Raw genomic sequence first — 60,948 nt, 5'->3', positions numbered from 1 at the left:
TGCAAGCCCAATAACATTCCTGAAAACTGGGAGGCCTAATCCGCCCTCTGAGGTGGGTTTCTGTAACTGTGCCTTTACAATTCTACGTGGTTTATGTGCCCAGGTGAAAGGCATCTCAACTGAACAGTCTGCATGCATTAGCTAAATGTTAGTGTTTTATGTTCTATGATTATTTGTAAAAACATAAACAAACAAAAACACATTACAGGCATTGTAGGACAAAAGTATTGTTTTCAGTCCTCGTGTATTTTTGATAGTGTATTTGTGAAAAACTAATATCAAATGTCAACTCTTAGCCTATATACAAGGGCAAATTATTGTTTTAGCTGTTTGCATTGCAGCCAATTGTACAACTGGGAATTTTGTACAATGGGATTCACAGGAAGTGGAACTGTGCTGGTAAATTGGCTTTGATATGATGCCGATGACAAAACAGTTCTGCTCACAGTCACCAGCACCATCACCAAAAATGATTTAAACCATCAAAATGAACAAAGATACAGTTTGCAGTGTCAACCCTTTTTATTCAAACAGACCAAACAGGGGCTACACCTTCACTCAGCTTCAAAAGGAAACATCGCACTCACAAAGCTTTTAGTGCTGGCAAGCATTTCCAACAAATCACATGTTGTTTAAATTATACACCGAATATCGAAGACAAAACCTTCAGAGAGTTTCAGTCAAAGATATCATTAGATCAGAATCAGAGAGACTTTATTGATCCCAGAGGGATATCATACAGAGCTCAACACATTTATTAGACCTGTCATAAATTTGAGCCAGCGCAGGAACGTACAAATGTATTAAGCATCAATTCAAACAATAAAACATTTTTGTCTGTTAAGGAACAAAAGTGAATAACTGCAATTTTGCATTGTCAAAAAATTTGTTGACAATTTTAGTATTTAACATTTTTTGGTTGTTTTTTTGAAAAAAAATATTAGTTTAAAAATTCATGGAAAAAACAAAAATGATACATCAGCATTAAAAACGATTGTTTCAGTTAAAGAGCTTGTGCATACGTGTGCGTTAACCATAGCAGAAATCTAAAAAGGATTTCGGTAATTAGTCGTTAATCTACCCGTTAGCTGTGGCACACACCTCACATTGGGTGGTGGTCTAATAAATTGTTAAGCACGTATGTGTTGTCGCTACTTCAACATCCTGTAGCCTCTTCCTTTTACAGACAGAGCAAGAGAAAACGTAATGTGACTTTGGTTGTTTTAAAATTAACATTTTGTATTTGTACAGTACAACATGGACTCTGGCTTCATTAGTCCAATACATGTGCTTTATATAACCTCAATATTCTGACCAGTCAGCTCCCTTCACACGTGTAGTTCAGTTGGTTCAGACCAAGAAAAAACATGACACACTGTTGCCTGGTAGCACTGGTCCCCACTGAGATATAATGAGAGATATACGACAGAAATGTCTGACACCATGATGGAAAGGCAACTTTAGCAGTGTGAGCAGTAGTTTTATTATTCCACATGGCAAAATACACATCCCTGTAAACATTTATTCATGTTGTAACCAAAGACTGTAGATAAAATCAACTGATTTTGATGTTTTTCTGCTTTCATGTAGAAAAACGGAGAAAAAAGAGAGACTGGAATGCGAGGAATGCTGCAACTACGAGTAGCAAGCTTAGTTAGCAGGCTGCATTCATGAACTGCAAAAGCGCTACATAAAGACACAGCTGCTCGTTAGTGATTAAAAGCACATCAATAATATTCTTGTATTTCACTCATCCAACCTCAGTCTGTGTCACACAAACATTAAAAATGCTTCAAAAGGCACAAAATCCAGGGGAAGGTTTGGAATCATCAGTTATCAGGTGAAGTTACTTTATCGTTTCACTATGTTTATGCCTACTTTACTTTCACAAAAATGAAACAAACTGCACTTTGGTTCAGTTGACAGGTTTCAACATAAATCAAACCTATGGGATGGTCCAATGCAGAATTATGAACTCATAAAGTGGATAAAACAAAGGTGCCTGAGATTCCACCAAGGTTTATGTGTGGATCTAAACACCACGTATTCTTACATTTCTTTGCCAAACATGACTTTATCTGCCCCAAAGCATACTCACCCATCCCATCAGCAGTTATCCAGCTTTAAAAACTGAAAGAAGCAAAGCACCAGTTTAAAGTTAGAAAAAACGTCTCAGTTAAGTCTGGGAATATTACACTCCAGTGTTCAGGTCTTTGAATGATCCACCGCCTCCTGGCGTCATTTTCCCAGAATCATCCTAGAGGGAGAAAATCTTCGGGATATTTCCTCAGCCTCACATCTTGAGGAAACATTCCTTGGCATTGCTCCAAACCTGGATTCCCTGCAGTTAGGGAGCAGAAACAAAATCATCCAGTAAACTTGAGTGCCAGTTTTCCTTTCAACCTTAGCTAGCTGATGTGCGACGTACCTTCTTGCACATGCTGATCTGCATGACAGCGTAGTTGATGAGAGCTTCCCGTAGGTCTTTGTCTTTCTGCTCCTTGAAGCGCTGGATATCCACCCAGGCCTTTTCCACGTGCTCTCTGCAGTCAAAGATATATCATCTTTAAATCCGCGTCGATCTCGAAACATTTCCAACTGCTTTTACCCAAAACCTTCCCACACCAGGCAGCTTTCAACACTCACGCGCGCTCAATCGTTTTCTCCTTGACAGTCTCTTCACCCTCTGCTATCAGATCCTCCAGCAGCTTCAGCCTGGCCTCCCTCTGCTCAGGTGCTTCTTGTCCAAAAAGCTTGTTGGTCATGCCTTTGAAGGAGAATGTCCGCACGATCTGAGGAGGTGAAGGGGAGAAGGGACAACACTGAAAATTGCAGGTGTCTCCTAAAACTAGATCCTCCTCAAACTCGGAATCTTTAACATTTTAATCTTTGCTCAAGTGCAACTGAAGAGCGTCAGTATTTTCATGGATCAGGTTTCTGGCATGCAGTTTCCTATAAGCACGTCTTATCCTGCAGCTGATGGGTGTTCAGTTACTTGGAATGACAAGTTTCTATCAGAATGAATGTGTAAAAAGCAGAGATGGATGCTCAAAGCACAGTGACAAAGCTTTGGCTCTGTCCTCTACTGGGGAAATTATGGTTCAGCAAACTGGGAACCTACTGGGAGTCCACAGCTTCAGACTGGTCTGCTTGGATTTACCCAGGTATACAAACTCAGCGATAAACCTGAAGTTTCCAAGCTCTGCGCTTGGTCCAAAAGTTAAAGACATAACACAGTCCCAAAAGCTCACCATCTTGTTCTGCCTTTAATTCACAGATAGGTAAATCACACATCTGCAATGTGAAGGATTCCATATATGTTTCCTATGTAGCCGTGTGTAAGTGTTAACAGGCAAGGAAAAGGAATACATGTAGAACATGAGCAGTGTACCCCTGTAGCCAGCTCTTCACGCTGCTGCTTCTTCGAGATGAGATCCTGCGAGGCCATCTCCAGCTCAAACTGGGTCAGCTCATGTTTCCTGCACACTGCCCTGCCAGAGCGAAATACACAAGAATGCATCATGAACTACATGCTGCATGTTCAAACAGGAGCCTTTGGCACTGTAGAGGAACGAAAAAGAGGAGAGATACATAGACATATGTGACACATGCTACATCTGACTCTGAGATGCTCTTCAGCATCATGGAGAATCCATCACCACAGCCTACGCAGTAAAAGGCTCACTGGCCCACAGAGGAGAGCCTTTTTACCTGCGGTAGAGCTGGGCGATATATGTTTTTTTTCATTTCAGGCGATAACGATATCTATCACGATATAAGCCAAATAACTATATTTGTAAGATTTAAATGTGCCGTTGCTCACAAGTAAAATGTGAAATAATCAGCAGCTTGTTTTGATTTAAATATTTATTTCCCATAATAAGTTCAACAGGGTAGATGTACTTAAGGAACACGAGACTTTTTCAGATAAATAAAGGCAAATATTGCAAACTACACAAAAGGCAGCCGCTAAAGCGTTTAAGTTTCAAAATAGAACAAACGAAACAGACTAAACTGTCAATTCCACTTAGAAACAAAATATTAATTCTAAAAATAAATCTTAGTTTGTTTTACAGAAGAACAGACAAAACTGACTAACTTTTGTCAATATCAAATAAACTGAGAACTAAAAGGAAATTCTCGATCTCTCCTTGTTGTATAGCTGAGCTTTTCAAACAGTTTTAACAGTGACTTCAGTCTGACAAAAGCCGAATGACGAATCAGCGCTTCCAGTCAGAGACTGAGCTGCACCGCTTTATTGTATTTCCAGACTTGCTTTCGGCACATTTACAGTGCAGCTGCTCTGTTTTTGTCAGACTTGAAATAGCAGAAATACCTTCACACTACGAGACTTCTTTGGCTCTTCCGTTCGACAATCTCTCCGGCATTGGAACCATCATCTGTTTTCTCTTCGGTAACCTTTGGTCACGCTCGGTTGATTTTTCTAGTCGGCGCACTCATTTCCTCCGTTACCCGGGCGGCACGGCGGCTGGCTGCTTCCCAAACAAATACACATGTGCGGCTTGGCACTTGTGCTGTACGTAACAAGTCACCTGACGTGACGCTGCGGCTGTGATTGGTTCGGCTCTGCGCTACTTAATTTGGATTGGCTGTTCTTTTTTCTTTTTAAGAGGACAAGAGCGGCGAGGTCTATCGCGACAGTTTAATTTTTCTGTCGAGAAAAAGTTATTTCGCAACACATATCGTTATCGTTCTATCGCCCAGCTCCAACCTGTGGCTATTAGACTGTAAGACTCTGATTTTAAAACTCTACACGTGCACATCAACATGTTAGAATAGCATATATATAAAACATATCATTGTTTTGGCAGCACTCACTGGATTGACCGATCTTCAGAACAATAGGAAAGTAGCTGCCATCACCAGTGTGTGACTGTGTGTGTGAATGGGTGGATGACTGGTTGTGTAAAGCGCTTTGGGGTCCTTAGGGACTAGTAAAGCGCTATATAAATACAGGCCATTTACCATTTAAAGTCCAAGGAACTGAGTAAAAATCTAAGAAAGTAGGAAGGTTCCTCAACAACTGCTTATTCCAACATTGTCAGTTCAAAGATCTTCAAACCTGACTGAAATGTCCCGCTGCCCATGTGGACATGCCAGATGCCTCGTGGAGAAATGTTCTCTGGTTAAACAAGACAAAGACTGAGCTATTTGGCCACAATGACAGGAGGGATGTTTGGAGGAGCAAAGGTGAGGCTTTCAGACCTAAAACACTGGCAGCTGTAAAGAGCAGCGGTGTTAGCATCGTGCTGTGGAGCTGTGGTACTGGTACAAAGTAGACGGAATAACGAAGAAGGAACACCTTAGATTCTTCAACTTTATTACAGATCAACAGCTAAATCATTGCAACTTGTGCACAACTGGATACTCCAACAATGATTCCTAACAAATACTGAAACTGGCTTTGGAATGGGTAAAACAGGCTAACACGGAGCAGCTGCTGGAAAATCGCTCGGTGTCGCAGTTTGGTCTTACCTCAGAGCTTCGGCATAGAAAAGATATTCTTTCAGCTGGTCTGCATAGTGTTCCTCCTCCTCTAGGATGTCATCTATTGAAGCAGCATATCTGCAACCATGTGACAAAACACAAGATCTCACTTCAGCAGAAACACAGCTGGTGGTAACATCTGTAGCACTATGTGGTAAATCTATGTCAGGGAAACGTACGCATCCATATGATGACCCGCACTTTGCAGTCCATCTCCCATCTCTTTTTCAATGGCACTCCACTCACTGCAGTGAAGACATGGATGTGCACACATAAGTATAAACAGTACGCCACCCAGTGCAACATCTGACAACACAGCATCTTAAAAATGACGTTTTCTTTCCTTTTACTTAACACAAAACGGCACGTGAGCAGGGTTAGAAGAGTCTGTTACTCTGTTACTAGATACATCGTTAGAGCCATTCATCTCTACACTGCAAACCGGCCCACACTATGTGTGACAGCGCAACAAAACCACGCTATCATCCAAAAACGCCTCTGCCACTCGGCTTCACACAGGAACAAAGAAGACAAAAACATACATAATGTGAACATGCGTTCTACATATACTCAAGTAAACATTGCCAGTAGATTGTTTAGTTAAAACCCCAAATTGGCTCCAGTTTGAGGATATAAGGACAGATGGTGCAGCTTGTGAAGCTAAAACTCAGGATTTGTATTAAAACCAACTGAGAGAATGAGAAATTAGGCAATGAAACTTGAACAAATTAACGATCAGTACATTTTTCTTAGCCTTGCAGACGCATAATAAACTTGTCAAACCTGAAGACTCGTCCATAGTTTCCATGAACTTTAAAAACACCGTACAGTCGGTCAGCAACCCTCTACAAGAGACACACAGAAGGATGTTTGTTAACCTTAATGTTCCTGAGGTTAAGGACGAACTTTCACTGTTATTTTTGAAGTTCAGTATAAGTGACTCATTGATTTTTAAGCAGCTGTAATCACAATGTAAATCTTTGAAAACAAGTTCACCTCATCATGTCTGAGGCTGGATGATGAAGATGTCACTGTTGTGTTTAGAACTGGCTTCAGATATTTCCAAGGGGCAAAAGATTCAGTGTGTGTGTGTGTGTGTGTGTGTGTGTGTGTGTGTGTGTGTGTGTGTGTGAGACAGGCAAAAGTGAGACTTACTGCTCGTGCTCGGAGCAGCTGAGATGTGTGAGACTGCAGCTCATCGCTGTAATGCTTCATCTCCATGAAGCATCTGAGTGATAAAAGAAGAGAGACACATTTACACAAGATTCATATTTTTATTTCGTTTGATCAGCTCCTTACGAAGAACAACATCGATGCAAATGACCACCAAGTGCCTAAAGGTCCTTCCGCACACAAAGTGGCGTGCACTGTGGGAACTGCTAGGTTGCACAAACATCCTAAAACGTATCTTGCAGCTGATGATCGGCCTGCACTACGTCGTGGTTTGAAGTCGCTCATGGTCTTGACATGCATCACATGCACACTGCTGTCATCCTGCATTTCTATTGCTCATGCGAGAGTATGTCATACCCTGCCGTTCGCTCCCTGGCCAGTGGACACTGTGCTTTGCTCAATGCAATGGGAAACAATTTTTGCGTTGCATTAGTCATAAAAATGAATGTTATTGTTTTTTATGTGAAAATCCCTTATTGGTTACTTAAAAATATCTCAGAAATCATCAAAGACTGGGCTTAAACATGCAGGAAGGTCCAAACTAGTGTGTGTCTGTGCACACCCACAGACACACACTAGTTTGCGTATCTGTGGACATTTAGTTTAGGCTTCTGGCTGAGTGGTGGCAGAGTCTGTCTTATTTCTGTGTTGATGCTTTAAATTAAATGTTTTTACAAAAAGAAAATAAGTCTCTTATTAAAACAGCAACTTACTTATCTGGATTTCTCACTCTGAAGGTGGCACTGAGAGCCCTGAGCCTGGAATCAGCCTGCAAAAGGAGTTCCAGGAGATATTTACACTTACTGAACACTGAGAATATCTGCACAACTGTTAGTACGAGTTCAGCAACAGATGCTCGCAAATGTCCAGTACCTTTGCCTGAAATCCTGTCTCGTACACCGCTTCTTTCCAGCCATGCTCCTGACACACACACACACACACACACACACACACACACACACACACACACACACACACACACACACACACACACACACACAAGAACAGGTTAGTTACACTTCAGGAGTTCATCTATAAAAGATCAGCTGAATTTGCCCAGATGCCGCACCATGTACCTCAGTGAGGAAGTAGCAGAGGATCTTGTCATTGCAGAGGACTGGATGAGAAGCCACACGAAGAAGAAAGTTCTCGAGTCCAACCCTGCGTCGCTCCACAAAGTCAGGGTCCATGTTGTCTGCAGACAGCTTGTGCCACACAAACTCTGCCTGTATACATGAAGACCAACCATTTTCACTCGACCTATTCACACATGCATTTGTTTTTGACACTAGGCTTCTGTTTACATATATAAAGAAACCCCCCTTATCTAAAGGATCACTCCATTCAAGTTGTAGCTCAGGCGGTAGAGCAGGTCCCCTACTGATCCAAAGGTTCGTGGTTCAATCCCTGCTCCTCCAGTCTTGGGCAAGATACTAACCAAGTTGCTCTCTGATGCATCCATCAGAGTGTGAATGTGGTTAAACCGCACTCAGTTTAGAGTCAGTGCTTGTGAGAATGGGTGTGACTGGGTGAATGTGGCATGTTGTATACAGCGCTTTGAGTACTCCGGGACAGTAGAAAATGGCTGTATAAGAATCAGTGCATTTACCATTCCATCCAAGTCAAGCACGTTAGCATTAGTTAACATTAACAAGCAAGAATGAAATATTCTGGTGAGACATGCTTCATTAAATAAATTAGCACTAGCTACATCTAACTAATGCAGCTAGTGCTAATTCAGTAGCAGTTAGCTAGCTACTCTTAGCTTGTTTGACTGCTAACGTTATCGCTAGAAAAATCCTCTTTGATGCCACGTCACTGTTTGCTTTTCTGTCCTACTGTGGAATCTGCTTTGGAGTGTGGGTTGTGCTATTAAGTGGATGCTAGTCATTAGTGACATTAGTGATTAATGAGCAGGGCCAAGGCGGTCTGGAGGAAACATCACATCCTTCACAAAGAAATTACTCTACAACTTAATGTTGCATTTTGACCCATTTTAAAATTCAGCAATAAAAAGATTAATACATGACAAATCATTATATGTCAGTGTTATGATGGTATTAATCATGTGTCATGCATTGTATGAGTAATGACAAAGATTTTCAGCTCAATATTGACTAAGCCTTCAATTGCCAGAGTTAACTGGAAGTGCTTACACTTGTGTTGTCATATTAGATTATATATTTCTTAAAAGACACTTAACAAAGTCACACTGGACTCACCCTCTTCTCAGGCAGAGGAGGTACCACAATGTACGGATAGGTAACTATCAGGTAGTTCCGCAGCAGTTCAAACTCACTGTACCTCCTCCACAGGCAGTCGGGGGCTGGGTTATGGCCTTCAGCGACTGCATCCATTGGCCTTTAAAGAATGGACCACAGTAGAATTTTGTTCTGTTTTTGCTGAGCCAATAGATGCAATTCACGCAACATCACAAGAGGAATTACAGATAAAATATATACAGTGTGAAAACCTCACAGCTTAACCCACAGAACTTCCTTTCATACCAAAGAGGCTAACAGCATGCTGTGCTCACCTTGTTTCGATCAGGTACACAGTGAACGTCTCCTGCATGCTCACTGCATTTTTGCCGCTCCTCTTCTCGGCCTCAGCTACGCAGATCTCCATCCTGCGCATGAGGGTCGAGCCCTCTTCCACCATCTGAGTCGACACAACAAAAGAACACATGATTTGGCCCTGACACTTAAACCAAGAAACACAGAAGTCAGTGAGAAAAGCTGAGGTAACATTAGTCAGCGAAACAACAAAGCCTCAGACGGGTATGGTGTTTTATCCTTCAACACTTGATGTTCTTTACAATGACAAATATGAATGAGTTGATACCACTAAAATCTTTTGGTGTAAATTTAATTACGAAGAGTTGGTAGGAGCAGGAACCAAAAGCAAAGAGGAAGTGAGAGCTGGAGTTTTATTTTTTACACAGATATTGTCACATGTTCTGAATATGCATGACGTGCACCCCACCTATGCCAGCTGGGTTATGCTCCAGCCCTGAATTGGACAATTAATGAAGAAAATGGATGGATGACGGAGTGTATCCCTGACACAGGTAGACAAATTGATTCCATTAAGTTCCTTAAATGAAAGACAAAAACGTTTTAAACAGACTCCGTGACTCTCACATAGTAATTCGTGTTTGTTGACTCGTAGGGTGAACAACTACTCTGACTGCGCTGCATCCCAGGAACATGCACAACTCCAACCTTGTGTTTTCCTTCAGCTGTCTCTAAAACATGCGCAGCTCGATCATCCATCAGCTCCATGCTCCTCCCTACGCTAACAGCTGTTTATATGACGCACGCGATCCGCTTTTATAGCCAAATTAACATGGTAATATCCGCAAAATGAGTTAAACGCAAAAACATTACTGAGCACAGTGATATGCTGACGTGTATGGTCCTGCATGTGCTAGACTGTATGTAAGGAGCCTCTGCCCTGAGCTTTAGGTCAACGCTAAATGCCATGTAGCGTTGAATAACGCGCAATGACAAATAAAAACGAAACAAATGAGCAGGTCAACCGGGATAAAGAGAAGCTACGGTCTCACAGTGTTGTTCAAGCTGCCATCCGCTCCCGTTTGGTCTGAATCATCGTCAGTCCCCAGCGACTCTTCCCTTCCATCATCCGCCATCACCTTTCTCTCCGTGATGTTGATGTTGATCACGGCGCATGCGCAACACGTCCCTTCATCCTCGAACTCCCCCGTCCCGTGGTCGTTAGAGCCGTGCCAAGCAAAACGGGTATTTTCTGAGATTACACAGTCACATATTGATGGAAATACGAAATGTGTGTTTAGTCAGCGAATCGCGATTTTAAGGAAACACCAAGCTACAAGCTAGTTTTCATCTACATGAGTGGTGCTCAGGGAGAAGCAGGGGTGTGTCTGGAGTGAGAACTAGGGTGCCACTGACCCCTCCCACCATCACCACCAAACCTTAAATTAACACTTTGCAAAAGTGTTCTTGGGCCCTGAAGGAAAAAATGTCCATCCCGGTTTTCCCTCCAAGGCACGAGCGATAAGCAGAGTTCTGTCCTTTCCTTATAAGATTCCTAATTATTCAAAGTAACACTCAGATATGCCATTCAGCGTGTTAGTACGAGCTCGGGAGCAGCTTGGGAGAACAAGAAAACAGAGACTGCTTTAGGTTGCCTTCCCAATCGACTCAAAGGTTTATTTAGTACATAACAGCTTATATAGAGGAAAAAAAGGTTCGTGTGTCAGCAAGTTCTCAGTTCAAACCGGTACAGACCAAATAAGGAAACGTCTTCCTGCCTTGTGAGCAGAGAAGTATCCTTTGTGTAGTTTCTCTCTTCAGCTACAATTTATGATCATCCCAGCAAAATACACTCCTAGACATAGAATACAGAGTTCTTTCATTAGTGAATTCTGAAACAAACCACCTGGCCTTTAACGAGCCTTTTCCAGGAGATAAAGAAAAAGGGAGGATGGGAGTAAGGAAGTGGTCTCGTCTCTGTGGTGTTTTCGACCTTGGGGTACCAGCCTGTGAGTCTTACACATTAATTCTTGGGTCACAGAGAAAGAGAAAAACAACTATTAAATGGGCCTTATTGAGTAACTCTTTTCTGTATAATATCACAATAAAACAATATCCTGTAAATGCTACCATGGTATCAAAATATCACAACAGGCCCTTTATGCCACTCCATTTCAAAAGTCCTGTAAACAGCCCTGGATACCTCCTGGATGTTTAGTAACATTAACAAAACTACTGACACAGCAGGGAAAATCAGCTGTGATACAATACTGACTCTGGAAACAAATGAATAATTTACATGGGAAGGGGTCTATAATTTGAGGAAAATGTGGAATCATTACTCAATGAATCAACTGGTTGGGAGTCTGAAGTTTGATTTAATGAATAGTGGAGGTTCTACGTTCCATTTTTATAATATAAGGGTGAAATCTTCTGACAAGAATTCGTGGAGACTGCGTGGTCCTGAGAACTGAGACTTGGTGGACTCCTGGACTTATCCAGGGAGTTCCAAAAGGTTGATTCTGTTCATCTGGACGTAGCGTTTTCAGTGGGAAAAACATTGACTGAAGTATACACTTGGATGATTGACCAAACATTCCTCCCACTGAAAACATCCAGATGAACAGAATCAACCTTTCTGGATTCACCTGGATGATTGAGCATGCATCAAGATATCCAGGGAGTTGCCTTATTACAAACTATTCCTTCCTGTATGTGTAACAGCTGACATGTAAGAAAACATTTCTGTCAGATCTTTAGTTGTTTGCGTGTTAATAAACATACTATCATTTTGCATGAATTCATGCATCACTCTGGGGTTGTCTGCAGTGCATGAAACTGAATTATAATTATTCATTGGGGCTACTAACTCACATGCAGATAGGAATCCAATGCAATGTATTTTATAGTAGCCTAAGAATTGAATCCGTGTCTGCACATGGTAATCAACTGGCTGTCAAATAAAACAAAGAAGTTACAGTCCAACAATAGTTTTCCATTTTCACACGTGCTCTAAATAAAGCATTTGATTGGCTTAGTAGGGCCACGTGGGAGGAGTTGCAAGGCAAGAGGTCTGTGTGTTTCCTGTGTACATACATTTATGGTAAAGGAAAAGGCTGCACAGATTAAAATAAGGTAATCAGAGTACAATACAACATGAACTATTTTTATTGTTTCCATTAGAGTCAGATATTAATCAGATTTGCTTTAGCGCATGTCATGTCACAAAGACAAACTTTGCCTTAATAATATTAGAAAACAAAAAATAAAAATAGTCAACAAACTCAGGAACATCAAGAAGTATTCTAAATCAAATAGGGCCTGGAGCTGAAAGGTGTTCTTCACCTGGAGAAAGAGGAGAGCAGGTTTTTTCATGCGCTGCATGAAGAATGAGGAGGTTTGTTTCAAAACTATATCAGCCATCCAGTCAAAATCACTGCACTTGTGCAGGAACTCTCCGTGTTTGACTTTATATATAGAACGTGCATATTTTTGTTGTTTTGTGATCATATTTTAGTCACACTTGCAGGTGTCTGCTCTACCATACACACTTGAATTATGGACTGCTCCTGAGATTGTAATCCTTCTGGGACTTTCTCCCGTTGTTGCGGATGACTTCTGAAGTTCTCTTGTGTCAGGATGAATCTTTGTGTTTCACAGCCTCATGTGCAAATGTGGCTGAGACCACATGTGGCTTTATGTTGTATAAAGTGCTTTGAGTACTCCAGGAGAGTAGAAAAGTGCCATATAAGAATCAGTCCATTTACCATTTACAGCAATGGAATCAATTGTTTAATCTTGAAATATCACAGTGCCTTAACACAAATTACATTTGCGGGAAACAAAACATTTCAATATTTCAAGGTCTGACCATGTAAATACCAGCAAATCTCTGGGAAATAGCACATTGAGTTGATATTTTATACTTAAAAGAAGGGAATTAAAACAAGCCTGTCTTCAAAGGTCATTGCACTGTTATCTTTTAATTTTGAACTTAATAATAATATAACAAATAAAAATTGTGACTGTGACATGTGCAAAAGTTTGGTCACCTTACAGAGGAAGAAGCTCAATAACCACATCTGATGGCGGTTATTGAGCTTCAGTGTTGGAACCATTAGCAAAGGTCTGCTGCTGGCTTTATGGCTCAAAATGATTTGAAAGTGAATAACATGACTTGTGCTGTTTGGTAGATACATCTCAATATTTAACATTACTTTTCCATTTCAAGTCAGTCACCCTGAAAGTTATACTTACAGTGAGCTGCAACTTAGATATAAAAGCCATTATTGTATGGCGGGCTTCAGGCAGCCGACTGTTACTTATTTAACACTGAATTATATGTTATGGGAGAGTTATTATCGCCTACAGAAGACAGTTTAATGGCATGTCTGAATACTGTGCCTGTGCAATGTCTAAAGTGTTAAAAGTTTGTAAAGTTTTGTGGTGTACTGGACCATGTCTTCATCCATGCTAAAACTGTGCGTTTGTCCTATAAAAATGGAACGTATTGGCTCCAGCACGGTACTGTGTCGGTGCTACAGAGCACTTTGCAGATGCAAACACCTTGACATTGCTGCTATAGTTTAAAAACATACATGTACTATTTAATAACTGGAACATGGGCCACTCTTGTTTGTGGTTCTGTTGGTCCTTTTGCTGGAATTACAGAGTTCATAGTGCACAAAGAAATTCTTTGTACTGCAGATTAAGGCTGTGGTCATTCCCTTTTCAGTTTACGCTTCCTTTCAGCCAATCAGCATTCAGCCTATGCACTGCATTATTGGCCAGAAGCAATGGGCTGATGTGACTTGTACTACTGATTGCATTCCCCTTTGCCTAGCTGGCCCAGGACCAGAACCAGCCTTTAACCTGAAAATGTCAGCTTCAGTGCATTTTCTCTAGCAGAAACATTTCAGGTTTCAGTGGCCGACTAGTAATTTGGGCATGGGTCATTACTACTGCACAAAACAGCTTTGGCTGCCTTCTTCTCTCCCTTGAACATATCTACAGACACCGCTGCCAAAACAGAACCACTAACATTCTCAGACACTCATCACATCCAGGTCATCATCAGCTTAGAAGAGTCGCCAAATAATAGGCAACCAGTCTCAGGAACAGCTTTTTACCCCAGACCCATCATCACACATAACTCTGCCCAATCATGTGAAATAGCCTCTCCTTATGCAGTAGAGATTTACTAATACAAGACAGCTGCAATGACGAAGAGTTAAAAGTTCCAATTAAGTGAACAACTTGGTTTTACTCAAAAATCCTGGAAAGGTCACCTGGATTAATGCTAAGGATTGTTGCACCAAGATTTGTAATATTAGAGCCTTTATATATAATAAATAGATTTCAGGTTTAAAAGGCAATAAGGAAGTGCCTTAAACTTGCATTCTCCTTAAAGGCCACCACAGACTGACCCCTGTAGTTGCAAAAAGTCTCTTTTTAGTAAAACAGCTTTCAGCTATGACCTAAAAAAAGACTCCTGATGACTTTGAGGTCTCACTCCCTAGTTTCACATTATACTGAATACAATCAGTCTCTCTGGAATTTGATCGCACTGAGAACCAAAGGACACCTTCACACGGTAGCCCCGCCTTCTTTGGTACCCGTTTTACTCTGTGGAGTATTAATTATTTAGAAAATTAAAATCATTGTATACTGAAAAAAACTTTAAATTAGTGATTGGGACCACAAACCTTGGACATATCACTCAACGGTACAAGTCCATCAGCGTGGTGAAATGAAGAAGGAGTCAATATTTGAAGGGAAAGAAAGAAGCTGTCATTGAATGCACTGGGATGGTTCCTATGAATGCATATTTTAAACCTAAAAATATTTAGGGAAGTAGATAGATATCATACTGTGCTGCGCACCGATTTAGGTCATAAAACACATCACAGAAGTACAATACTCTTTGCACTGGATGGAGTGTTCAGAGTCAGTGTAAAAAACAGATACACACCAGTGAGTACTGCCTAAAATTTCTACCATCCATCGATCCATCCTTGTCTCAACAAGAGAGCTGACATTAGACCGTGTTTCTGTTAAAGTTCAGGTCCTGGAGCATCTGACTGTTGTGAACGTTCTATGGTTCATCTTGGATGCCAACAAAGAAGCAGACATCCTGTGGGGAGGAGGGATCGATGGCTGGATGGCTCTGATGAGACGCGGAGAAGGCAGATTTGGGGATTTCCCAGTAGTTGCTGTGGAGCTCGACAGAGGAAAGAGCAGGTGGGATATCTTTCTGACTGGGCCCGCACTCCGAAGATAGCGGTGGAACACTCAGGCATTTCCTCAGGCAGGGCTCACTGTACAAAAAGCAATGGAAACAAGATTCATGTATAGAAGTGAGAGGTGATCTGGACTCCACAATGAGAATAGTGAAAACAGAAAAAAATGAAGACAGATATTTTTCCAGCTTTCAGATTATTAGAAAGAGGACATGTCTGAAAGCGTCTGACGCTAAACCTCTAACGTTTGTTTGAAAATGACTCTGTATGCCATATTTTCTGTCACCTCATAGCGCTGGCTTGTTCTCCTTTCCAGGCCTGTCTGTAAACATCACCTGCCACCTCAAACAGCCAACGGACATCAGCGGGCACCTCTGGGATCCACTCTACAAACCTGGTCCAAAGCAAAGTGGTAATGGTCACGGATTTGACACCAGCTAATTTTAAGTTCAAAGCTCATTTGGTTAAAAGTGATATACCGTTATTGATGCGACCTCTGTCTTACCTCTGGGCCACTGAGTATGCTGACTGTACAGGAAGTGTGTATGGCATGAGCATGTAGGAGGCCACCCTTACTGGCAGCATCCCGGATACCCTGCCATACAGTCCGGCTCTCTCTTGGCAGGCCTCACAGAACACTGACAGCCACATACAGAATAGGATGCAGTTCTTTAAACATTTTAAAGAAGAATGATTCAATCTGTGCTTATTCTGGGATGATACCTTACCTTTCTTGATTGAAGTAGGCAGACTAATGTGTTCATCCACCCCACAGTGCTGTTTACGAAGTAGTCGGAGCCTTCGGAGCACCCACTCCTTGGTTGTTTCAGTATTGTTGCAGCAGCTGATCGAGCTCTCTGGCAGGGAAGGGCCAGCAGTGGGACACTCCAGTGCAAGCAGGTCTGCAACCAAAAAACACCACATAGGTAACACAGTCCAAATGTCAAACTAGAGGCTGATATGAAAGTGTGTAAGTTGGAGAATGACCAAAGCAACCAAGGAATAGAGGACTCACTGTTCTCTTCAAGAAAGCGTAGAGCATCTTTATAACCGCTCTGACACATTTCAGCCAGCACCTGTGGACGGGAGGCAGAAAATATATCTAATAAAGCTGCAATTCATTCAAAATGGAAAAAAGTTAAATATTTACAATAAGACATTTTACTTCTTCATAAAAAATATCATCATAGATATATCAAGATCCACCCCCCACCAATTTGCATGTTCTCCCCATGTCTGCATGGGTTCTCTCCTAGTTCTCTAGCTTCTCCATCTCCGTGAAGTTAGTGGGGTTAGGTTAATTAGTGATTCTAAATTGGCCCTAAGTGTGAATGTAAGTGTGAAATGTTGTCTGCCTCTCTCTTATGTCATCTAGGATATGCTCCAGCCCCCCGGGACCATGAATAGGATAAGAAAAAGATGATGGATGGATTTGAAGGCATAAAAAAGCTAGGATGGTTCAACAAAGGGTGGAAAAGTAGGTGGTACTAAAATGAAGTAATTAGGTTGATCGACAGCAGGTCAGTAAGCGATTTGGTATAAAAAACAGGATGTTAGAGAAGCAGAGTTTAAGAACGCAAAGATGAGCAGAGGTTTACCAGTGTGCAAAAATGTTTCTACAAATTATGGTATACCAATCTGAGCACGCCCAAAAAGAACTAGTCCATGGGACAATTTCAAAATAGTGATCTTCAAGGTGAAATTCTGAAGGCTGACTATGTCATTATTTACAGCTCATAATGTTATCAGAAGATTCAGACAACCTGGAGAAGTCTCTGTGTGCGAGGGACAAGGCCAGAACTGAATATTGGTTGCCCGTGATCTTTGGGCTCTCAGGTCGCACTGCATTAAAAACAGATATGGGTCGTCCATGTCTCTGAGTCGACTCTGGAGGAGAAGTGTAGTCCTTACACAAAGTTCATGCAAAGAAAAATCCACATGTGAACATTGTGGACATTATTCCAGAAGCGGCACTGCCTTCATATAAGCATTTAAAATCTTCCTGCAGCATCTAATCATTGTTTGAAGTTCTGCTGTGAGTGTGTACATTTCATAGGCGAAGATTGACACTGTAAGTGCAATCAGATGTTTCTCTCTGGCTGGCCTCACGTCTTATTATTGCAGTTGTTGTCTTTGGTATACTTGCCAAAATCTCAGGATTTAATTTTTCACCTGATATGACTGAACCGAGGTAGCTGGAAGTCTTCACGGTTACCAGCCTCCACTGAATATTTGGTCTCACTTGCCTGGGTGTTGTTGGTCATGAACTTTGTCTTCTTGGACCTGAGCTCCATACCACAAGCTGCTCCATTAAGATATTCCACTAAGCAAGCAAGTTCATTTCATTCCCTGCATGTCTTTCCTCTGATGGGAACTGTGACTCATTGCTTTCTATTGGCATCTTCCATAACTGTCATACAGTACTGTGTCTGAATCTGTATAACTCCTAATTTATTTATATTTTGCTTCCAAGGAGTCAGACTTGAATTTTTTAACACTCTTGAGCAACAGTTCTGTGGGGTTTTGAAGGTCTTTAAAAGTTTTTCTTTGGACATTGGCTGCTTTTTCACTCACTTTCACTCAAGTCCTTGTACCTGAGTACCCGAACAGGTGTTTTTTCTTGTTTGCTAAGCCACTTGAACCTGAGCTGTGAGTCATTCAAGGATAAATAAGCACCTAACTCAAGGGATGAACCTGTGTTATGTTTATACTAGCAAAAAACGTAGAATCTCTGTCATAGATAACATCTTGAAAGGTGTCAAGTAGTACTTTTGTACCAATAAAGGTGATTCCAAAGAGCTATTAGCTGAAAACTTGGCATATCATGGCATGGTGTGCAGCGTGTCTTTGAGGAAAGTGGAAGACAAAAGAAGAAATGGCTGGCCTATCTGCAGCAGACACTTGGTACCTAAATGTCATGACCTTAAGAAGTAAACAAATCCTGCCAGAGGACCTGAGAATTGCATGTGGGCTTTCAGTTGATCCATCTATTGTTCACCAAAGCCTCGTCAGAAATTATCTCAGTGAAAGTCATTTCAAGGAAAGGAAATGGGGAAAAGAAATCAATTACATATCAAGTGAACTGAAAAGGAGTCTTGGAATGTTGGAAGCCAGGAGACATGTAAATATGAGTGTATACAGCAATCCGTAAAACACGGTCTGTCATGGTTTGACGCTGTATTTCAGCTACTGGCGTTGATGATCTTATCAAAAATGAAGGAGTCATGAAGGTGGTCACACCAAGACGTTGACTTTTAAGCTTGTTGGAATTGTAATACTGTAATATTGACACAATCTCCCTAAAAAGGTCAAATACTTCCTAATATACAGTTTAGCATTGTTAAAATTAAATATACATGCCTTTCATTGTTATGCTATTAAAGTGTTTTGGCAAGTGAAAGGTACAGAGTCGTGTCATTAGGTCTACTGTCAGTTTGTTTTATTGTGTAATAGCTTCAATACCAGCAAGCTGTGACATTGTTAGGAGATGCTCATTTCATTGGCTGGGATGGTCAGGCCACAGGAGACACATATTTGCCAAGCCTGTATGTTTGTATTAAGGACTCACTTTGTTCAGGCATGTAATGTGTGCACTTGTTTTTCAGGTGAAGTGATATAGTGATGTCATTCCAGGAAAAAACACACATCCCCCAGACACAGATAAGTGAGCTCATTGACAAAATCATAGGACCCAAATAAGGTATGCATACACACACGAGAAGGGGGTGAGGCTATATAGCAATGATACAGCAAATAGATGTACTGCAACAAGGTCAAAGGTCACCTTATCTTAGAGGTTAACTGACGGTCATCACAGTGGCAGGAAATAACAAAAGGAAACTTGGCTTCAGTTTGAATAATAACAATTACATTAAAAAGGCACTTAAAGGCCTAAAACCAAATCTGAGAATTTTGGGGAATTTCTGTTCAGGGGATATTCATTTAACAGATGTTTTAAGATTTAGGTTAATGTTGCATTCAGCACCATAGGACCTCTGTGGCACAGACATCAGGAAAATCAACTGTACATAGTGTTCACTTGAGGCACTTAGAACAACTACTGTAATAAAAATGAAAGATAGTGTACAACACCACTTTGACTTCTCCTGCAGAGCAGCCACTGTGACAACAGTTAGTAGGTAAATGTTACAATATACAAGCACAGAGAGTCACTACATTTGAGATATATGACAAATATTTAAAGATTCTCTTAGGTAATGCAAAAAAGCACAAAATCCGACAATAGGTAGTCTGAGGTAGCGCTGAGCTTCTAATGACTTTGCACCATATTTTGTTGCAGATATAGAGTTATAAGGTGGACTTGCATTATTTCTGTCTAGTTGTTGTAGATTTTTCTCATTGTTTATCTGAAGCTTAACAGCGTTACATTGACGCTGTCTATTAACCGTCAGCAGAGCTAATCAAATTAGCTGCCTAGCTCCCACAGTAATTTTGTCAGTTTACTATCAACCATAGCTGCTAGCTGTTACCTTAAACATAACTTCACAGGCAGCTAATTCTGCTGTTTTTTGCGTGTTAAACAGCTAACTTTAATGTTTCATGGGGTCACGTCTTGAAACATGATTTCCTTAGGGATTATTAAAGTATTCTGATTCTGAAATTCCTCATAAAGTGGTGTTCACATTAAAAGCACTGACATAGAGTTTGGTGTCTTAAACCTGCGTTCCATATAAAAGCCACCATATGGTGACAGCTGTGGTTGTGTTCACGTCTCTAAACATTTTTGGTCATACTGAATATAAATATTTAGTACATTTTGAAAATATGATTCAATTTATCTGTTGCACAAAGCCAGCTGGTTAAAAACTTACTGGTTAACAAAGGGCTAACACTAGTCAGCAGCCAATGAGCATGCGGTCTCAGAGTAAGCCCCACCCCCTTCTCGTCACAGCTTTTTTTGCAACAAATGGCAGCAAAGCTCATCTCAGTGCTTCAAAGCAGGACTTTTGAAACCGGTGGTTGAGTCAGAGCAGCTCCTGTATGCCTACCTGCAGGGAAGCTGTTAGCTGGAAGAGCCAAAGGCTGCGCTGTTGGTAACGATACTGTCGCAAATGAGTCATTTTTAGTATTGATTCGTGTCTGCGTATCAATGTTTTCACATAGTTATAGTTCATTTACTCTGAATTACTCTGAATTAGCTGACGGGTTTGTAAACATGTAGCTTTTTCCTGTGCTTTGGTTCGTTTTCACACAGAAAAATCAAGTGAACTCCAAGCAAACCAAAATGCGACACTTCAGCCTGCTCAGTGGCCAGATGCTTCTGGGGCGGGAGCAACAAAGGTAAATACAGGAAGAAGGTGTTGTGCTCTAGGCTACTAGAAAACACAGAGAAAGTGGTTTACACTGGGTCCGAGGCTCAACCACCAGTGCTCCCAATGTCTCTTCCATCACACTGCACAGCTATGTTTGGTTTGAGGCCATGGCAGAGGTGTGTGGTGCAGGTTTTACCCTGCTGCTGGGAGATGCTCAAACAGCACTTGAGTGGTGCTTAGTTTGCTGGCAGTGTCTCAGAGCTGCTTTACACACGCTTTCCAGGCTTTGGTGACTCCATCAAATAGGGCTGCTCAATTAATCGAATTTTAATCACGATTACGATCTGGGCTTTCAACGATCATTAAAAATGACTGAGCTGATTATTAGCCCCTCCCTCATTTATCCGCGACACCTTAAAGGCCGGTCCGTGAAAATATTGTCGGGCATAAACCGTCCGTGGCGCAAAAAAGGTTGGAGACCGCTGATTAAGAGGACCCGAGGGAAGCTCGGAAAGCTAAGCAGAAGTTATTTGGAGAGTGACTGCCGTTGGTTGAAAAGAGAGTTTAAAAAAAAAAAAACTTCAGTGGTGTTGCACACCATTTTATATTATTTTTTAAAGTCATTGTTAACCCTTTAAAGCCGGTCAGAGCAGCACGCTCAGTTTTGTGTAACTATTTTTAAATCCCTGTAGAACCCGAACCGTGTAAGCTAGCGCAATAATTTGTTTTGCATATGAAACCGGAGGAGTTGTACTTACAACTGATGCCATCAGCTTGTCCTCGGTCACGGTTTCCTTCCACATATAGCTTTGCAAAAACTGCATAAAAAGCTCTTGCAGGAACAAAAACATAATATTCCAGAAACAGGCTTTGCCGTTCCTATCAGCTGTTCGTAACACTTCCCACAGTGAAATGATGCACCTGCTGTTTTCTTTGCAAATTTGCATCATAGGATTGTTTTTTGTTTTTCCTGCAGTATATAAAAATTGCTGTATCTCCAAAATAAAACTATGAAGACACTCAAAATAAATTTCCTGTTGTTGTAAACTATTTTTTGCAACTTTATTGTATTTAAAGTTTTGAGGGATAAACCTCTTAAATTTCTCCAAGTAGAAATATATGTAAACAAAACAAAAGCGATTTTCAATTTTTTTTAGTTTATTGCACTTTTTTGCAATTTATGTAATTTACTATGGACTTAATGCATACATATTATTAAAATATGGGCTATAACAGTTGTATTGATGTATAGCAACTTGAAATGCTCCCACAAATGGCACTACAGCATGTAAAAAAAATAAATAAAAATAATATAAGCTCTGGTGGACTTGGTTCTATAGTAGGTCTTAAAGGGTTAAATAAATATCGTCAAATAATCGTGATCTCAATTTCAGTGAAAATAATCGTGATTATCATTTTTGCCATAATCGAGCAGCCCTACCATCAAAGACCGCCGCTTCTGAGGTTCTTGTCTGGTGACAAAGGATTGACCCTTTGCCTACGCACAGATGCTTTTACTACTATTGTTAATCCTTGTAAAGGTGAAAGAATGATTGATTTACTGTTTTGTTATTTTAGATTTTCAACTTTAAAAGATGAAAATCTTAAGTAGGGGTCTCCTTCCTTCTATTCTCTACTTAAAAACATGTGACAGAAGCGACTATCAGTGAGAGTGCAAGATACTGCTGATTGACATATGGCCTGGTAGTAAATACATTACATGGCCTACGCAACCAAAGCCTGGAATGTCTGCAAGAAACTGACCATCAGCTTCAGTGCAATGCACAACGAGTACATCGCCTCCAGTGTGCTAATGCTGCACAGGTACCTACCTTGGGTTCTGGTGGAAAGAGAGCCCTGCTGAGGCGGTACATGTTGCCCATGTTCATCTGGATGCTGGTGTTAGTGAAACGCAGCTCATGAAAGCTGGTGGACTTATCCCGTGGACAGATGTCACTTTCGCCAGAGAAAGGAGATATGGTGATGGTGTTCTTCAGCTCTGACTGAGGCAGGTTATCACTGATCCCACCGTCTACATAACGCTGAACACACACAGACAGTTACCAATATACCTGGAATAAACACATCACTCTTGGTTGTCATTTATAGAACAGGCCACAATGAAGCACAAGGAAACTATTCATTTCTGCTATACCCTGATACCTGGGCCATGCACAAACTACAAACTTTTTTGGTATGCACATTTTGATCCACCATCTAATTTTTCCTGTGGCTGCTCTCACCTACCATCACACAGGACACTTACAATATTAAAACCCAGGCTTCACATTTCACACAATTTTAAAGACTTTACCCAGTTTTTATGTAATGAAAAATTCTGATTACATTTCATTCTCTCAACCAATGGGATACGAAAGCAGGGTTTTCTCATTTAAAGCGCTTAAAAGCGTGACGGAAAGTAGGTCAGTAAGGGAACAGTTGACTGTGCACACAGAGTAAAAACATGATGTTCTTTTTAAATGAATCTTTGCTACACGAGTGTATTTAATTAACTTAAATATGCTATAATTACTATTTTGTTACAATTTTGTTATAATTTCCTTAATAGTAATAGCTAAAGGTTTTAAAGGTTTTAGCACTTTTTATTTGTTTCTTTAGTATTTGGAGACATCCGACTGGAGTCAGATCTGTGGCAGAATAACGTTCCCAAACATTTCAGGCAAAGTGAAAAAAAAGAACTTTATTAGAAAACTACACCTGATGTTAGACATCTGTCTGCATGTGCATACACAACCAGCCGTGGAACACACAGTTCAGTGAAATCGCACATTAGCTTACTGAGCTGTACTCCCTTTTCTGTGTTCACACTGAACTTCAGCACCAAGTTTCAGACAACAACGTCTACGCAGGGTGAAAAGAAACCAGGTGTCCTGTTTTGTTGTTTGGATGGAGTTTACAAATCTTTGACTGTACCAACTGCATTTGATTTTACACATTATAAATGCCTATATTCATTTACAACACTGAATTTTATTTTTTTAAGTTGGACCCTGATTTTTGTCACTGTGTTTATCTTTGATTACAAAGCTTTTAGATTTTGTTATCACACTGACATGTCAGCTGCTTCAATTGTAAATGAGAATTTAAATAAATTTTAACTGACACAATTTATTTGAGGATTTTCAATATTATTTGTTTTTTCTGTTTTCTTTAAGACTTTCATTCCCTTTTGTAAATCAAAGTACATTCTTGTTATTATTAATCCACCATGTCTGCTAAACATGGCATTTCTATAACATCAGTGTTTGTTGTTGGACTCTTTTCATTTTTAATAAATGAAACATGTATGAACTGTAAGTGTAACTGAAAATTGACATTCTCTGATAGTGGGAATCTGATTATCACTAAACTACAAAAATGTGGAGTAACTCAGCCCTGCTGTCATTTTTACGACACCAATATCAACTGAACTTCAGTATAACTCAGTATAACAACAGTCAAGTTTCTTTTTAGTTTCACTTGTAGTTTTAGTTTCTCTTCTGAATGACATTTGTAGGTGCAGATTTAAAAAGTTCAGAACAGGCATTTTACTGTGAACGTAACACTTACAGTCATTTAGATATCTCACTCTAAATTAACACACTGTACGTTGTAAGTCCCAGCAAAGCCTGTGCTTCCTCAGACAAGTGAAGAGCCGAAAGGGAAAAGTCCAAGTAAGTCCCTGAAAGTGTGATATCATTCAAGGTTACTAGACGCTGACTCCAAAGGAGTCTGACTCTAAACTCTGCCATTCATAAAGCACTGACTTTTCTCAATACATGTTACGTCAGCACATTCGGCTAAGTCAGTGAAAATCACTCCTGAATACATTTCATTCTTTTGAAAATATTAATCACCTGTTTATTAAATCAGAGGCTTCAGAATGTAAGTCAACAAACCAACAGCTTCTACATTCATTTCTCTATATGGTCGTATTAATTATGTGATTAGTGTTACCATAGCTGTAATTTGCCAGATATCTCCATTATTTTTAGCATAATCCAGTCAACACACTTAATGTTTGTGTATTTGTTAGGCAATTTCAAGGAAATGGGGTTGAATTCTAGAAGATGTTACATTTCTTGATTTGTTATCAGGTTTATTATTTTTATCTGCTGTGACTATGATGAACTCCACTTTTGTGATTTTGCTATTATATTATTCTATAACTGGATCTAAATCCAGTCATGAGTGTCTCAATTATAATTGTGGTAATAGGAGAGTTGAGCTGATTACTGAATGAGATTGCTGCCAAAGTCCAAGAGCTGCTGATAAGTCACAGTAAAGCAAACAGCTATATGCTGGGACCTGCAGCTTCTTTATCACTGCTCAGATTGACTACTACACAAAGCCATCCCACAGTCTTTACTCTGTATATTAAATGTGTATTTTTCCTTCTTCATGTTTAATGCTTAAAAGAAGCTAAAATCAAATGTGATTATACAAGACGAGCCACGTCTCAATAACATTTTTTACACTCTTTTGCATCCACTCAGCGCTTTTCAACTTTGCTTATTGCTACATTTTTTCTTCACTGCTCAAGCTTCCTTCTTCTTTTTCTGTTCTTTTTAGTCACATGTGTGCGTCTGCTTCCCCAAAGCAGAAACACGCATACATACATGTAAAGAAGCAAACCTACCATTCCTCTGAAGCACGGAGGAATCAGTCCACAGTAGATGGGGATGAAACAGCTGCAGATGAGCGCCTGTGGATAGAGCACAAGGTTAAACTACAGAACACCCATTCCCTGTTATGTGGAATATACCCACCACCTCTTTGTCCTCACCTGAATGAGCTCCTCTTTGGAGTCAAACTCTGACACGAGCACATTCTCCCCATCACTCACTCTGGTCAGAGAGATGCACAGTTGCTTTGAGGCCAGGGTGTGTGCGTCAGAGGGCAGGTTGCGATTCAGGCCAGACCTTAACACCTTAATCAGGTTGAAAGTTGGATGCAGGGGGCCCAGGTTTCTCTTTCTGGCCTCCTTAGCCACCTCAATCACATCTTCACAGCATTTAGCTGGGAATGAAAACACACTAATTAAACCTGTATCAGTATTGTCTGACGCTATCGATGATAACCTGGGCGTCAGTCTAGGTTTACAGATGAGATCGGTCTGTAATGATTGCTTCATCATGAGAAAGAAAGTGAAAGGGTGCCTCTGACTCAAGCACAGTCATGTTGTGGTATGAGCCAGTCCCATTTGAACACAACCTATACATATATATACATGTATATCAATGAAAGACATTCTCTGCCTGCTCTGTATAAGCCTTGCACATATATGAATTGCTGTCTTAAGTTTATAGTACTACTGGTCTCAAGTTACTGACAAGTAATATGTAACCTTGAACAGAAATTAGCTACTAGACTATTACACTCTTAGTTGTGCTTAAGGGGCGATGGTGGCTCAAGAGTTGGGAGTCCGTCTTGTAATCGGAAGGTTGCCGGTTCGAGCCCCGGCTCGGACAGTCTCGGTCGTTGTGTCCTTGGGCGAGACACTTCACCTACCGCCTACTGGTGTTGGCCAGAGAGGCCGACGGTGCGATATGTCAGCCTCGCCTCTGTCAGTCTGTCCCAGGGCAGCTGTGGCTACAACTGTAGCTGCCTCCACCAGTGTGTGAATGAATAGTGGAATTGTAAAGCGCTATGAGGGTCTCGAAAAGCGCTATATAAATGCAGTCCATTATTATTTATTATTACAAGTGAATTTACAGTACATTTAATGTGGAACATGTGGAACTGCCCCAATGATCCGGTTTAATAGCTTTACACTCTAAAAGGTTATATATTTATTTATTTATTTTTATCTTGGGGGCTTCATGTGATTGTTTTGTTTTGATGTTTTCTCTCCCTTTTTTAGGGTTTCTACTGTTTTCTACTGTAGAAATCTGAAAGGTTCCTTAGATATAAATGTTTATTATTAAGGTCTGGGGGCGATCGTGGCTCAAGAGTTGGGAGTTCGCCTTGTAATCGGAAGGTTGCAGGTTCGAGCCCCGGCTTGGACAGTCTCGGTCGTTGTGTCCTTGGGCAAGACACTTCACCCGTTGCCTACTGGTGGTGGTCAGAGGGCCCGGTGGCGCCAGTGTCCGGCAGCCTCGCCTCTGTCAGTGCGCCCCAGGGTGGCTGTGGCTACAATGTAGCTGCCATCACCAGTGTGTGAATGGGTGGATGACTGGATATGTAAAGCGCTTTGGGGTCCTTAGGGACTAGTAAAGCGCTATATAAAATACAGGCCATTACTTTATTTCATATATCTGCATGCTAACATGTAAATGGTTTTAACTATAAGTAGCTTATGTTTTAAACAACGTTTCGTATATACAAATATTTCATAGTATATTTACAATGTATACAACTTTCTACTAACTTTAAGGTTCGTGTTGTTTATGAAATCGACCTAAATCGCTCTTGTCAAGTGCAACTTTCTTTACGCCTGCTAACTCTACAGACGCCTGCTATCTACACAAGCTGAACCCATATTTATACATATCCCCAGCAGGCTATCAGATCATATTCGGTAATGAATATGATTTTAAGTGTACATTATTATTCAGGCTACCGAGCCCCAGCATTGTATCTTACCTATGGGTGCCTTGCTGGCGAGCATCGAGGCGGTCAGCGCACCGGCCGAAGCCCCATACAGCTTAGTGGCCTCTTTGATAAGGTACGGAGCTTTCTCCAGCAGGCAGCTGGCTACTCCGATATGGTAAATGCCCAGGAACCCGCAACCAGCGAAGGACAGGTTCCAGCCACGGCTTAAGTCGAACATAGCGGGGCATTCCCTCGCTGGGGTATTCTGACAGGTAACGAAGACTGAGCAGGACACCAAGCTGTCAAGCCTGTCACCGCCGCGCGGCCAGAAGGAACGCACGCAACAAGTCAACAACCAGCTATAAAAACAAACTGTGGTGCGTTCGATGACTGTCAGAAAAAGCGTTACGAAACAACGCAACTATGTCCCACTTATCGATTTATTTGTATTATAAGTACATATACATATGTGCATTTCTACTGTCACTGTTTATTAAAAAGGCGTATTTTAACAAAGAGTCATCAACTCGATCATTTTATTCTACTTAAATGACATGTCAAAGCAATATAAAATATGATGTCGTAAGTAATTTGAAAGTCTTCCTATTACCGAGTTAGTACAAAGGCAGCACGGGTTACTGAGGCTTGTCACATGAGCCAATCCATCCAATCAGTAGAAAGGTTTGACTCCGAGACGTCACAACACCTAAAAAAGGTGACAACAAAGTATAAGTTAAAAAAGACAATGGGCAACATTAACAGTATATGAAAGTTCTTGCTTTAAAATCATTTCACTGTGTTTTAGGCTTCGTTTTTATTGATAAAATGTTTTTGAAGATAAATCCACAATGGTAACATAACATGAAAAGATATAGAACTAAAAGATTGCAATGTCTTATCTGTTCTTTGCGGGAATAAAACTGACAGATGAAGTGTGAATGCATGTTTCACAAAGGGCTAGACATTTCTTTTTTGACTTTATTTTCCAAAAAAATTTTTAATTTATTTTTTATTTTTATTTTTTAAGAAATGTAAGAAAATTTCAAACTAAAATGCCACGTTTAAATAATTTAGTAGTTTCTAGAAATCACTTTACCAGCAGTAACACCTTTCAGTCTTATTATGTAAGACTCCACAGGCTTTGCACACCTGCATCTAAGCAGTTAATCCTATTCTTCCTGATAGATCCAATCAAGCTCTGCCATATTAGATGGAAATTATCTATAACCTGCTATCATCAGGTCCTATTCAACCACACAGATTGAATAACTTTATCATGCAATAACTCGAGAAGTGTTCTGGTTGTTTGCTTTAGGTCGTTGTCTTGCTGAGAGGGGTGCTAGTGCACCAGTCTCAGGTCACTGCGCTGTGGAGCAGGTTTTCTTTTTTGTGTTTGGCTCCATGCAATCTGTACCCGAAGTCATGCTGTATCAACACAACATGCAGTCATCATCACCAGCCTCATAGCCCAATAGTTCTCTTTTGTCTGTGGAACGAGTTTGCTTCTGCAGGGCGCGCGCATCCTCGAGCCTGCTGAGTGGTCCTGATGCTGGTTCTCATGCACGCGTATTACATCACTTCTCTGTTGCGCCATTGGCTGAGGGTCAACTCCTCCGCCCTCCGCCGCGAGCCACAGCATCCCGACGCAAAGCAGCGCTGTTTCAAGCAACCTCATCACGGTCATCATCTTCTTACCTTTAAATACATCAAACCACACGTACACAAAGCTGTTCACGTGGGTGTGCGCGTTTTCTTTTTCCTGCACTGGCGGCTCGTTTCGACGATGGCCGAGAGCGAGGCAGATACGCCGAGCACGCCGATTGAGTTTGAGAGCAAATACTTCGAGTTTGATGGAGTGCGGCTGCCGCCCTTCTGCAGGGGAAAGATGGAGGAAATCGCCAACTTCTCCCTTAGAAGTAGCGACATATGGATTGTGACGTACCCAAAGTCAGGTAAAGGAGCCACCACACCACCCTGTGCACGAGTGTCTTCGTGCCTTCGCATTTCTTGCTGCTCGCTACTGCAGCAGTTTCTGCAGGCCTCTCTTGTTATTATCAAAGTTTAACAACACGAATAAAACACGAATGCACAGGTAGCCCGTATCTAGTATCAGTCACAGGGTTCATTTTGCGTAGCACGCAGGTATCACGGTATCGTGAGAGTTGCAAATCCGTTCACTTTATTGCAGTGGGTGGATGACGATATCTGTTTATGATGCTTGTGCAGTAGAACTACTTTTTATAGGCCTCTATCAAGCATGTACACGTAGCATCAGCAGCCCGTACTTCATAATCAAATATCAGCAAATAAATGAGTCAGACTGATTAGATCGATTAATGGCTGGCTGAAACACATCAGTGCAGCCTCCACAACTACTGTGGCCTTCATCATCCACCTCACTCGCATGAGCACTTCTAGAAGTTGGTGTTTACATCTATCCCCAGAGTGTCTTTGCGCAGCGCTGCTGCATGCGTCGTGCCCTGCTGTGCGCTGGGTGGGTCCGGTCATGTGACAGGTGGTGGGCAGCTGGAGCAGTGCTTGCAGAAGGCCAGAAGGAGTTTGAATATTCAGAGTTTAGTTGCATTTCTATGTAGCACAGCAGAGGAAAGCAACCCAAAGGACGGGGTGGCGACCATCGGGGATGTTTTGAAAGTTTTTGGCACAGGGTGGTTGACGGGGCCCAAAGGAATCAGAATATCTGATCATAAAAGCATTTGCCAATGAAGCAGAACCTTTGAGGAAAAATCGAATTTTACTTATTATTAAAAAGGTTTTATAAGCAAAATATAGTTATACTACTATACACTATATACTATACTATACTATACTATACTATATACTTTGGGATCATAACTGTTGCTTTATTACAGCTTCATTAAAGTGTGTGTGAAACATCACATTTTAATGTTGTTGTCCATAAGACTTACTTACATAAAGATAATTAGCTTTAGCTGTAATAATATAGTCCATTATAAAATAGAACAATGTAATAATGTATGATTAACGGTACTCTAGACCAATGACATATTAAAAGGGGTGGTTTTCATTTAGTTTTGCCTCTTTAACCACCCTATACGCACCTACAGTGTACATCTGGATAGATGCATGCATAGAAGAGCATTACAGATAGCTGTAAGCCACAGAGGCACTTGAGAGGAGCACATGTCTTCTCAGATCTTGCCACTGCACTATTTTGTTCAATGTCAAACATTTTTTGATCCAGTGTGCTGTCAAGACAAGAAACACTGGTATTGCACACATTTCTTAAAAAAAACAAAACAAAACAGTCACAGGAACACTTCAGAAGAACTCTACAAATTCAGCACAGCATCATTAAATTAGTTTATTTGTTAGTGCCTATTATACAGTGATAATGACTCAGAAGTTACAAATACACCCAACAACCCAACACACTCACTTAGAACTGAAGCACAGACTCAGAAATCTCCAGAGAACACTGGTGTGATTTCAAAGTAGTGATTTTTCCCCTGGATTAGAGCCAGTGACATTTGATAAGGTCACCAGAGCTAAAATTATTGGGAACAGCAGTCACAGATGCAAAGAATGATCCCTTTCATAAGTTTATCACAGCAGGATCAGGAATGATCCGTCACATTTGTACACCAAAACAGTGCATGTTTGAGCAGAACTTGGTGTCCTTGGCACGCAGCTGGTCTCCTGAGGTTCTCTGCAATATTCTGCAAATATTCATTTTAACCAGTTACAACTTTGTGCATCCAAGCAATCTTTGTTTTTAAGCTTAAACAAGCTTTATATATCTGTAGTCTTTTGGTGCATAGGAGAAAGAAAGCACATGTCAGGCCACATGGCTGGGATGCTGCAGAGCTATGATGCCATTGGCTTACATGTGATCATCTTAGCCAATAGGATTAGCAGCACTCCATAAACCAAAGGGAGGGCGTGAGCGATATGATATTACTTAGGTCTGTTTCATATGTCATACTGTATACTTGCACATCCTTGAAGTTAGTGGAATCAGGAGGTCTGGCTCCACAAACATATTGAACTTTTATCAGGGATTTTGTTTCCCCTTTTTAAACCACAGCTGTCTTTAAGCCATGACTGTTCATTTTCCTTAAAACATGCGTTAGGTAACTTTAGGCAAAAATTCTAAACACATGGTCAAAGGAGTTAGAAAGACTGGAAAACAGCAGAGTTTGAAAGAGGTGAGCTGGGAGAGTCTGCAATGTGCTCCTGAGTATCCTGCAGCTTTATGCTCCATCCATTTAGAAACTCTATGTCAGTTTGTGCTACACTCTTTCTTTATTTAATCTGTCTCTAGCATTTCCATCAGCTTTATGGGAATCCAGTATCAAAGTCTCATATTAAACATATGATGAGTGAAATTTCCAAACATAATATCCATATGCTAACCATACATATGTTCACTTATAATCAAGTGAAGAATTTGAAATAAAGATAAGGACTTTAATTCTTTACTAGGAAGGAGGTATGAAATATGCATTGTGATGTATTTAAATTAAAAACCTGCTACTGATCTGGATCAAAATTTAACAAAAATGCATCCAGAAAAAAGAAACAGATATAATATCAAACATAATATAACACAAACTCAGCACAATGCTTCTTGGCAGTAAATCTTATATCATTGGAGAGCCTGTTTATTTCCCTCAAAATCGTGCAACATTTGCAAGGAAAATGCAAAGTTGAGTACGTGAGTTGCACCTATGAAAAGCTTGTCAAATCTTCTCTGGCAATGACAAACAGTTTATTCTGCTTTTGACTCTTGTTTTAAGCTTCTGGTACCCCAGGTACAGACAATAAGGTGCCCGATAGGCGCCTGTGAGCATGAAGTATTTGCTCCAAGCAGTTTCTAATGTTTCAGTCACAGCAGCTATGTGACTGAAACATTAAGCACTTGTAAAATTAGGCTGCTTACATGCTCAACCTTTAAACACATTGTACTAGAAACATAAACTGGTAACCCGTCCTGGTTACCAGTTATCACAGCATGACAGAATGACATCATATTGAATGAGGATCCAGTTTGAAAATGAACTCATTGCCATTGCTGCTGGTGCAATCCGGACACATGATGGGCTCCAGTTTTCATCTTTCACCAAGACTTACTGTTTCAGTTAACAAAATCAGTTTATATTATTTTATATTGTTTAATGTGTCATGATCTGCATTCAAGCTTAGGTTGCTTAGGCTGATTTATACACTCCGTGCAGGCAAATTAATGCTTTCCATAAAAATGAGTTCTTTATGATTTTTTTTGCAGAATCTCTAGGATTTTTGATAAATTATTTTCATTCTTTGTTGCTAAATTAGATGAAAAAAGTGATTCTTTTGTACTTACAGAAAAAAGAGATTTTCAAAATGACCCCAAACTGTTGTGCAATTGAATACGTGTAAAAATCATCCATCATTTGAATCTCAGAGTTATTATGAGAACAGTGTTCTCTGTTAATCTTTGTATAACAGGCTCCTAGAGGTTTTTTAAACTTTTAGTTGTAAGCCGCAAATGATTTTTTTCATCTATCAAATACAACTGAACCCTTTAAGGAGTGAAACACACTACATAACTGCTGCTAATGGGTTATAAAAATGTTCTTTTAGAACGAGAAAGCTTTTACTGAAAAACTTTCTTATGCAATTTATTCGGTTTCAAAGCCAGTATGTGGCTAACTTCACTTTATTTTTCTCTAAGTGAGAGTAGTCAGTCTTATTCATATCACTCTGTAATGTAGAACACTGGCAAGCCTTTAAGTTATTAAGAAACAAGCTGGGATGAATTGATTGCATCGTGTTAAAATGCTGACTTTTTCCATTGCTTAACAGAGAGGCGTCCTTCAAGTTTCACATGGTGTGATCTGCATCTGTGAGCCAAACTGCCCATAAATCTTTGGACTGGCAACAAATAAGACATTAATAATGTGAGAATGGTAATGTTTTGTAACTAGCGATTAAATGGTTACAATGTAATTGATTAGGGTGACTGAAAAAGTGGAAACAGTAAATAATTTCTTCCAAGATGTCTTTTAGTGACGCACACACTTTTACATGTGACTCATTGAGTTCCCATGGACGAATTAAGGCCTCAAAGACTGTTTGGGTGTTCTGTGCTGCAGTACAATAGTTCAGTGGTTAGTTTGTATTAATCTCATCAGCTGTGGATCCAGCAACTTTCACTGTTTCATGCTGAAGTTTGACTTTTGTCATTGTCCCCTGATTGTCTTTTCTGTCATTGCAGGCACCAGTCTACTTCAGGAAGTTGTGTATCTAGTGAGTCAGGGAGCAGACCCTGATGAGATTGGCCTTATGAACATTGATGAACAGCTGCCTGTTTTAGAATACCCACAACCTGGGCTGGACATCATACAGGTAGAGTGAGTCACTGACATCACAGTAGCAGACACTCAGCACCATAACCAATTTAGAACTGAGGCAGCAGGTGAGATTAAATTATTCGATCTGGTAAAACAATGCAAAATCTAGCCTGCTAACTTAGCCTTCCACTGTAGCCATGTTAATGGGTAACTGGTTCAAGACTTACTGTCATAAGTCTTGCTTATAAATGCAGATAATTTAGAAAATTTAATAAAAAGCAAAGTCATCAAAAGTTTGAATATTACATTTCCCACTTTTACCTCCCAGATATACTGTTTATTTGCATTAACTGAGCTGAGACTACAAATGGAAACTTGAAAGTTAAAAATCTTGTCCCCTGGATATAGATTCCTCACAGGCATATATCTGTTTATTCCTATAGATTTAGGAATGAATAATTGTGTGGATTACATTATGACAACATTAAAACGAACTAACTGCTGATTTAGATCAGCCCGTTCTCACTCCTGAAGCGTAACATCCTGACGATTTGTCACGTCCCACGGCGTTCCTGAGGAACGCGAAAGGCGACCTTCGGCATTCTTAAGGTACGCGCCGGGTTATGGGTGAAATACAGTAGAATGACGGTCCCACGGTAAAAGACGTTCCAGCCACGTATTCCAGCTCTAACCATAACCTTACCCCTAACCTTAACCAGCACTGTAATGACGTGAAATAGTGTTTTCCAAAGCGATTTGAGGAAAATGAACGAACATGTGTGGATGGATTCCAAATGGTTCTCACATTTCCTCATTTTTCCGATCTCGTCATTTGTTCACACTGCAGGTCTTGATGCTCAATTCCAATGTTTTGATCAAATCCGATTTTTTTGTCTGCTTGTTCACACTACAATTAAAATGTGACAGCAAACGCGCTCTAGTGTGAACGCTCAAAGCAGCCGCATGCGCAAAAGAAGACGTCACACACAACGTGCTCTGTTTAGACCCAGACCAAACAGCATTGTTTGACTGATGTTGTTTCGGACTTTACGTTTCCCAATTTTGCTTTAAGTTAAAGTTATTTTGTTATTTACATATGGCCTAATAATGATCCTTATTGCTGTTTTAGAGGAGCGGTGTTGTAAAGTATTCAATTCAATTCAATTCAATTTTATTTATATAGCGCCAAATCACAACAAAAGTCGCCTCAAGGCGCTTCATAGATACAGAGAAAAACCCAACAATCATATCACCCCTATGATCAAGCACTTTGGCAACAGTGGGAAGGAAAAACTCCCTTTTAACAGGAAGAAACCTCCGGCAGAACCAGGCTCAGGGAGGGGCGGGGCCATCTGCTGTGATTGGTTGGGGGGAGAGAAGGAAGACAGGATAAAGACATGCTGTGGAAGAGAGACAGAGGTTAATAACAGATATGATTCAATGCAGAGAGGTCTGTTAACACATAGTGAGTGAGAAAGGTGACTGGAAAGGAAAAACTCAATGCATCATGGGAATCCCCCGGCAGCCTACGTCTATTGCAGCATAACTAAGGGAGGATTCAGGGTCACCTGGTCCAGCCCTAACTATATGCTTTAGCAAAAAGGAAAGTTTGAAGCCTAATCTTGAAAGTAGAGATAGTGTCTGTCTCCTGAATCCAAACTGGAAGCTGGTTCCACAGAAGAGGGGCCTGAAAACTGAAGGCTCTGCCTCCCATTCTACTTTTAAATACTCTAGGAACAACAAGTAAGCCTGCAGAGCGAGAGCGAAGTGCTCTAATAGGGTGATATGGTACTACAAGGTCATTAAGATAAGATGGGGCCTGATTATTTAAGACCTCATATGTGAGGAGCAGGATTTTGAATTCTGGATTTAACAGGAAGCCAAAACAGGAGAAATCTGCTCTCTCTTTCTAGTCCCTGTCAGGACTCTTGCTGCAGCATTTTGGATTAGCTGAAGACTGAAGAATGTTTTTGGTCATAGCGCCCTGCTCTACTCGGGAGTGAGAACGTGTTGTTTAGATCTATAACATAAGGAGATGCTGGTAGTGGTCTCTATGTTTGACCAGCACCATCAAACTGATGCTAATGCTGCAGTAAGGTTATTGTCTATCAGGCTGCTCTTTGGTTTGTTTTTGTTTCACCACCAGTAACAATGACCTCATCTGGTGTTATTAAGATTTTTATTGGGGGAACTTTTGTAGGACCTCTTCCAGGGTCGTAAAATGTTATATGAGACACTCTACTGGCTAAAACTCAAACACCTCAGTCGTGTCAAAGCTGCAGATTTCTTGGACAAATGTCCAGAGTTGCACATGATGGGAAAAGTTCAGTGCAGATTCACTGTGTTTGTCTTTCACAGGAGCTGTCGTCACCTCGTTTGATCAAAAGCCATCTTCCCTATCGATTCCTCCCTACAGCCATGCACAATGGAGAAGCTAAGGTTAGTTCTCTAAGAGGCTGAGTTCATCAAATCAACAAGTAAACAGGGAGATTCAGCAGTCATTTTTATTTCACTAAAACACAGAGGTAATATATCAACCTAGTATCACGACAAAAAGTCAAATAGACCGCTTTGCCTCATGTACATGCACGCAGGAGCTGCAGTAAAACATCAGATGGAGATATTCCATTTCAAGCCAACATGAAAATAATCACGGGAAAGTGTTCAGACATTATTAACACTCTTACATGTAGATACATTTTAGCTGCCTAGCTTTATCGTTTCTGGCATTTGAGCACCCTGAAATGTACGCCACACGTCTTTTGCTCAATGCAGACTTTAAATATATTATCTCCCACTGCTGGTAATCCAACTTCTGTCCACGGTGGACCAGCGTGTCTGTTACACGCCTTGCTGTGATACTGGGTTAAATCTATACTTCCTGTTTACAGCGAGTACTGTTGCCCTCTTCCAGGTGATCTACATGGCTCGAAACCCTAAGGATTTGGTGGTATCCTACTACCAGTTTCACCGCTCTCTCAGGACCATGAGCTACCGGGGAACCTTCCAGGAATTCTGCCGGCGCTTCATGAATGATAAACGTGAGTATACAGATTAATAGAAGATTTGGACATTTCATGTAATCCACTCCATAGAAGCCCTGTCCTGTTTTGTCGAGTCCCTGTATCTCACTGATTGATACTTTTCCTTTAAAGTGGGATATGGTTCCTGGTTTGAACATGTTCAGGAATTTTGGGAACACCGTATGGATTCTAATGTCCTTTTCTTGAAATACGAAGACATGTACAAGGTAATATCACAACTGTTTTGTGGGCCCTTTTAGCATCTTATTGCTAGTTCATGGAAACTTACACCCAGCTGTCTGCCCCTGACAGATGACTTTACTGAATTTTGTGTGCAACGTAGGCAGTAAATTAGGGGGAAATTGCTCCTATGGAGCCTGGATTTTCTGAGCAGGCATTCTGGCCTTGAACATACCCATATGGAAAAGAAATAGTAAAAACTTACATGATTTACTCATGAAAGTGGCCACTTTCTCATTACTTTCATATATTGTTTTTAGGAAGTGTCCAAAACATACAAGTTTCATTATATAATTTTTCAAGGGATCTTATATCTGTTTTCACTCTTGTATGCTTTTCATACAAGTTTCACACAAGACAGATACAAACTTTATAAGATTTATATATATCTTTTCCATATGGGTAGTTTTTGCCCTCTTAGTATACTAAACTATAGTTTGACTAAGGAACTCAATAGGATAAAAATCAAGAAGCATTGAATATTTCCAACTAAACCAAAAATCTATTTTAATAGAAATGTGTTTATATAATATGTTTTTGATATTTCACATTAATTTGTTATCTATTTGACATTTATGCTCTTTTTTATGCTCTATGGGCGTTAAACTTACCAGCCTGTATCAACGCATAAGGGCATAGATAACATCAGAGGTTCAAGGCACCAGCTACTGATTGATAAAACAGTACGTCAGGACTCTAAGATCAGGCAGACCAATCTTAGAAGACACACAGGATAGCTGCAAGTACCAAGTATCCAAATACATTTCTACCGTTCATCAGGCACCCAGCTGGAGTAGTAATCTGAACGAGTTCAATGTCACTGATGTCACAATATGAAAACTTTTCACGATGCATGGAGGCTCAACCTTCAGCACACCGAGGGTATACGGGCAACAGAAAGAGGGGGAGGGAGGATTAATGCGTGTCAAATCCAGGAGGAAACAAGCAGAATCACGCATTAGCGTTATTTTAACAACAAAACATTTTCTCTGTGTTTGTTTGTTACATTTGCTTTCATAGATTTTTCTTCCTCTCCTCTTCAGGATCTGGGGACATTAGTGGAACAACTGGCACGTTTTCTGGGTGTCTCCTGTGACAAGGCTCAGCTGGAAGGCATGGTGGAGAGCTGCAACCAGCTCATTGAGCAGTGCTGCAACTCAGAGGCACTGTCCATGTGCAGAGGTGAGTGGGAGAGGAAAGCTCAGTTATTTTGTTCTGGGCACAGACAGCATAAAACATGCACATACCGACTGAGACATCAGCCATTGGTTTAGGACTCTACACTCTGAGTAGAGGGAGCAGTGCTAATTTAAGAGCTAACACTAGTTAGCTATATTCACAAGTTGTCTCCATAAACTGTATGGGTGCAACAAAAACCCCCCACATATAGTTACAGACTAATAAAGCAATTGAATGCACCCACCAAAACTGCAACACAATCTTCACACAGAAAGCCATAATTAGTCAAATCATGCAAACACAGTGAAGACACCCATCTTAGCAGACGCCCATCAGAACCAGCTACAGACACTCATTAATCAAGGCCACTAACTCAAATATCCAGGTGGATGTAATTCAGGTAAGGCTCTTATAAAGAGGGGATCTTATCTATCGGCAAGTAAAGGGAACTGCAGTTTTTGTGATTTCTATGTTCATTTTACAGCTCTGGAGGTTGTTCATTGAGTCTTCTGAATAGGCAGTTTAATTGTATGTATGGTGATTACCTGCATAGATATGATGCAATATGTTAGTTGATTAATCAGGAGAAAATCAAATGTGTCTGATGTTATATTTTTATCTATTATTTGTATTATTTTGAACTATTTTCCAAGTGTGGCTAAGGGTAACACATAAATACCAATATAAAAACAGGACATGCTAGTTTACAAAATCCAAACACAGAGCAGGCAGCTGTAATATGTCACCGCTAGTGGTGGCTGTGTAACATCTTAGAACAGGGGTCCACAGACTGTAGGCCAGAAGTGACCCACCAAAGGGTCCATTCCACCCCCACTGATATCGCTGTGAGTATGCAGAGGAATAGAGTGCAGGAATATCAGACTGTTGGTGCTGCTGCTCTGAGTTTGTGCATCTAAACCTAAAGCAATGCCTCCCGTTGTTTACATTATGTCTGTGTGTAGTATGAAGAGTAAAATATTACTGGAAAAATGAATGAACACAGAAGAACAAATTCAAACAAATGCTGCAAACAAGAAAGAGTACCAGGAAAACACAAATCTTACAGGACATTGCCCACTTTATATTTCCATGAATAAGTGCAAAAAATGCAGTTTCTGGTAGAAGATTGGGTAAGCTCATCGTGGTAGGATTGCCAAATGCCCGAAGCAGTGGAGGAGAATCGAATTTTATGCGTTGCTCACGTCAGTGAAAAGTCAATTATATAGCAGCTTCTCTTTCAAAATCACTGCCCTTTCATGCTACTTAATGCTACTAAAGAAAGTAGCAGCTGGGTCAGATCTTTTTGGTCCTTTGCTCTGAGCTGTTTGCTGAGAGTTGTTAGTTTCTTACAGTGCTTACCTCCTTGTTAACTCTTGTGGTGATACTACAATATTGTGTAGTTCGATTTCTGTATGCTCCATGTAGGTGTATTCAAACCTTTTTGTTTATAGCAGTTTCATTGTTTTTCATTCTGTTCCCATTAAGAGATTAGCTGTTCCCATTAGCTGATAGAGGTCAGGATGCAAATAATCGAAGCTAATCATATTTGGGGTCAAATTCAATACAAGCTAGTGCAGACAAACTCAGACAACAACTAAATCACTAACTATAACTCTCGACTGCTGCAAAGGAAATGTGTAGCATTGCAGATTACACATTTCCTAAAGTCAACCACACCATAAATTATTTAATGTACACTGAGCTTATAGACAACATTTTTTAAGGGGAGATAACTACATTGATTTGTGTTGGTTAGTTATTAATGTCCCTGGAGACGATAGTTATGTTGCAAGAGTTTGTGTATGCAGACCAGTCTCAGGTCACTGACCTGTAGTAAACAGAGCAAAGGCTTACCCATGCAAATTTACCTAATACTAATAATATCTCACAGCTGGACTAATAATCTGATACAAGCTAAATACATCCACGTCTAAGTTGTTCCTTATGTGAACTATGGTAAATGGTAAATGGCCTGTATTTATATAGCGCTTCACTAGTCCCTAAGGACCTCAAAGCGCTTTACATATCCAGTCATCCACCCATTCACACACAGGTGATGGCAGCTACATTGTAGCCACAGCCACCCTGGGGTGCACTGACAGAGGCATTACAATGAGATTAGGACTTTATGAAGAGAAACACCTTTCTGTTTCAGGAGTTTAGATCATCACGCAGTGTCATAGTCAATACTTTACACTGCAGGTTAGCACAAGGCTACTTAACGTTAGCTTCTTAGTAATTCAGTCACTCAGAGCTCTTGGTGCACAATACTACTTTAACTCATGTAGTCAATGATTTATATCAGCAGTCTCCAAACTTTTTTGCGCCACGGACCGGTTTATGCCCGACAATATTTTCACGGACCGGCCTTTAAGGTGTCACGGAAAAATACAACAAAATAAAACCAGTACCGGTACCGAAAAAAAGAAGATTTATTGATAACACACGTGAAAAGACCCAGGAAAACCGAGTTAACGATAAAAACGATAACAAAATAACGCTGAAAACCGATAAAAACCCTGAAAACTATACATTTCACACCTGAGCCTCAACTCTCGCGGCCCGGTACCAAACAACTCACGGACCGATACCGGTCCGAGGCCCGGGGGTTGGGGACCGCTGATTTATAACACATATGACTCGGGACTTGACAGTAGGTCTTCACATAGCAAGGGGCAGGTGTTAGACACAGTTTAGGATAAACCCTGCACTCCACCTGAGCCTCAACTCTCGCGGCCCGGTACCAAACGACTCCTAAACTCTGTGTCTAACACCTGCCCCTTGCTATGTGAAGACCTACTGTCAAGAAGAACTTTACACTTCTATGGGTGCAGCTTTGGAAATGCTGTTCACAAACACATAGCTGACTCTGTACTTCTTTGGACAAACCCTGAAAGCAGGTTTTTGATGTCATAAGAAAATTGTTGTTAAATGTGACCCTTGTTATCACAATGAGAGCTCTGATCACTCGCTTCATCTTTATTAACTTTACTGTATGAAACTCTCTTAAACTGACAACTGAAGTTATTAAGCTAACTGTGAATTTATTATTTAAAATGGGCTGATCGCTCCATCAGGTCTACACCTCTGATCAGTAAATGTTAACATACATGCTGCATGAGTTGAGAGGTGAATACTATGTTTAACTATGTTTAATTATTTATATACTGAGTTTTAAACGAGTGAATGTTAAATTGTTTGATTAATGCAAAGACAAGTTCTGTGAAAAATATATAAATTTGTGAAAAACCTTTTGACTGGAAGGATTATGAGCTTGATTTATTAACGTGCCAATGTTAAGATAGTTAATTTACAGGTTTGGTGTTTTCTCAATATGACCAAATATTAAGAATATGGTTTCAAAGAGAAACACACACTGAGCCTGCTAACAATGCTTATACTGGCATTTAAATTTATACAACTTTCATCAATAGATGTTTCTGGTTTGCCTCACACACTACATAGTTTCATGGTCACATAGCAGCTAGTTAGTGTGTGCTTGTGGGTCAGTCAGTGCCTCCTATGACAGTTATAGGTGATAGCTACCAAGGCTCTGTGACAATCAATCACAGCAACTGTAACAAATTGCAGCTGGTAGGGAGATTCTCATTTTTTAATCAGCGGGTCGATGTTGTCACCAACTGATCTCCGGGTCTGTGTGACTGGGACCTAAGAATTTAACGCTTAACTTTATCAAAATGATCGCAGAAGAAAACAAGATGATGTGATTCAACTGTAGGAATGACGATGGTTCGAATACAGAACCAAGTTATAGTTAAATTAGTTATGGCGTTAATTTAAATAGTTTTGGTTAAATTAAAAATGAGTTGTGCCAAGGTTACCTGCATGACATTTCATATTGCATGACTATGTGATTGAATATTTTTGGATTATTACATAATGCATTCTGATGAAAACATTATAGCACCAGTGTGTCTGACTCTGCACTGCAGACTGTAGTTTAACACTGGAGTGTTGTGCAGGATGTGACTGCGTTTGTTTTGATTGAACCTTTCATGAGTTCCATGTACAGTCATATGAAAAAGAAAACTGTCAAATGATGATTTATTATCTATCAGAACTATTTTAGCAGCAGTAACTTGAAGTGTCCCCTGTTTTCTGTGTGACCTCCAGTCCCTTCAGTAGTTGAGGAAATCTGGCGTACTCCTTCATGTCATTGTTCAGTTCACTGAGGTTGGAGGAACTGTGTTTATGCATATCTATCTTAAGGTACTTCCACAATCGAGTTGAGCTCTGGACTTTGACTGGGCTATTGCAAGACCTTGACTCTTTTCTGTTCCAATCATTTTCATGTTGCATGACCCAGTTTTGGCCACGCTCTAGCTGTCGACCTTACATTTGACTCTAGAGTACTTTGGTATACAGAAGTCTACACGGTGACTGCAACAAGTCCAGGTCCTGTAGCTGCAAAACAAACCCACTCATCACCTCTCCACTGCTATGCTTGAAGGATTTCCACTTGGTCTCTTCTGTCCAAAGGACGTTGTTCCAGATCTGTTGTCCTTTGTTTCAGAGAAAGCTTTGCAAATGCGGTCAAGTTCATTTTAGAGAGAATAGGCTTTTTCCAAACAAGCCATACTTGATCTGTCATTTTGTAATTGTGCTTTCTGAAGCTACTTAATTCCTACAGAAACAGTAAGGGTGCGCATAGTTTTTCACATGAGTGTACATGTGTTTTACATTTGTTTCCTTATTTGTTATCATTTTGGTTTATGTGTATATTTAGTTTTTTATGTTCACTTACAGTTTCTGTCATCTGTTTTTGTTCTATGTTTTTCCATCTGTTTTTTTTCCTTTTAGTCTAAGGAAGTCTGGTGTTTGATCTGCTATAGGTTAGAGAGCTGACAGTCAGTCACATACACACTGCAACTGGTGAGTCACTGCCGTGCCAGGTTGCATTCAGTCTGCAGCAGAAATACGCTCAATAAGTTTTGGTGTTTTGAGCACAAATAAAGACGGTGCTTATTAAAATCCTTACTACGCTCCATTTCCCTGCAGGTCGTGTTGGTCTGTGGAAAGATATCTTCACCGTGTCTATGAATGAAAAGTTTGATGCGGTATACAGACAGAAGATGGGGAAGTCCGACTTGACCTTTGACTTCTGCCTGTGAGGAACGCCTGACCATCTCTCCGTATCGCCTCCCGACTCACTTATCTATGCTAGCTCATTTCCTGTCGAAACCCAAACTCCTACATCTTCCCTCAGTCAATCTGAAGTTCAATAGTTCAACCTAACAGTGAGCTCTCACTAAAAGACTTTTCACATATGCAATCCCATGTCAGCAGAAATCAGAAGTCACACTGTTGTGGAGATTACCGAATTTTTTAAATCAATAGTTAAACCAAATCTCCCTCAGCCCCTACCTCCACTGCTGTGTGTGTTTATAGTATATATCGACTAGATTAGGGTCAGCCACTGAACTGAAGTCTTGGTGGGTGGATTCATAACAGGAATTTAACCTGTATGCAGATATTTGTGATGAAAAACGTTGGAAATGAACGGGGAAAGTTGTTATAGCTGTCCTCAAACATGCTAACGACAACACTAACGATGTTGAGTCGGCACTAGTTGAAGGAAAAAAACGATACTTTGAACCACCAACTGTTTGGCAGCATTATGGACACGACCTCGAGCTGTTGTCAAAGAGTTGTATGTTTACCATAAGTCCAGAATATTCAGGAGCCACAGTCATTTATCGCTGTGGCCATTTGACAAACATAAGCTCTGTTTTGGTCTCCGCTAAAATAACGATGAAAAATATCAGGTAGACGAATAGTGCTCGCCATCAACTTGTAGGTAAGACTGTGTGAGGACAGTCGATAGGCGCAGCAGCAGCGTATTTCTGGAAATGGGTTAGAAAAAACCAAAACGATGAGCTGCAATGCTAAAAACGTCTTCATCGGGTTGTCGCTATGAGCCACAACTTTGAGATTACACAAAATGTTTTGACCAGTTTTTACTGTAAACACATTTACCACGCAGTCTGCCAGATCTTTTATTTGTGGTCTATATAAAATACCTTTATTTAAACAGGGAAGGCTTTGAGAGCAGGCTCTCTTTTACAAGGACCCCCTGGTTATGACACACATGAAAAACATTTACTTTGACTCATTACATAAAAATAATATAAAGAAACCTCTTGAATTATGTATAAAATCATAACAGATAGAAACTGAATAAAACAAAAATAATATTGCATCAGAAAGAAGCAAGTATGATGCAAATATCCATAATCGATTTATTGCAGCAATTTCCTACATTGGTATTATTGTGATAAATTTAAAGGACTAAACAGTCTTGGTACCAAGTATAGTGTGAAGTTGAAATATAAGCAAGAAGACACATCCAATATTCCCATGAAGTTTGCCAATAAGAGCTCTGTAAATAAATAAAGTCCAGTGTTGTTCTCGTCTCACTGCCAGCAGCTGCTACCTTGCTTTCTTATATAAAGCATTGTAATGTTTTCTAAATCTGCTCCCAGATTTGAAACTGAGGGTGGACTGAGGCCGAGTCAGGGGAAAGCATATCGATGATTTCAACACGATTCAAAACAAATAAATCGTTTGCTTTCTGCATCACTGGGAATACAAGCCTTAATTTATAGAACAATGTCAGCTTTTCTGTGAAAGACATCTTTATTCCACTACAGTTTTTCTCGATTGCTAAAACACATTTCTTGAAACTATGCCTCATATTCTCACAACAGTAAACACAAATCCATAACATCTCACTCAATTTCCCAAACATCCTATTTCCAGGTCAAAATGAAGCTCTACACTCAAAACTATTCACTCTTGCTGAAAAACCAAACTTTGCCCTCAGACATCAAACACAAGCCCTCAAAAACACACACACTACAACAGAGTTTTGCACACTGGTACAATTAATTCAAAACAATAGTTCCAAAACAATTAGGTTGCTTATGGTTCTCCCCTTCAAAAACCTTTTCACATGATAAACACAAAAGACGCAACCAATGTATGTACAGTGGCACATTTTTATTCATGTACTATACAGTACAACACACACCAAAAAACATTATTCCACCTCAGCATCTTGTCTTTGGTCTGGGTCAGGCCAGAGAATCTCATCCACATCACAGGCTATATTGGCCCTAGCCAGGCAGCGGGGGTAAAATCCTCTTGCATGCCTGATCCACCCCTGGCATGCATCTACTGATATGTCTAGGCAGGCTTCTTCCATGGCCTGAAGGAGGTGAACACGGACATAAGGTTCTCGGTCATACACTTTCCACCGCCATGCCGAAAATAACTCCTCTATCGGGTTTAGAAAGGGAGAGTATGCAGGCAAAAAGATATTAGAAAACCTTGGGTTATTGGTAAACCAGTCACGAACCAGAGCAGCGCGATGGAAGCTGACGTTATCCCACACAACAACGTAGTGAGGCTGCTCTGGCTGTGCTGGTTCCCTGTAGTCCAGCTGGAACATATGTTGTCTTAAACCATCAAGAAAAGCAAGGAGAAGCATAGTGTTATAGGGTCCTAGTACGGCATGGCGGTGGAGTACCCCTCGTTGGCTGATGGCTGTGCACATAGTGACATTCCCCCCACGCTGACCAGGGACATTTACAATAGCCCGATGGCCAATTATGTTCCTCCCCCTTTTCCTTCTTTTGGTCAGGTTAAAACCTGCCTCATCCACAAAGATTATTTCATGGGGAACAGGCCGTCCTTCAATCTCAAAGATTCTCTGCAAAACACATAACACAGTAGAGTCAATCGGTACCCTGAACCACAGTTCAAGAGTGCTGAAATGGCAGCATAAACTGCCATGCTGTGATGGTACACAATACTTTATACAATATCCAAACTCATACCTGAACATATTCCACACGTTGGTTTTTCACTCTGTCAGAGTTTCGTTCGAAAGGGACTCGGTATGCCTGTTTCATCCGGAATTGATTCTTTCGGAGGATGCGGTCAATTGTGGAGAGGCTGATGGCATTTATGCCTCGAAAAAGATGATCATCCTCAATCACTCTCCTTTGAATCTCTTGCAGGCGGATTACATTATTTGCAATTACCATGTTTACAAGTTCCCTCTCTTGCCCCTCCGACAAAAGCCTTAACCTGCCTCCACCAGGTGGTCGTCTCTGTGTCCTACAAAAATAGAAGCACTCATTACTGTAACTGTCACACATTCGAAGGTTCTGATTGGTGTGTGATAAATTTTGACTCCTAGTGTTTCCACCTGGTTAATTGTGTGCTAATTGAGCTCAAGCTATGCTGACTTAAGTTAACATTATTGAATGCTAGTGCTTTCTAAATGACTACATGGTGTAAGCACTGAAAAATGTAGGGATTTGTGTGTAGAGTTTTGCAGTAACAGTTCACCAAATTTGACTCATGTGTCAAAGCAGGGAATAGTGTTTATAGTTCAGGGAAATGGGTGAGCTTTTTGAAAAATAGCGTTACGGTTTTGAAATTTTAGTTTAAAAGCCTGGTTATAGTGTTTAAGCAATCGAGAAAAACTGTAATATAATTTGAAAGCATAACTTGTCATTAAGGCAGAAATCTGGGTATTTACAGCAGGTGTCCTGGTAAAAGTAGTAAAACTCACTACAGTGTAACTATTAACCATCCTCCTGATGTCAGCAAACATTTGGTGCGAGTTCAACAATTATTTTTAGATTAATTAACGTTTAAAACTGCTTGGTGATTAGAGGGCTCTGCTCTGCATCAGCTACAGATATTTGGACACGTCTGATGTGAGTGTGTATGAGATGTGGAGAGGGACAACTGTCTTGTTAATCCTCAAACATGTCACCCGAGTACATCAGGGCCCCGTCAAATTCATTGACTGTGTCTAGATCCACACAGTAGTGGTCGGGTCAGGTCTGGAAACATTGACATAAATGGATATTTATGCCATCAAATTCATCTAAAACAGCTTTTGTCACATAAAAGAATTGCAATACTGGATTTAAAGAAGAAGTTACGTTATCTGCAGTTTACCAGCATTTAGCTGAAAGTAATGGAATGTCGCCCTCTGGCGGTCTAAATGGGGAGCTGCACTCACTTGCACATGTCGTGTTTTGGAGGCAGTTTTGGGCATCATAATTGATGTTGGGTCACCTGGGCGGTAAAACCTGATGACAGAGCTGACACACCAGAGCTGAGCTGAAGCATAAGGATCATTTGGAGTGCATTATTTCTTTTTAAATTACTTTTAAGCTTTGACAAAAATCGGTGTTGGGGACACAGATCTGTTGGACTCATCGGAAATTCCTACTGCTAATCCCACGCATTTGATCTTATGCGTGGGGCCAGTTGTTGCGACATACTCACAAAATTTAACCAGTTTTTTTTCTCTACAAAGAAGGGAACACAAAGGGAATCAAGCCTGTACCACCACAGTGGACAGTAAAATGTTTTTTTCTCAGAAATGTCAGGTTTAAGAGGGGTGGGCAGAATATTAACCCATAACCAGCATTAACTGTGTTCTGCTACTCAGTGTAGGGCAACAACAGCACCACTGTCTAACTGGAGTCAGACTGGAATCAACCTGAGCATCACTTCCAAACAGTATAGCACCTTCTACTCCTTCTCATCCTCTGTTGCTGCAGTAGTTCATGCAGACTAGTCCCTGCGCTCTACCTGACACATGTGAATGTCTTTATTGTGTGGATGTACACTACAACCTCAGCACAACTCTGCACATTCGTTTTTTCATTGTTCTTATTTCCTACTGTAACACTGTTTACAACCATTGGCAAGGCTTTAGCAAGTCCAACTCCACCTATCCTTTTATTTGGGGTTTTTATACATGCCTGTCTCTGTTTCAGGACATCCTTTTATTGTATTTGACATGCTTTGCTTTGCTGGTTTATTAATAAAGTAATGTCTTCATGTGATATCCGATGGATGGAGAGTCTTTCTTTTAATTGCTATAATGCAATTTATTAAAAAAAGTTTAGTTTTAAAATACTGTTACTGGACAAATGGGGAATGAGAATCATTTACTCAGTTGTTTGCTCAGAAATCTTTGCTCTGAAAAAAGAGGCTGGCCACAGACATCTGGAAAGCACTGGGCTTCAGCACGTGAGGCACATTATTCCTAATGACTGCATTGAGCCTTTTAGGTTCTAAACGGACATTTTTCTATATTTTAAGGTCAGCTGGTAAAATGTTTAAACATGCTTGTTAGATTAAATGGTGATTGGAAATTGGCAACAGGTAAAAGTGATAAATTACGGTACATTGCTACTTACAAGTAACTGTCAAGTAAATATCACATATATGGAGGTTACATCAGCCATCGTGATACTGCTGTTCAACTCTTCGCCAGTGTAAAGCTGGTATAAAGGTGAAAGACCATCAGCAGGTTAAGCTGACTCTTTCCAAAAGCAAGTCCCACAACTCAGCAACACATTATCGAAATTTTCATTTCTGTGGTGAACAGGACATAAAAACTGCATGTACAAAAATATTCTTGGCTCAAAATCATTTGCCCCTGTTAAAGTTATGCTTCTACCACCATCTTTGATGTTGCAGATCTCACTGCTGGATGCCACATGGCTTACATGAAACCCATGAAATCGTAAAACAAAACAGAACAATTACAGTTGTTTTTATACAGCACCAAATAACAACAACAATCGCCTGATGGCACTTTATATGGTAAGTTAAAGACACTACAATATTACAGAAAACCTCCAAACCAGATGATCCCCTTTGAGCAGGCACTTGGTGACAGTGGGAAAGAAAAACTCCTTTTTAACAGGAAGAAACCTCCAGCAGAGCAAGGTTAGGAGACATCTGCTGTAACCAGCTGAGTGTGTGCCAAGCAATACAGGACAAAAGACACTGGCTGTGGAGGAGAGCAAGACATTAATAATAACCAACGATTATTAATGAAAAAAGGTCAGTGACGAAGAAACACACAGTGCATCGTGGGAAGCCTCCAGAGTCATAGGGTCACCAAAATCCAGCCTTAAAATAATCAAAATTGCAAATCAGAAAGTTAAAATCAGCCTTACAAGAATATTTTGACCTCTTTAAAACAATATCAGCTGGGTCTTCAGATTGTGACTTTTTGTGGATTATTAGATTTTCTTGAAATGTGAAATATACTTATTAAATGTGCATATATTATTATTTCGTTAAATTAAATAATATCATTAATATAACATCAAGATATGGCTCACAAAGATGGGTCTTTAAAGTTGGACTGTCTTGTGTGACATCCTCCAGAAGATGGCAGTAGAAGCTTTTTAAAGCATCTGAAAGGGAGCTGACATTGATAAATGAGGCTGTGTGGCCGGTCAGGCAACAAGTCAGTCTAACAGACGGTATTTGTTTCACCTCTGTTGCATTAGCTGGCACTAGTTCTTCCTCTGCTACAGCCCACTGGCTTACTTTGTGCTATGTTTTATTTCCTGTTTTCCTCAGCAGCCTGCAGATGTTTACTAAAAATAAAGGTATAAAAAAACCTTTGGACTATAAAAGAGGTTGCTAATATTTTGGGTGGTGTGTATGTGGTTTTAAGTCATTACTCTGCATCCACAAGGCCTAATGAGAATACGAGGCCTTGTATCAGGATGTTTCTCCTCTCTGGCATTGATCAATCGAGCGTGTGCGTCTCTGTTGGTGTATTTGGCATCTGTGCGTGGTGGAGTAATTCCCGTTCTCCCTTCATCTTCATCAGTGTGCGCCATGCCTCTGTCACTCTGCTTCGCCACTGTAATCGTCTCCACTGTTCTTCTTTGTTCCGTCTCAGCGCTCACGCCTGACAGTTTGACTGCCTGTCTTTCCCACACAGATTTCTTCCTATAATATCAGCTCTTTGTGTCCCCCCGCCACCTCCCTAACACATACACAATCACACACACTAGCACAAACCCAACCTCACATTCCTCCATCTCCTACCCATCTCCCAACTCACTGTCTTATTCATTAAAAACACTTTGTGGGTGAATGCATGTGTGTGCTTTCAGGAGAGTTGGGGAAAGTTTACTTTAAAGGACTATCACCGGAGCAGCAGCTGTTGTTGCTGGTGACATTTTGATGTGGAAGTCGCTTTGTGCTTGAGGGAGCGACATACCACAAGCAGCTCCACAACCCAGTCGAACGACTGCTTCTTTTAAAATCAACATTGAGAACTAGGGTGAGAGCTTTGCTGTTAAATATGGATCAATTTTTAAATGTGTCCTGGTGTTTGTGCTTGTGGAAGAGATGCTTTTTGGATAATTAGAGCTCGTATAGAATGAGGAAGGGTTAGTGAAGAAAAAAAAGAACGAAAAAAGACCCCATAAAATATTTTATAATTTTGACTCAATGGCCCTCATTTTTTTATTTTTTGTTTCCAAGGAGACAGACTTCATTCAAATTAAAGTGGTCTTGGGCAACTGGCCTTCCTGAGACTATTTAAAGGTTTTATTTGGACATTGGTTGCGTTTTCATTCATTTTCAGTCCAGTCCTTGTATCTGACCCATTTATTTTCTCTTCCAAAACCGACTGTCTATAATAAATAAATAAATAAATAGCAGGACCCAATAGATGCGTCCGTTCAAAAGCATGAAGCATCTACTATCTTCCGTCGCCTCTTCAGAAATGGTGTCAATGGGTGACTGACAAGAAGCAATTCTTAGGAAAGGGAAACTGAAAAGAGAGGAAGAAGAAAAGGTAAATGACAGCGGGATGCCAACATACACACGACTAACACTGAAAATCCGTAGTAGTGGGTCTGATGGAGCGATGAATGCAAATTTTACACTTTTGGTTCAAATCATCATCAATACCTGTGGAGGAGGTGAGAGGAGGGGGGTACAAAGTGAGTGTCTACAGTCATCTGTAAACCATGGTTTGAGGCTGCAGTTCAGCCAGCGGTCTTGGGGATTTTCCCAAAATGGATGGAAGTATGAACATACGGCACTGCATGGTGAATCCACTGCAACTATGTTTGCATGTGTCAGGAAATTATTACACCTATTTCCTATTTTCCATCATACAGTTTTTGCCCGTTGCCTGAACACATTTTGCGAAACTTTGCTCATTGTGCCAAAACCCTAAACACAAGTAAACATGACACAACACTGGGAAATATACCATTCACATCTGCACCAAATTGAAACTCTACTCTCAAAACCTAAACTCTGCTATCAAAACCTAACATTCCTTTGTCAAAATGTAACTCTGTTGACAAAATGACACATACTTGCATCATATGCAAACACTTACAGAGCAGGAGGAACACACTAGTCTACTTTATATAAAGCACTGCAGTCTTTGATTTCCATTGTTCATTCAGAAGGCACATTTACAGGAGACACATTTGCAAACAACCAAAAACGCAAATAGACCTACTCAATATTGTACATTGCAGTACCATGAATTCAGATAAAGCAAAAAAAACCAAAACAAAAAAACCCCCCATAATACAGTAATAGAAAAAACACTATACTGTAAACAAAAAATCATGACAATTGTGCATACGTGGGCTCATGGATCCCGCCGTCTGTTGGGGTCTGGCCACAGGACCTCATCAACATCGCAAGCAATGTCTTCTCTCGCTAGGCACTGGGGAAAATATCCTCTTGCATGTCAAAACCATCCATGGATTGCTGTCACCTGAATGTCGCCGCAGGCCTGTTCCATTGCCTGCAGAAGAGGCATGCAGGCATGTAGTTGGCGGTCATATACACGCCATCTCCAAGCCGAAAAAAATTCCTCTATAGGGTTTAAAAATGGTGAGTAAGGGGGCAAGCATACCACTTCAAGTTGACTTTGGTTGGAGAACCAGGCCTGGACCAGAGCAGCCCAATGGAAACTGACATTATCCCATATCACCACAAACCTGGGCTGATCTGGTCTGTTCTGTACAACTATATTATGGAGAGCATCTAGAAATGTGAGTATGTGTTGGCTATTGTATGGACCTAGTATTGCATGATGGTGCAGAAGCCCTCGAAGGCTTATGGCGGCACATAATGTGATGTTTCCCCCGCGCTGCCCTGGGACGTGCACAATTGCCCTTTGGCCAATTACATTACGACCCCGTCGTCTTGTTTTGCTCAGGTCGAATCCAGCTTCATCAATGAAAATGTATTCATGAGGCTGTGCAGCTCCATCCATGGCCAAGATTCTCTGAAAAAAAGGGGAACATATCACTGTACTACAGTGCTACACATACAGCACCCTCACCCCATCACACAGGTACCTGTGTAGCTCTCAGAATGGATCCATGTGGTACTGATATGGTACATATTCAGCTGCTACTGGACTTCACCAATACTCTATTGTAAATGTAAGGGACAGTTACACGTACCCGTACATATTCAGCTCGAAGTCCTTTGACCCTGTCACTGTTCCTCTCGAATGGGACTCTGTAGAGCTGCTTCATGGTGATGCTGTGTTTACCCAAGATGCGTCTGATGGTGGTGATGCTCACATGGTTTATGTTGCTGAACACTCGCCTGTCTGCAAGTATTTTCCGTCGTAGCTGGTGGAGACGGATGGCATTGTCTGCCCTCACTAGGTCCACAACAGCAAGTTCCTGCCGTTGTGTGAACAGGCGTTGGCGTCCTCCCCCAGAAGGTCTTCGAGTCATTCTAGAGAAATACAACCACATATTGTCATCGGTTTGCTTATTTTTCTTACAGTACTTCACTGTATATACTGTATCATCCACTGTACAACACTGTACTTCAATATAAGTAATCATGCTATGTTTCACAGAAACTACCACTTTGGCTGCAAAAGGAGCATTAGCACCCTGCAATACCCTGTACACTTGATATGGTAACTGTAGAACAGTACTATGAAAACCATCTGAGTAGAGTAGAAGGCAGTGAGATGAAGACAGACCTGTTTTCTAGTCGGAATTTTCTTATTACAGATGCCACTGTGAAGCGGCTTAGATGTGGGTGGACTCTCTGCCCAGCTTCCCTCATAGTCAGGCCGTGGTTGATGACATGGTCCACCAAAGTTGCTCTTATATCATCAGAAATATGGGTCCGTGCATGGCCTCTTCAACCTCCTCCTCCTCTTCCTCTTGCTCTCCCTCCATCCATGCTTGCAAAGTTCTTGAATTGGCTAAACTGAGGGCTTTTTGTGGTTGGCTAATTGGTGTTCAGTTTTGCAAGTAAGTGCCTTCAGGTGTATATTTGAGTGGTTGCAATTACCCGATGTGTTTTGTATTTTGGATACATGTGTTTTCCAAATGGCACCCTGAAATTTCATTTTTGAACGAAGTGTCTTATGTATGAAATAGAGTGTAGTATGCAGGACCATGTGTGTTGCATAAAGGAGTAAGTGTGTTGCATAATTGCAACCAGAGTGCAAAGCAGCACTTTTGTTTAAGGTATGGGTACATGTGTTTGAGGTATGGTAACAAAAGCTTCAAGTTGTGTTACTTTAGTCTAAGCATGGGTTTATAGTGTTCAAGCAACGAGCAAAAACTGTAATATAAAGAAATAAGGAGTGGCTCAAGACTTTTGTACAGGACTAGGATGTTAGGATGCTACAGTTTAAAAACAATTGTAATCCCACATTTTCAGCCATGATTTTCAAGACATTGGAGAATCGGTTCCAGAATTATACTGTAAATCTAGATTTGTAAGGATTATTTGTGTTTGTGTTTTTCTTTTTTGTTGCTTTACTTTAAATGAATAATGGTTGAGATCTCTTTCCATGCTAATTCGTTTCAATAACGATTCTATATCCGGTCTTTAAATCTGACGTCATTACCCGTGTCTGGGCCCAAACTCTGCTGCAGGTCCGTAAGTCAAGCGATCACTGCGGCATCACTAAGAGTTAAAAACTGTCTAAATTCTTTCATCTGTAATAAAATGATCAGCGTTGCTGCTTTACCAGGTGTAACAATTAAGTTTAACATCCAGGCATCCATGAAAACAGAATTTATTAAACTTAACGGAGTTAGAAGTTAGCAGGAAGTTAGCTCGCTAGTTTCCATCTAAATATAATATAGCATGTCCTGACTGAGGGATTTCTGAAACAAATTCAAACGTACAGCTCTGCTATCACTTCCAACATAAATGAAGACCGAAAACTAAACAGCAGTGACGTTTGTAGGGTTACTGAGGTTTGGCTAGCTGGTATATGATCGCTAGCGACACAGCTATGTTAGCATAATATAAACAGTGAAGCTGCAGGATGGACGCTAACTTTTTTCACCGCGATAAAAGTTAACGTGAGGGTTCCCGATGGTTAGGGACAAATGTAATCACATAGCAGGATGCTGTAAACGGACCAAACGTCAGCCAGGAGAACAACTGAGATAATCCATCCACAATACGAGGTTAGTGATTCATATACTGCTGCATGGGCTGGGCTGGAGGGGGCTTAAAAACTGAGCTTTAAAATGAACAGTGGTAATAAAAATCGAGAGAGGCTGACAGTGATCACTGACTGGTTTTAGGGGCTTTTTGAGAATAAATAAAACAACATACAAAGCATTAAAACATGTTAAAAACACAAAAGCCTTATTAAACACAGGGTAGTTTGGGCCCGGAAGCAGGATCCATCACGCCATCACTTAAAGACCAGATTTTATGTGCATGATCAGCAATGCACAAAACCAAGAATAATACGCTGGTTTTATTTAAGAATAATTGTTTTTAAACAGCTAGGGCAACATGGACCTTTAATAAAGAGAGACAAAATCCATCCATTTTCTGCTGCCCATCCAGGACCAGGTGTGTGCAGCAGTTTGAGCAGAGATGCAGAAACCTTCTTCTCCCCAGTTACCTCCTCCAGTTCTCTTTCCTGCCACTTCACAGACAGCAGTGAACTCCTCCAGTATGAACTGAGAACTGTACAGGGACCAAATGGGCCAGTCACCTCATACTGCTGAAGCATTTCTCACAGGATCCCCTGAGGAATGTGGTTGAATGCTTCTACACGTCTACAAAACATATGTGGGCAAACTCCCGTGCACCTCGAGAGGATAAAGAGCCAGGACCAAAAAGAATATTGTTCCTTCTGAGTCCGAGGTTTGACTAACGGATGGACTCTCCTCTCAAGCACCTTGGCTTAGATTTTCCTAGTGTGGCTAAGTAGTGTGATTCCCCTAAACTTGAAGCAAACTCTCTTCCTCAAGATGGCAACCACCACCCCAGTCTACAAAAGCAGCTTCCAACATCTCCACGTGATTTTTCAGATATGTGTCACCAGCACAACCCTGCAACATCCAGGGGTTTAAGGAACTCTGGGCAAATCTCATCCACACCAGGGGCCATGCCATCAAGGAGCTGTTTAACTGTATCAGTGGGATTGAGGATCCTGGAGGTTTTCAGACTATATCATCAGTTGAAGTCAGCAATACCACACCTGAACTATACACTGTGTATATGTTCCTGTCACCTGACAGTGTCTTAAAACCCATTGAAGGCTGACTGAAAGTCGTATTCCATGACCTCACCTAACTCCTCCCACATTGTGGTTTCAGCCAGAGCCACAGACACTGTGCACTTATGAACCACCTAACAGTCTGTTTGTTAGCGATAAAGTAGAACACCACTTAGGTTCAGATTAGGTAGGGTGTTCTTTCAGTTTCTCAGTAGGACAGCAGAGTGGGTTACCTTCCAGGATCACATCCAGATATTCCGAGAAGGCTGGGTACTCTTCAGTCTGAGACGTAAGAAGTCACTTGGCAGAATGACGAAATGTTTCTCCCATTGAAAGTACTACATCCAGATGAAGAGAATCAACTCCTTGGGATTTACCTAGATCAGGGGTCGGCAACCTTTCTGATGATGAGTGCCATCTAAAATTTCCTCAGAAGTCAGTGTGCCATATGATTGCATTAGCAATAAATTTAATAACTCTCTATATTGACAGTTACACACTATATAGAACAACTTCATTGAGGGTACCTAGACCCGGTTTGTAGAGTACGCTTGGGGAGTGTGATTGTGTGTACAGCGTCTCTTTATGTCTGTCTCCACGTTGGGTGAGTGTTGAGTAAGTGTATATGAGAGCATGAGGGGGGGAATGGATGTTTGTATCTGTGTGTGCCTGTATGTCTGTGTCTATATGTCAGGTTGGGTATCAGGCGCCACCTCTCTGGGGACATCTCAGGCCCTCCAAGGTTTGGAGGCCTATCTCCACCCACCACCACTTCCCCTGCCAGTGGTGGACTCCCTCAGGTGTCGGTGCGTTGGTGGTTCTTTGTGTCTGGGGGTGGGCGTCCGGGTACACACCGGCTCACTCCTTGGCGGCCGCTTATCGGGGCTTGGAGCCTGGGGCTCGCTCGGGCCACTTCGGAGGTGGGGATTCCCTTGGCCTCTCGGCCTGGGGCTCGGTCACTCAGGCACAGCTGGCTGCCGGCGGAGCTCACGGGCGCGTCACTGCAACTCCCCCTGGCTTCTGCTCCACGGCTGCTGAGTGAGCCCTCATCTGGGACTCTCCTCAGCTCTTTCTGGGATAGTGGCGCGGCTGCCCCTCTGTTGGTCTTCCTTGGTCTCTTGTGTTCTGGGGGCCTCTGGATGTCTGGAGTTTTGATCTCCTCCATACCTGCTTCATGCCCTGGAGGACGGGGCTGTGGCCCCCCCACACCCTCTAGCAGATCGTTACATGGAGAAACCTTTGGAATGCAAGCATGCTGATCCACACAGGTATGCACACCGGTGTACACACGGGTGTTCACAGACGCGGACTACAGCTTTCTTGGCTGCTGCCTCAAAGCACATTGTGCGCTGTCTATCTTGCGTGCTGCACAATATTGTTTATTATTTAGTATCTACTGATATCTACTGCTAGCTAGTTTATTGTGATGGTGCTGTTTTTTTTATTATGTTGCTCTTTGTTGTTTGCTTTCTCTTCTGTTTTTTTTCTCCATACAGGTGACCCAGGTGTTTTTCTTTCTTTCTTCCCCCCCTTCTCACCGTCTCTTCTCCCCTTTGGTTTTCTTTCTCTCCCTCTCTTTCTTTCATTCTTTCTCCCTGTCCTATCCCCCAGTCATGTCTGTCCCGTTTGTAGCAACTGAAAATAAAATAAATTCATAATTATAATAAAGGTCAATCAAATGGACCAATATGGCAAGGCCATGATGTTCCACTTGGTAAAATAAATCCGCTTGGCATCTTTCTTGGCCTTAAGACAACAATTCTGATGGCTAAAGATCCAAACGGGACACAAAAAAAAAAAGAAAAAAAAAAAGAAAAAAAAAGAACAACTTCATAGAATTATATTTGTTCGCAGATGTTGGCAGCTATCAGCGAATAGTTATCAGCTATTTGGAAACAAAAAAAAAGACTTTTTAATCCATAACAGCAAATGAACTGTACAACAGAAAATACAAATGCTATTTATGGTCTTCTCACAACAATGATAAGAAAAATAAACTGAGCCAATATAGCATGTTTGTTGATACAGAGACACACATGTTAATGTGATCACTGGTCTCCACTCAGACACACAGGTCTCCGAGTGTCCAGCATTCAGGACACTGAGGACTCATGTGAGAGAAAATCTGCTCACACAGATATGTAGAGCCAAGTACTGTCAATAAGGCCTCTACAATGTTCTGAAGACAGTTAAACTTGTCAGGTAGTGATGTCCAGCAGGTGAACATGCAGCTCCATGAACACGCACAGCTGTGGATTCCAGCTGCATCTGTAGTTCTGCAAACTTTGACCCCACAGAGTCGAGCTTTTCAGTTCAATCAGCTGCATTTCGATGTCGCATTAACTGGCATTAACTCAGCCAGTTAATGCGAGACAAATCCAGCTGCTCATTAAAGCTTTCTGGTTTGATCAGAAATGAAAACATTGTGGCCCCCCCACACCCTCTAGCAGATTATTACATGAAGGAACCTTTTAAAAAAACAAAAAACAAGCGCGTCCATGCTCACAGGTGTACACACGGGTGATCACAGCCACAAACTACACCCTTTTTGGCTCCTACCTCAAAGCACACTGTGTTCTGTTGATCTTATGTGCTGCACAATAATGTTTAATATTTAGTATTTACTGTCATATTCCCATATATCATTGTGATGTTGTTTATTCTATTACTCTTGTTCTCTTCTGCTTGCTTTCTTTTTTCTTTCTCAGCAGGTGATCCAGGTGATTGATATATGCATTTTCTTTTCTCTGCCCGTTCTGTTGGTTTTTGTCTTTTGCCCTTCTCCCCCGTCCCTCTTCTCAGCTGTTTCTCTTTCCCTCTTTCTTTCTCCCCTTCTTTCCCCCAGTCAAGTCTGTCCCGTATTCAGTAAGTGAAAATAAAATAAACAATAAAAGGTGAATCAAATGGACCATTACGGCAAGGCTGGGATGGTCAATTTGGTAAAGTAAATCCGTTGGGCATCTTTCTTTGCCTTTAGACAACAATTCTGATGCAAAAGAGCCAAACGGGACAGGCAAAAAAAAAAAAAAGAAAAAAAAAGAAATGAAAACATTGGTCCAAACGCCTGAAAGTCCCGAAAACGCATAGTGAATTCTGTCTCGAGTCTACGGATGTATCCGAGTATTTCCACGGTGCTGATGCTGTGCTGAGCAGAAAGCTCCTGAAGCATTTGAAGTGTCGGAATGTGGAAATTTCAACATCTCTTGAAAAAACTGCCAGCTAGCAACGTCCCTCTCACCAGTAGGCTAAGTTATTTTTAGCCAATTACAAGTTGAATCTGGTAGTTGGGGTTGTTAGCTATGATACCATCATTAAGAAGCGACACAACTAATGTGTCTATGTGAGCTAATTTGCGATGTGCACCGCTGGCCCAGCCATTTATTTTTTAATGCACCTTCTCAGATTAATTCACTGCGTGTCGTGCTCAGGGCTGGACTGGGACACAAAATCGTTTTAATTAGAGACCGGCCCACCAGGTATTAAAGCCATAAAGCCTTTGAATGAAAGCAAATGCTGCTGTGACAGTGATGTACAGTCTTGTTGGTATATGTATGATTTCTATACATTTTACATCAGATAAAAACTTTGGTTGTAAGCTTCAGATAATTATTTAATAACAGCGAGACATTTTAAATGAGAATAAGAAAGTATTTCTGTGTGCCCCCCTCTCCCTGTTAATGCCCTACCTGCCCCCCTGGCAACACTTTTCTAGACCCGCCCCTGCACAGTTACCACCTGTCAGCTACTTAGAAAAGGATCCTGGTGTTATTTAGCTCTCAGAAACAGTTCATAACTTCAACTCATCCATGTCACCTAAAAGGTAAACCTGTTTCTCCATCACCTGTTCAGCTCTGATGGTTCAGTAAGGACATCTCCTGGTTTCATCTTCATGTTTCCCTCTCACCACATATCCAAACCGACATCATGACCAGCAGCTTTACAGCTGTGGCTCCAGCAAACATCAGCTGATACTAGAAATTAATATTAAATAAATTCTAACAACAGCTGATCAAGCTTAAACGTGCTGCTGTTGTTTTTTAGCGCGACATCCGCTGGTTTCCTCTTTCTGGCGCAAACTGGGAGATAAACAAACGAGAGAGACGATCAGCTGATCATTGATCAGTTTCATGATTGAAGTAGCAACAGGAGAGGGAGGGGGAGAGAATGAGAGGAGAAGAGGCAGCTGTGCAGCAAAGACACAGAATAACTCCAGCTTTGTGTCTTTTTTTCATTCTAGCTGAAGTCCGGGACAAACTGTGTTTCTTTTCAGCTCTTATCAGTAACATCATAGCACCACCCAGCTGTATAGAAACTCCGTCATGCTAGCTCACGCAGTACGAGCTATTGTAACTGACGGTAAAAAGTCAGCAACATGAAAATAAACTCCACCTAAACTTGGTTTATATCTGACCCAGATAGACTGCAGGTCATAACTTCTTACCTGAAGTTCAGTTCACCTGACACTCGGACTGGTGGCCGCCTCGGGTCTCTCCTCCTCCTGCCTCCCCTTTCTCTCATCCACCTGCTGGCCTTTGTGGAAGCTCCGCCATAGCCACCACCAAACAACTGAGTTATTTTTACACACCGGCCAGCATCTGGCCAATCCACCACCTTTCATTGTTTATGCTGTTAAAAATAAGTAAATAATAATAATACGTTATGGTAGTGGGTCAAATTGATCATAAACTAGTGACTCTGTTAAATGTTTACAGGCCGCCAGATAATGATCAGGAATTTATTAAGAAACTATTTAATCTGATCGCGGAACACACCAAGGGAACCCTCATCTGTGGTGGGGATTGGAATATACAACTACAGCCCCACTTAGATTCTAACAACAAAACTAAAAGGACGACTCGGGACCAAGACAGTTAGAAGGCTTCTTGTAGAAGGAAATATGATAGACGTTTGGAGGGAGCTACATCCCAAGGAAAGAGCCTATACGTTTTTCTCATACCCCCATAAAGTACACTCCAGGTTGGATTATTTTTTTATGTTTAATACTGATAGACATAGAATTCTTAGATGTAACCTAGGAGTAAAAGATGTATCAGACCATGCAGGTGTTTACTTGTCTATACATTTGGAGACCTAAATAAAGCAGAATAGCTGGAAGCTGAATACGAGTTTGTTAAATGATACCAAGTGTATACAATTTGTAAGAAATGAATATAAAAACTACTGTGAACAAAATGATAATCAAGAGGTGTCCCCAAGTGTTACATGGGATGCATCCAAAGCGGTAATGAGAGGAAAATTGATCATGTGGCCCTCGTACAAAAAGAAAGAGAAACAAAGGCAAATTAATGAGTTACTACTTACATTAATAAAGAATTTAGAGACTAAACACGCCACTCTTGAAGACTCTCAAACATTGGAAGAGATAAATTTAACAAAACATAAATTAAATGATATATATGACAGACAAGAAGAGCTAAAAGCCAGATTTGTTAAGCAAAAGTATTATGATTACGGCCCTAGGGCAAAGAAACTATTAGCCTGGAGAATTAAAAAAACAACAAGAAGAACGAGGAATTTACAGTATAAAAGATGATGAGACACAAAAAATGTGTTACACTGCTAAAGAAATACAAAACTC

General features: G+C 40.9%; 3 protein-coding genes across 3 annotated transcripts; 1 reads left to right on the top strand and 2 right to left on the bottom strand.

Moving 5' to 3' along the window:
* Window positions 1–509: 509 nt before the first annotated feature.
* Window positions 510–10,381, bottom strand: LOC146649073 (sorting nexin-4-like). Its single transcript, XM_085385719.1, has 14 exons — window positions 10,250–10,381; window positions 9,218–9,342; window positions 8,904–9,042; window positions 7,758–7,907; window positions 7,555–7,602; window positions 7,395–7,450; window positions 6,664–6,736; window positions 6,292–6,353; window positions 5,688–5,753; window positions 5,497–5,586; window positions 3,392–3,491; window positions 2,647–2,792; window positions 2,429–2,543; window positions 510–2,341 (listed from the first exon to the last, which is right to left on the bottom strand). The coding sequence occupies exons 1-14, from the start codon at window positions 10,331–10,333 to the stop codon at window positions 2,294–2,296; spliced, it is 1,302 nt and encodes a 433-aa protein (XP_085241845.1). The 5' UTR covers window positions 10,334–10,381; the 3' UTR covers window positions 510–2,293.
* Window positions 10,382–13,491: 3,110 nt separating this feature from the next.
* Window positions 13,492–27,587, bottom strand: pnpla3 (patatin-like phospholipase domain containing 3). The gene is made up of 9 exons (XM_085385718.1): window positions 27,295–27,587; window positions 25,496–25,728; window positions 25,349–25,414; window positions 22,542–22,751; window positions 16,452–16,512; window positions 16,165–16,338; window positions 15,942–16,074; window positions 15,723–15,830; window positions 13,492–15,514 (listed from the first exon to the last, which is right to left on the bottom strand). The coding sequence occupies exons 1-9, from the start codon at window positions 27,479–27,481 to the stop codon at window positions 15,292–15,294; spliced, it is 1,395 nt and encodes a 464-aa protein (XP_085241844.1). The 5' UTR covers window positions 27,482–27,587; the 3' UTR covers window positions 13,492–15,291.
* Window positions 27,588–28,904: 1,317 nt separating this feature from the next.
* sult4a1 (sulfotransferase family 4A, member 1) lies at window positions 28,905–44,661 on the top strand. Its single transcript, XM_085385721.1, has 7 exons — window positions 28,905–29,195; window positions 33,482–33,612; window positions 35,916–35,996; window positions 36,472–36,598; window positions 36,713–36,807; window positions 37,864–38,002; window positions 43,019–44,661. The coding sequence occupies exons 1-7, from the start codon at window positions 29,027–29,029 to the stop codon at window positions 43,129–43,131; spliced, it is 855 nt and encodes a 284-aa protein (XP_085241847.1). The 5' UTR covers window positions 28,905–29,026; the 3' UTR covers window positions 43,132–44,661.
* Window positions 44,662–60,948: the final 16,287 nt, after the last annotated feature.

The sequence above is a fragment of the Rhamphochromis longiceps genome, linkage group LG17 (genome assembly GCF_057381845.1).
Source record: "Rhamphochromis longiceps isolate RC_006_pf linkage group LG17, R_longiceps_female_GT1.1, whole genome shotgun sequence".
NCBI lineage: Eukaryota > Metazoa > Chordata > Actinopteri > Cichliformes > Cichlidae > Rhamphochromis > Rhamphochromis longiceps.
The sequence above is the reverse complement of the archived record's forward strand: the minus strand, read 5'-3'. Positions and strand labels throughout refer to the sequence as shown.

Coding starts and splice junctions, on each gene's coding strand:
- LOC146649073 (XM_085385719.1), bottom strand. CDS start 10,333: ATGGCGGATGATGGAAGGGAAGAGTCGCTGGGGACTGACGATGATTCA. Junction 7,451..7,554: donor AGACAGGATTTCAGGCAAAG/GTACTGGACATT, acceptor CTCCTTTTGCAG/GCTGATTCCAGGCTCAGGGC. Junction 2,342..2,428: donor AGATCAGCATGTGCAAGAAG/GTACGTCGCACA, acceptor CCCTAACTGCAG/GGAATCCAGGTTTGGAGCAA.
- pnpla3 (XM_085385718.1), bottom strand. CDS start 27,481: ATGTTCGACTTAAGCCGTGGCTGGAACCTGTCCTTCGCTGGTTGCGGG. Junction 25,729..27,294: donor CGCCAGCAAGGCACCCATAG/GTAAGATACAAT, acceptor TTTCATTCCCAG/CTAAATGCTGTGAAGATGTG. Junction 16,513..22,541: donor TCTTTCCACCAGAACCCAAG/GTAGGTACCTGT, acceptor TCCCGTCCACAG/GTGCTGGCTGAAATGTGTCA.
- sult4a1 (XM_085385721.1), top strand. CDS start 29,027: ATGGCCGAGAGCGAGGCAGATACGCCGAGCACGCCGATTGAGTTTGAG. Junction 29,196..33,481: donor TGTGACGTACCCAAAGTCAG/GTAAAGGAGCCA, acceptor CTGTCATTGCAG/GCACCAGTCTACTTCAGGAA. Junction 36,808..37,863: donor AATACGAAGACATGTACAAG/GTAATATCACAA, acceptor TCTCCTCTTCAG/GATCTGGGGACATTAGTGGA.